The sequence below is a fragment of the Amblyomma americanum genome, chromosome 8 (genome assembly GCF_052857255.1).
Source record: "Amblyomma americanum isolate KBUSLIRL-KWMA chromosome 8, ASM5285725v1, whole genome shotgun sequence".
Lineage (NCBI taxonomy): Eukaryota > Metazoa > Arthropoda > Arachnida > Ixodida > Ixodidae > Amblyomma > Amblyomma americanum.
The window spans coordinates 75,339,799-75,405,406 of NC_135504.1; the positions used below are offsets into that span (position 1 = coordinate 75,339,799).

Below are 65,608 nucleotides of genomic sequence, written 5' to 3' on the forward strand. Positions count from 1 at the left end.
GTTGAGCGCATACAAACAACTACCACCTGGATTGATGTTGGTCGACCGGCACCAGACCTCAGCCTTCTTAACTTGTGGGCGGCACGCCGCCAAGCCGAGCTGGCTGCTGCACGAGACACTACTTCGTCACAGGCACGTGCGCGATTCCTCTTACAGCCAAGGCACGTAAATATGAACGCGACCTCTCTCAACGGCAGTGGCATGCGTGGTGCGAACAACTTTCTGCAAAATCCTCGAATGCCTCTCTCTAGCGAACATTCCGTACAATGGAACGCGGTCGCCGTTCTACTGACGCAGCAGGAACCGCATGCTTCGCGGTTAACTTGTCACCAGATGATTTCGCCAAAGAAGCAGCTCGAAAGTTTTTCCCAAAATACGATGCTGTGCCTTCTTCAGCCGATAGTTCAATTATGGGAGGCATCATAGCGCATGTATATCAAATGCCGTTTGATGTCGACGCAGATGGAATCGTGTGTCCGTTCTCTATGCCTGAGTTGCAGGCTGCAATAGCTGATCCGAAACGGAAAACAGCGCCCGGCTCGGACAATATTCATTGCGAGGTGTACAAGAACCTGAGTAGCGCTGCACTCCCTCAACTACTAGACACCATAAACAAAGTATGGCTGGATGGCGTCGTACCCGAGAGCTGGAAATCCGCTGTCGTGATTCGTATCCCGAAACCTAGAAAGCCTCCGACGGACCTTGCAAACTTACGTCATATCTCCTTAACTCCTACGCTGTGCAAGCTGGCGGAGAAAATGCTAGCACACGAATGTCGTGGTGGCTAGAGCAGCACGGTTTTTATCATCCTACACAAATCGGCTTCCGTCCATATATTGGTACAGAGGACGAGTTGGCTGTCTTGGCATCTGCAGTTTTGTCATCTACCCGCAGCAGCAATGTGCGTACCGTTTTAGCAATGAACTTTGAAAAGGCATATGACAACATCAGTCATGCAGCCATTCTGAACTCCATTGACATGCTTCATCTCCCTCTGAGAGTGCGTAGTTTTGTCGTAACATTTTTGGAAGGCAGAAATTTGCAATACGCCTCAGCGGCGAAGCGGTCGGATCATTTGTTCCTCTCTGCGGCGTGCCCCAGGGATCAGTATTGTCGCAGGCGTTATTTAATACTGCTTTCATCCCGCTGGCTTGGCGCTTACTGGACATCCGTGACATAAAATTTCTTAAGTACGCTGATGACATCATGGTGTGGAGTACTCAACAAGATGTCCGTACTCAGGAGGCTGCCCTTCAATCTGCCTTGGATGTTACCTCTAATTACGCATCATTCATCGGACTTCGGCTGTCTGCGCAGAAAACAACATACACGTCGGTCGCCAACCGCTGGGGACGCCGTAAACTTGCTGCAAGTCCAATCCGTCTTTGTCGATCAGGCATCCCTTTACAGGAAAGTCCGAGTGTAAAAATCCTTGGCTTAATGATTCGCCAATCAGGATCAGCAACTGCATGGCTTTCTCAGGTTTGATTAGAAGAATTGCTTCTAAAACGGGTGGCGCAGGCTCGTTCGTTGCACGGCGATTGGTGAGGGCAGTTTTGCAGCCGCGTATTGTTTACCAAGCCCAGTTTCAACATCTTACAAGAGCCCAATGGGTTCGCCTTGAAGCCGTGAACCGAGAGGCTATGAGGACCATTACGTGCCTTCCACGCATCCCACTGGTCATAGCTTTAGAAGAGAATGCTCAGCTCAATACCATTGATGAGCTGGTGCAGCAGCGCCGTGATGCGCGCAGCCTTAAGGCCAGTCTATCGCAATCCATGCATGCACTGAAAACTTAAGCAACGTCGCACTCCATTCTTCAGCCGCCAACGCCAGTTCTTCTCCCACGAAAGTTTGTCTCAGCGACAGCAAGGCAACAGATAATTGCCTACCAACATCTGCTAATTCGACATCGTTGTGTCGGCAGAAATTCGAGGAACAAGATGCTTTCCTGCCTGAAGGATCCATTGTTGTCTACGTAGACGCAAGCATACAAGCCTGCGAAACAACAACAGCAATCTACTGCCCGTGCAGACCTGCCCTGAATCAAACCTCTAGGTTTCAGCTTACGGAACCCCCTTCGTCCTTTAGTGCTGAGGTCGTTGGAGTTCAAGAAACACTCTGCTCCGTGGCCGCCATAACTATGCTCCCTGCAGCCTGCGCTGTCATCCGCACTGACGCCCTTCAAGTTGTCTGGTTGCTACGACGTGTTAGTCGCTGTTCAACGATATGTCAGGACATCCACCGGCTCGCGGCACGCATCCCGCAGTCAGTACGTATTGAGTAGGCCCCATGGGATCTGCTGACCTCTCAAAGCAAGGCAGATTTAGCGACCCGCCTTGCGAATCCAGACTCATCATTGCCTCGGCTCCTTCATTTGGACAACTTTACCCTCCTTTCATCAGGAAAGGAACTCCTCCGGCGCCGCGCACGTGCTTTCATCCCTCCGTGTGCGGTAACCCTCCCCCGCGGTCTTACCCGTGCAGAGGAGGTTGCGCTTAGGATGATCCGGGTCAGGGTTGCCCTCACACCTGCCGTCATTCGGAAGTGGTCTCAGTACTGAGATTTGTTTCCTCGGCCTGGGTGTCCGATATGTAAACACGAGGAGCTTGAAGCCGACATTCATCTCTTACTGTGGGACTGCCCAGCTCTCAAGCCTCCAAGGATCCGGCACCTGAAGGTAGCGGGTCTTTCACCAAGCAACCCTGCTTCATACATTGCCTGGACGCAGGGAGCGTACCATCGTTCTCTACTGGACTTCATCAAATCAGCTAGCCTTTTTCTTTTCATTTAATCACTACTAGTTCTTTCATCAAACCTTCGCCCATCATTGATGCCCTGGGGCAATAAATTTCGCTTAAAAACAAAGCAAAACTTACTGACGTTTCGACTGGGGACCATTCTTCAGAGTGCTATATGATTGTTCCAGACGAGAATTTATAGGGGTTGCAAAAAGGCTGGTACAATGGGGCCAAGTTAAGCTACTCCCCCCCCCCCCCCACCAGAAAAAAAAGTGATGAACCACAGTCCAGAAGGGTGTCCAGTGGCCGTACTTCGGGCACAGCACAAAACGCCGGAAAACACACGCAGAGCACAGCACTAAACGCTGGAACACACAGAAACACGCATTCCATTCCAGTGGAGTTGCCGATAAATTCATTGTCCTTAGCGCGTGGTGCCTGGGTCAAAACACGATCTCTTGATCTGATAAGTGCTTGCTTTGACTGAAAGAAGGACATGAGTCAGACGGACAGGCATTCCGGGCCAGGAATGTTGATGGCAGTGTAGTTTTTTGGGAAGAGCTATGACTAATCGGAAGGGGGATACCGGTCTTCGAGCCCGGAGTAAAGCAGGGCCCTGACGATTATGTCGAGGGAGTCACCCTAACTTCACCTAGTAATAGTGTGTTTGACATCCTTGTTACAGGCGTGTATGTCTGGCCAAAGGTGTCATGAGGGGAGAAGGAAAGAACCGAGGCAATGTGGCAGGCTGCGCCCTGCGGCTTGGTGCACTTGCTTCCTGGTGCGCACAATATATTTCATATCAAATGTTGCTTAATCAACTTTTACATTTTCTTTCATTTGCCATACAACTTATGATTGGTAGTCCGTGCGGACCACTTCCGTCCACAACTTCCGTCTACAACTTCCGTGCACGCCACTCATGAACTAAAAAAAAAAGGCTTACGCATTAAAATTGCTTACTGAGCCTGGGTCAACGAGAATGCGGTCGCATATATGCACAAAATTGTGCAGACCAAATTTTTCAAAATACTGCAGTTCAATCAAAAGCGTTTTCATAATCATCTCATAAGCCTGACTACGCCCACTGCAGGGCAAAGGCCTTTCCCATATCCCTGCAATTAACCCTGTCCCGCGCTAGCTGCGGCCACCATATCCCCGGAAAGAAATTCTTAATTTCATTCGCTCATCTAACTATTTGCCGCCCCCTGGAACGTTTCGCTTCTGTTGGAATCCACTCCATTACACTTAACGACCATCGGTTATCTTGCCTTCGCATCACATGCCCTTCCTAAGCCCATTTCTTCCTCTTGATTTCGACTAGGATGTCTTTAATCCGCGTTTGTTCACTCACCCACTCTGCCAGCTTCCGGTCTCTTTGATGCTACACCTATCATCATCCTTTCCATAGCTCGCTACGTTGTCCTTAATTTGAGTTTAACCCGTGTCGTTAAGCTCCACGTTTCTGCCCTATGGGTGAGTACCGGTAAGATACAGCTGTTATCTATTTTTCTCTTGAGGGATATTGGTAAACAGCCATTCATGATCTGTGAGAACCTGCCATATGCGCTCCACCGCACTCTCATCTTAGAACTTCTTGTTGGGCTAGTTGGTAATTGATCATTGTACTTTAAAGGCGCCAAAACCGCCCGCACACACGCACCAGATAAGAGAACGGGACAGAGCGCCTTTCCCGTTCTCTTCTTTCGTGTGTGTGTGTGTGTGTGTGTGTGTGTGTGTGTGTGTGTGTGTGTGTGTGTGTGTGTGTGTGTGTGTGTGTGTGTGTGTGTGTGTGTGTGTGTGTGTGTGTGTGTGTGTGTGTGTGTGTGTGTGTGTGTGTGTGTGCGTGTGCGTGTGTGTGCGTGTGTGTGTGTGTGTGTTGTTTTGACGCCTTTAAAATACAACGCCCACTTTTATCCTTTTACTAATTTCCTGCTCATGATCCGGATCAGCTGTCACTATCTGCCCTCTTTAGCATTCCCAGCACCTCGCTGCCAATTGTGAACTGCTGTTCCTTTGCTAGGCTGTTGAACATTATCTTGGTGTTCTGCATGTTAATTTTAAGACCCCGCGTTCTGCTCTGCCTGTCTAACTCATTGATCATAATTTGCAGTTCACCTCCTGAGTGACTCGGCAAGGCAATGCCATCAGCGAATTGCAGATTATTTAGACATTGTTCATTAACTCTTATTCCCAACTGTTCCAAATTAAGGCCTCGGAATACCTTCTGTAGACAGGCGGTGAATAGCATTGGCGAAATCGTGTCTCCTTGCCTGACGCCCTTCCTTATTGGAATTTTATTGCTGACTTTATGGAGGACTATGGTAGCTGTGCAGTTGCTATATATATCTTCCAGTATTTTCATGCTTGGCGTTTCTTAATCAGATCTTTCGTCTCCTGAGATAGCTTGCCGGTATCCTGTCGAACCGTCCTACCGCCTACTGCTACTGCGCACACCGTAATGATAGCTGTCAGATTATCGCTCATATGTGTGAACATTAAGATCGTGTTCCTCAGTTAAAGCTGAATATCTGGTCTGCAGCGTTATGCTGAATTGCTCTATCTTCCCTCTTATCGCTAACACGTTAATGGGCTACCACTTCACTAGTTTCTTCGTTCCCTCTTCAACTCTAGGCTAATTCGACACCGTACCATCCTGTGGTCGCTACAAGGCACCTTTCTGAGGACCTCCACTTCCTGCGCAACACCAGGGTGAGCGCATAGTATTTATTTATTTGAAATATCTTACAGACCAGTAGGGCATCGTGTAAGGGGGGCGGCAAAACATCAAGATCAAATTTAAAAGGGGACAAGCAAAAACAGGAAAACAAGGTACTATACATGATCAGTAAAAGTTTGAAACACCTCAATATTATACAGAACAGTTGACATAGGAACATAGAAATAGGAACGCATAATAAGTAAAGGTAAAGTCGACATAGGAACACCGAAAAAAATCCGAAAGAAAAGGACACAGGGTACATCACAGAAAAAATAAAATTAAAAAGCACATGGCGCGTTTACTAGTGTCAACAAAATTGTAAAACAAAAATACAAACAAAAAGAGAGAAAAAAGTAAACGAAATGCGTAACAGGAAACGTAAATGAGATTGCATCAACTTGTTAAGATGGCTTCAGTGAAATGTGCAATGAGTTGGTGATGGAAGGTATCAGGATTAAACAGTGAGGCGAAACATGTTGTCTGGCAGGTTATTCCATAATCAGATGGCTCGCGGAAGTGCTGATGCATTTAAAGCTAATGTGTCACCATAGATACGTGTAAAACTGAGATGATTGTGCAATCTTTTGGTTTATGGTTTATGGGGGTTTAACGTCCCAAAGCGACTCAGGCTATGAGAGACGCCGTAGTGAATGGCTGCGGAAATTTCGACCACCTGGGGTTCTTTAACGTGCACTGGCATCGCTCAGTACACGGGCCTCTAGAATTTCGCCTCCATCGAAATTCGACCGCCGCGGCCTGTGCAATCTTTTGGATGTGCGAGATGGGACATCTAGGTGAAATGAGCATGATCTATTGGAGTGCACGTACTTGTGAAATAAGGTTAGCAAAGCGATGTCACGGCATATGCCTAAATATTGCAAAGAAATATCGGTTTTAATCTGAGGGACACTTGAATGGTAGTTATAGTTTATTTAGATGAATCGGGCTGCCCTATTTTGAATGGTTTCTAATGTGGTGACCACGTTGTTGTAATAAGGAGACCAAATGGAGGAAGCGAACTCAAGCTGTGGTCGAACAAATGTTAGGTATGGAACACATGGGAGAGTACGTCATCTTGAATATGGTATGTGTAGTTGTAATTGTTATGTTTCCGGCTGAATGAGAGGATTTTACATTTTGATACGTTAAGGGTCAATAACCATTTATTGCACCACTATTTAATAAGATGAAGATCTGATTGGAGTACCAGATGGTCGTTAGCGCATTTAATAGTCGATTTCGTTTTTAGTCGCACCATTGGGGCTTCTTCATGTCCACTGCCTGTTTTCTTATTTGCGGAAGACGGTATTTATGATGTGTAAATTATTTATATCTGCGAACATGTAAATCCCCCTGCTATTCCTAGAGTCTGTGCCATAATCGCCTACTCCCTGGTCTCCAGCCTGCTCCTTCGCTACCTTGGCATTTAAGCTGCCCAGCAGTACAGTGCATTGTGACATTACTTCGTTCATTGCCGATGCCGCATCTGCATAGAAGCCTTCGATGATATGGTCATCATGACCGGATGCAGGCGTCGTGGCTTGTTCCACCTTCAATGTTATTAAGAATAACTGCGACAACTGCCACCCTCTCGTTAATACTATATAATTCCTTTATTATGTTGCCATTTATATCATGATTGATGAGGAGTCAGTTACAATTGGTTATTGGGCGTATCTTTTGGGATTTTTTTTGCAATTTTTACGCCTCGCGGGTACTTAAGCGAAAACTATTCCCGGCTCAGAATACGCGTGGTGCAAAACGAGACATACCGGTAGTCTGGAAGGAGTAAATATAATGTGTTGCTTGTTGGGCGAGTTGGAGATTCACAATAATAGAGCAGCGCGTAACAAAACAAGACAAAAGGAGGAACACGGAACGACACCAGCGCTAACTGTCACCTGTTTATTTCTTGCCATTGCTACATATGAAGGCTCGCACACTTTCCTTCTGTTTAAGTGCCAAGTTCCTGCCGCCGGTACTTCAGTTGATCTTCGGAGTCATTAGGTCTTTTGTCGGGCATGCGACAAGGTCCTCAAGATACGGAGGTCCGAATGGCGAAGGCAGACTCGGCCATTCAGGGGATACCTGTTTTTCCAAGTTACCAGGACCGCACCCCCTTCAGAGGCCCTACGAATCTGGCTGGAGTTCCGCCGAACACTTTACCAATCGACTGAGGGACTTGGGAAGCTACCTCGCCTGCGTGCCCTTCAACCCATCAAGGAGAAGGTGAGCGCCTACAACCCCGTTCGCATTGAAGGCTGCGCTCGTATTCCTGAGGACGTTCTTCGCGCCCTCCAGCTTGGGCCAAAGTGTGCGGTTGAACCTAGAAAAAATTCTCCGGAGTTGCTAGGAATGGTCCGACGAGACACAAGCCTGGCGCCGGAAAGTGAGAAGAGCAGCTGCGTATCTAAAGGCGTAGACGTTCTCGAACGTTCAATGCGACCAAAGCGAACCGTGCTGTTAAAACGAGTGTCGGATTTTCTTTGCGATAATCGCCTCTGTGCCTTGACAGCTGATAAGGAGGGAGGCTTTGACATCTTACATCATGACCTATTTCGGAAGAAAGCTTTAGAAGCCATTGATTGCAATTTTCTTGAAAAGGACCAAAAATGTTTAAAGAAAGCTAAAGCGACAACAAAGAAGCCATGCAAACGGTTAGGCTTGCGGAGCATTGCCAAGCAAATTCAGGACAGCCATAAACTTTCCTTAGACATGTTCTTTTCCGCTAAAACGCACAAAGAACAGTGCCCACTTCGTGTAATAATCTCGAAGAGAAAGGCATGGCTGAAATGTTTAGCTAGATTCCTGCAAAAGAACTTGGCGTTACTCAAAATTGATGACCCCTACCTTGTAAAAAAATCTGCACAGGTTGTCGACTATCTGTGCCAGAATAAGAATAATAATGTATTGGCTTTTTCAATAGATATCAAGGATCTGTTCTACTCCTTGCCACAGGATGAATTGCTGCTGCTCTGTGTTGAACAAGCTATTGACGCGCTTGGAGCTGTTTCCTTTCTGAACAGTTCTGGAGTGAGTGTGAGTCGGTTTTTAGAATTGCTGGATATATACCTGCGCTCAACAATGGCTACCTGGGACAAGGGTATTTACCTGCAGAAGTGTGCAATTTGTATTGGTTCATGTATTGCGCCTGTTCTCAGCGACCTCTTTCTTACAAAGCATGATAGGGTTCTAGAAAAAAGCTTAAGTGGCTCCAAAGTTGTGAAAATTTTTAGATTTGTGGACGATTTTTTGATCATCATTGACCACTCTAAGGCAGATTTTATACCGACGCTGCTAATGTGCTCGACACCTTTAAAAGACATTTAATGGCATTAATTCTGACGAATGAGCTTCCTGACAAGAACTATATCAAGTTCTTAGATCTTAGACTTAAATTTAATACTAACCGTGTCTGTTGGGGCTGTGAACCTCGCAAAAAAAAAAAAGCCTACTGCCAGCGGTATCGGCGCATTCGAAACTGGTAAAGCGAGGCATTATCAAGTACTGCGTGACAAATGCGCTCAAAAACTCATGCGAGCACATGATGTAAGAATTCTTGGCATTACAGATTAGACGACTGCCTGATTCTAGGTATCCTAGGCCGCTACTTGTTTCTGTGGCTGAAGGCCTACTCCAAAAAATGAAAAAAAAAAACACAACGGGGCGACAAGCAGGAAGGTACCAATGAACAGCAGGATCGAAAGAAAGTAGCTGTCATCCCTTACGTTCATCAGACCTCCCACAACCTTAAGAAAATAAGAAAACGAGCAGGCGTTGAAGTTGTATTCTCAGCGCCCATAAAACAGTCTATGCTTTGCAAGAAGACAAATACGTGCGGGGACCAAGGGAAAAAAGGATGTTTAATTTACCATCAGAAACGTTTTTGTACTTGTGAAGAGGGGGTTGTCTATCGTGTACCGTTGTTTGGGGCCATGAGTATATTGTGCAAACAAGTAGATGTGTAAATATCAGGTTAAAAGAACATGACTAATATGTTAATGATAGCCAATCGGGCCACCTAAGCCAGCACTTTCGCCACTGCAAGATCCAGTCTAAGAAACGGGTCCGTCCAAAGCCGTGCATGCCCCTTTTTAAAAGGAGACAAATTATCAACCGCCACAATGACAAGCTTGTTAGAGAGATTATTGAGGCTCTTAATGTTTCACGTGCAGGCAACAAGTGTGTGAGCGTCGCATTACTTATCTAAATCGATGGCAACCAGGAAAAGGCTTAGTTGTATAGCTTGTATCAGCTGACCTGATCGCTCCTTCCCATTTCATGCTGTGGTTGATCTAAATATGTGTAGCAACGGCTAACAGGTGACAGCGCTCGTGTCGTTCTGTGTTCCTCCTTTTGTCCTGTTTTGTTAAGTGCTGCTCTATTATTATTATTATTATTAAATATAATAGCTTTATTGTTTGGTCTGAAGCTTTAACCTTGTTCTGCCGCTTTGTAGAATTGTCCGAACGTACAAAAATAAAACACTGAATGCCGACTGGCGTGCGGAAGACGTGAAATAAACTCTGAAAGATCAATGGTTTTGGTGTTCTCAAAGACGTCCACGCCAGAACAGCAAAGAAAATGAGAGAATTTGAAAGAAAGGAAAAAAAAAGTCTCGCGAACCTCATCATTGCACTCCATCCGGCGGTTGAGAACAGCTGCTGATACAATACATTTGAAAAACGGAGTCAGCTCTCGCCTACAATCACACCCAGAACCTCGTGTTGACACGTTATGAAGCGAAGCAAATCACATGCCCATTTAACAGGGATTAACGAAGCCGAAACAGCTGAAATACTAAAAAAGGAAAAAAAAATACGATGAAGGGCGGAAATTAGGAAAAATTGGCGGTGGTTTAGCTCTGGTTAAACCTGGAGTGACGCGATAGCTACAGCTGGCGGAGTGGAACTTGTTCAGTTGAATTGCAAATTCAGTCTTTCGCCGCTCCGTTTCGCTGGGCGTTCCATCTTCATCATCGTTCCACTTGACACGGCGCATGCGCATAGCTGTGTCAGCTCAGTTTCGCACCTCGGTTTTTTTTTTTGCAGCAGCTGCTCAGCACAATGTGGCTAGTCACGTGACCAACCATGTGATCAGCCACGGCGCCGCGCCGCCGGTAGTTGCTCCGCACCATGTGACCAACCACGTGACTAAAGCGGCGCCACGCTGAAGGCTCGAAATTCTACCGTAATGTAGCTACCGCTACAAAGTTTCGCGTATCAAGGTTACAGGCAAAGTACAGCTTTTGAACTGCAGGCTGTATTGGCCCATGGACAAAACGATGTCGGGTTCAGCGTGTGTACAGAGCCTGGCATTCGATTATGGCCTCAAAGATTGTATTGATGTCCACGAAGCAAGAGTGAGTAATACCTTGGCTTTGGAAGGGCGTCTCATTCTGCCCCGTGCACTGTCTCACTTCTCTCCCCGCGGCGTGGGGCAAAGTGCGACATTTTGATGTTTGTGATTTCAGTACATTTTACGGTGTGCCTGTTCAGCTGGTCTCCTCAAACTTGGTGAGCGTGAGGCCTCGGTGGTGGGAAATATTTAGGTAGTATTTGGTTTTCGATACCTGTGAATTTTTATGCCTCATGTGATCTCGTATACTTGAGACGTCGCAACCATCACTAGGCTGCTCTAAACGAAGCTGAAACTGCAAGAGAGAAGAAATTGACCTGGAAATGATTTACTGGGCGCTGGCGAATTCCCCTTGCTGACCGATGTTTACAAATGTCATAGGCATTATATCAACGCAAAAACACACTATTCCTAGTATGCTTTTGCGTTGGAACATTGCGTATGAGATTAGTAAACATAGATAACCACGTTAGTGTCTTTACCCTTTGAGTGAGTGAGAGAAACACTTAATGCGCCCAATAAATCGAGGTTAGTTGGGTGGCCTCTCAGTCAAGGACTCTTGTTGCTGTCCTTGACCGCGGTTTACCAGCCAAAGCTGGTCTTCCAAGTGGGAGCTGAGAGCGCCGCCTCTCAGTTGTTGGGTTACTGATTTTCGAAATATCTGGATTGTTCTTGCGTGCCCGTATCGTGCGGTGTAAGATAGCCACTTGGCCGCAGAAGACGCAGTGCCGATAGTACGAATTTGGAAATCTGAATTTGATTGGGTTGATACAAGTATTTGATTCCAATTTCCTTAGGATGACCCACTGATACCTGTTCACATGCGCGATGGGTGAAGTACAAGTCTGCTTCCGACGCTTACGTCAACGCGATTAAACTTACAAAGAATAACTTTTTGTCTGCCACATTACCAACAATTTTGAAAACGAGTGTTAAATAATTTTGGCGCGTTATACATCCTGCGAACGACCCATTAATTAGACTACAAGACGCCTCCGGTAGACTTATCCTCAATGATCTTTGTGCTTCCGTGCTGAATGACAGATTCGTCGAAAGCTTTTCCTCCATTTCAAGCGTTAATCTTCCATTCATACCGCACCACAGGTTCCCGACAATGCCACCAATAACTGTCGATCCACCTGGTGTAGCCAAATTAATCGAATATTTAAAAATGATTCTTCACCTGGTTCTGATGCGATTAGCGCTAAATTCCTAAAGAAATACATGTGCTTATAGTTCAGTTATACTAAGCAAACCTTTTCAACAGTCACTCGACACAGCAAGCCTTCCTATCGACTGGAAAATTGGGAAGGTGGTTCACTTCACAAGTCTGGTGGTAAGCACTGCCCTCAAAACTTTCGTCCCAATTCGCTCACCAGCACATGCTGCAAATTACTAGAACATATTTTCAAGAATGTCGTTACCTTTCTCGATGAGAATTCATTTTTCACGCCTGCGCAACATGGTTTTCGTCAAACATTCTCCTGTGAAACTCAATTACTTGCCTTACCTATAAGCTATACCGCATACTTGACAATCATCTTGCGCTGACTGCATTTTTTTGGACTTTTCCAAAGCCTTTGATAAAGTATGCCATAAATTGCTACTACATAAACTGAGCCATCTTAATCTCGATCCTAACGTCTTTCAATGGATTAAATCTTTCCTTCTAAACCGTTGGCAATTTATGCATGCTAATAACACTAATTCACCGATTGCTAACGTGCTATCTGGTGTTCCACAGGGATCGGTCCTTGGGCCACTCCTATTTTTAATCTATATTAATGACCTTCCTTCTGCCATATCTTCTAACATTCACCTTTTTGGTGACGATTGTGTAATATTTCGGGAAATAAATAACGTCAACGATACTGATACTCTCCAGTCAGACCTTAATTTGGTGTCAAACTGGTGCACTACATGGAATATGAAGTTAAACACTAATAAATGTAAAGCTTTGCGTGTTTCCCGGACATCTAACGCTCTTCCTTCATAGTATCTTGATGGCACTCCTCTTGATTGGGTAAAAACATATAAGTATTTAGGAATTCATATCACTCAAAACTTAACATGGTCTATTCATATTGACTACGTGATTAATAACGCTAACCGCATGTTAGGATACTTACGTCGCAAATTCTCTACCGCTCCCTCATCCCTTAAACTTCTACTCTATAAAACACTCATACGTCCTAAACTAAAATACGCAGCATCAATATGGGACCCTATGCATGAAAACCTCACATATTCCTTGGTAGTCCAAAATAATTCCGTTCGCTTCATTCTTTCAATTTACAACCATACGGCAAGCATCACAGCCATGAAATCTAACGTCTCACTCCCACCGTTACAATCTCGCCGAAAAATTGGTCGCATAACGCTATTTCACAAGCTATATCATCACGTTGCGCTTCACAACTATTTCATGCCACCCCCCGAATACATTTCACATCGCATCGATCACCACCACAAGGTTGGCATCCCAACATGCCACACCAAATCATCTTTTCAGTCTTATCTTCCCCGCACATCTGTGGAATGGAACCGCCTTCCCCGGATATTGCAGCCATTCCTGATAATAAATCTTTCATGACGCTGTAGCTAATATTGTTTATTTTGAAGAAAGTTGATTGTGTGTTTTATCTGCTTTCACTGTATTGTATACATTGTTTCTATACTATTTACGTTTTCTGGATGTTGTTATTTGTTTTATTCTGGAGAAAATTTGTTTTGTAATACCTATTTTCACTGTATTCTATTTCATTGTTGTTTATCCTAAACCCACTCCCCTCTGCAATGCCTTTGGCCCTGAGGGTACAATAAATAAATAAATAAATAAATAAATAAATAAATAAATAAATAAATAAATAAGTAAATAAATAAATAAATAATTCAAGCCCAGATTGAAATGACTAGACTGGAGTGAACTAATTACAAGCAGCACGAAGCTAATTACATTGCTTGCACCATTCAGGTTAGCCTGAGCATATAAGTTTTAATCGCCTGATGGTGTTCTAAGCGGACATGTGTAATAGTTTGTGCGTTATAGGTGCTCCTCTTTAAACGAAATCCCTTTGAAGCATGTCATAATAAGTTTATTATTTCCCACGATGTTATGTGCGACCAGACAATCATGTTCTGCTCATTTGGTGGGCTTGCAGGCATGAATTACAAGAAAGTCTCTTTCGTCGATGGAATCCCCGGACTTGCGTTTCTTGAAGTCTCCAATGACGTCCTGCGTAAATTGCCTCAACTCGGCCTTTTCAGCATCATTTACCAGCTCGTACACCGGGTTGAGAAAGGTGAAGAAGTCTGGAAAGAAGAGAACATAAAACTAGGTTCGCAGCCGCCTATTTTCGTGGTTTGCTCACTTCCTGGCTAAGTCCGAGAAAGCAGGTGTTGTTAAAGATGGTGGTTTTATGTTACAGCTGACAGAATTAAAATGAAAGGAGCATAGGCACTCTACACGAACGAATTTCGAATGTTTTATACCTAAGACCCGCACAAATTACGGCTGTCAAATGTGGTGCTACACTCTCGCTCATTTATTAGGCAATCCAAATAGTGCATAGCTAAACAATGCCAACTCTGCCAAGTTCTCGTGATTTCTTGCAATGTTTTTCTCTGGGAGAGCTCTCGTACTGTTTTAGTGACATTCATGTGTAACTCTGCCAAGGCTCTGTGGGGTACGTCGACCTCTCGAAGCCTTCCCACTGGCTTTTTGCCGGCGCACCCAACATCTTCATGATGATGTTAAATAAGCATTATCCAATTCAATTCAAATCAAATATTCAGTTCAAATCAAATATGACTCAGAGCTACACCACGCAGCCTAAAGAAGCATACTAAGCCAAAATACAGGCGAAAGTAGACTTTCGTGTTTAAATTCTGCTGTTTGGTTTACTAGGTGTGTCGCGGTTCCTCAGGCTATGTTATTCGGCGTATATTACGCCCATGAAAAGTCTTCCTGGCGTGATCTCCCAAGAGCGCATGTTTACCTTTTAATGACCTTTACTTTCTCATTTCTCTATTTGTGCTTACACCACTTCGGCAGCCTACAATTTTCGATATGGCCGCACTCGCATGGCCAGATTTGATTAGCCCTTCAGCTTTGCTGGGTACTATGCAGAAGTATAGATCGCGCATTGCCTTCCATGAGAGCCAAACAGGCAGCCCCGATAAGTACTATACGAAAGTCGGAAAACGGAAGGTTAAAATGTAGGCTTTCAGTGTCTTTAGAAAAATAGCACCCTAATTGAGAAATTTCATTGCCCTTACTAGATAGACGTCCCTCACCACACAAGGCGAAGGCTACATTAGAGAAAGTATAATCGAATAGGAAGATTTTTATGAGAAGGTTACCAAATTTCCGTCTTCCGGCTGCTTCTGGTATTTTAAAGCCAATTTTAACCGCATTTAAGCAAAACAGAACTTTCCAGAATGAGCACCGGTCACGCATAGATCCAGTATGAAAGAGAACGCATCATCCACATTGAACCGATGACAGCGCGAGCGAAACGCGTACTTTTCCCTTCGTTGTAAGTAGCCGTCCTCTGGACAAATAGTTCCGGTGACCCATTACAAATTCAGTGAAGTAACAACACAATTCGCTCTTGTGTGCACACTGTATGTTGCCACTCATATTGGAGGCATACCTGTGCCGCAGCTCTCGTCATCATCATCAGTAAACTACAACAACTCTGGAAAAATCATTTTTGAACGAGAAAGAGGTTATGAATGTAATTTCTTCCATGTATTGCGAGACATTCAATATATCCGCAGATCTGCCGTCGGCAGTCCCGCTTGTTTTTGCTATTAAAGATTTTGCGGTCGTCAAAGCCGTTCCCCATTGGTCTCTATGGCAGTCTTGACTACTCCATGCGGGCGATGGAAAAACTAAAAAAAAATTTCCTACAGGTCGGAAGAATATATACCATCACCTTCAATAATTACTTAACACTATCTTACAATTCTCCAATATTAGAAAATTTTCCAAGAAAGTTGGACATGACGTCCGCGGCTGGACAAAGGCTTCTCTCGTCGAGCCCCGGTTAACCGTGCCCAGCGCCAGCTGCAGTCGGCGTTTTTACGAAAGCGTTCTATTCTCGTTTGCCCGCCTGACTCTGTGCCGCTTCCTGCTATGCTTGAATCCTTTTGTTTGGTGCAGATCTACCTGCAGGCAATAATCATATTGCCGACTGGCAACACCCGGCTCGCTTGTCGTGTGGTCATCAGCCGCGCTTTTAATGCGTGAAGCATCAGTGGTACCATGACGGCAACAATCGACCGTCGAGTGAGGCCTCGCAGAGAGTGGAGAGGAGGGAAGAACGCTCGCAAGAGAGGGAGTGGAGGCAGCCGGAGGGGCGGATGCTTAACATGGCGGTACAGGAGAGGTCATGTACCAGCGAAAAGACAGCGTGCGTGGCATCACCAAACGGGAAGTGACGTCATCCAACCGGAAGTGGTCTGACGTGTCATCGTCTGTGACGTGTTGTCAAGGTGACGCTGAGTAAACGTTAAGTCGTACTGTCGAGGAGGTGCTTGTGCTATCGCAAACAAGGTTGGACATTGCCTAGGCGTCCGCAAAGTTTAAAGGGTTCCTGGATAAATGAACCTCCCGTCTGCCATGAAATCTCGTCATGCTCACGCTTTCCCCTTGGACTGAAGCGCCGGGTGCCACAAAACTTTTTCATGTGACGACGGCACAGAGGATTCCTGCAGGTACGCCGCCTCCTGTCTATACAGATCGGTTCGCGAGTCTCTGCAGGCATGCGCGGAAGGTATCGGTTTCGACCGTTGTTTTTTGTTTTTTGAGGACAAATTTTGTGCAACAACGCGGCTCCGACCGCTGCCGCTTCTTTTCTCTTACTGTGCAGCACTGATCGTCCTGGCAAAGCAGAATGTTTAATGGATTTTCCCAACTCACCTAGAGCCCTTTCCTTGTCCAGTCCCATTTTGGCGACAGTGTGCACCACTTCGCAAGCAAGCGGTGTCAAGTTCGTAGCACGCACGAGATCTGCCAGGTGAGATCGCAAAGAGCCGGTGTCCTTTAGTACTCTGGTCTCAGGAATTACTCGCTTCAGTATCTGTTGGGCACAAAGTAAAAATCCACATACTAGGACATAAATACGCATCACAACTTTTGGCAGAGTAACTGTGTGACGTTTGTAGAAAGAACATTCCTTTTTGTTGTAAAGAATGTAGAATCTGATGGGAAAAACTACAAGCGAGTAGTTTGAGCCCACCTGAAGCGCTTGTACAGGCTGCTGAACAGGGCTCAAGTTGTTAGGGGGAGAAGTTTGTTAAACAGATTGAAAGAGAGAGAGTGCTATGCAAGGTAGACTGCTCAAAGCCTGAAGAAAGTCTATAGCGGCGAATAATTGACTGAACAACTTTTATTTCCATCAGAAAAGACGTTTGTCTCCGCCCCCAGCACGCAGGCCTGGGAGACGGGCAGTTGCGCGTCCGCAGTTAGAGGCTGGCTGGCAGTCCTTGACTGGTAGCGGCCTCTTCCGCCAGATGGATGGTAAGGCGCTGGAGGTCAGGGTCCGGATTTCTTAGCAGGGTCTCCCAGGCTTCTCTACTATCCATATTTTTGTCCGCCGCCGCGAAAATTTGGGCACCCTCAAATTCTGTACAAAATCATGGTGCGTAAAATCACGCAAACAGGAGTAACAGAAGGAAGCTTATGCAGGCACAGCAGTGCACAAAAGACGGGGACAGAGAAGGCAGACGAGCGCTGAACTTCCTTTATTGTGAACATTTCCACACTTACATGCATGCCAATCGAGCTTTGGTCATCGTATACGCGTGCGCAAATAGGCGAGTTCTTTCTCGGAGAGGGCAATTGAGGCGGAGCTTACGCAGGCCTCCCCCAGACTACATATCAGTTATGATTTTATGATTTCATGTGTGGTGCAATCTTCGCTTCTCTTGGTAACAGCACAATGACTTGCCAGAAGATCTTCAATATCTTTTCCCTAACGCGCATTTTTTACTTTGATGGCGTGCTCTGTAGTTCAAGCATCTCCGAGTCTGACCAACGCAGATTTTTTCGCAACTCATGGGAATTTGATAAACTACGCCTTCTGCTCATTCAATGAAAAGCCGCCTGTGCTTCTTGCCACCGTCATGTTGCTGGGTTTCCTCCGGATCAATCATTCTGCAGAGCTCTGACAGCTTGTTGGGTAGGTGACGCGACTTTCACGTAGTAGCGCTGGGCCACATTTTTCACGCTCTATGACAGTGTATGGATATAAGGTATAGCATCTACCTTCTGCCTACAGTGTGCGTGGGCGTCACACGTTGGCAACTCAGTGCACAACTTCTCGAGGAGGCCCTCAGTGACTGGAACAAGCAAATAATGAGGCAATCCGGAACTCTGCTAGCAGTCTTTCGGCTTGATGGTTGAACGCTTCTAAGACAAGATGTGGGCAAGTTTTACTGAGAGCGCTCTTGAAGCAAAAAGTGGTAATAACTCGTTTAACTACTAGCTTTGAGTAGGCGGAGTTGAAAGGCAGAAGTGGTTTGTTGGCGCGCGGTTCATATCAGCAGCAAACACCATCACATTTGAAACAAGATCGATTGCCTAAAAATCTAATTTGGCCATTGACTGGTAGTTCGTGAGGCACGTCATGGGGTTCATCAGCATTTAAAACGCAGCCAACAGCTTCCTATTTTCTCTTTCAATCGCATGCGCGTCACAATTTCAAACGACTAAAAAATCATCCAGAAAGCGGGAGCCTTTAAAAACATACTTCTTCACGAAGGAATCGGAAAGGAGACGGTTTAAATGAGCAATAATAAGTCACTAAGAACTGGGGCGATGCAGGACACTGCTTTTGCAAGTGCGCTGTCCCTTGAAACTGTTTATACGTTTACTGTCGATAAAAGGTTAAAAGGTCTGAAACCCCACTGAATGGAACACCAGCTGTTTTTGAAATACAATGGAATGCTCGACCCTCTCGAGAAGGAGGCTGTGAGGTAAGGAATGAAATAGGTCCTTAATATCAATGTGGTCCTTAATGTGGTCATCGTATACGCGTGCGCAAATAGGTGAGTTCTTTCTCGGGGAGGGCAACAGAGGCGGAGCTTACGCAGGCCTCTCCCAGACTACATATCAGTTCTGATTCTATGATTTCACGTGTGGTGCAATCTTTACTTCTCTTGACCGCAGCGTAACCGCAGCACCACTCCGCCAGGAATGGTGTGAGGACTGCCAGGGATATATGTATGTAAAGCAGAGAAATACCAATTCTGAAAATATGGGAATTAACCCATTTACGCTACCGCACCATACCCTTAAAGGTGCACTAAAGAGCAATCTGAAGTCGTATTTTTACCTCGGGAACTCTATCTACACGTTCCGGGCATTCTTAGAAACTTCGAATTATTTTCCTGTGCGTTCGATTGCCCTAATTAAATCGGATTAAACGTCCCCCCCCCCTCCCTTTTTTTTTTAAACTGAACGAGGTAGGTAGGAGGAGTCCACCAACGCGCCAGCCAGTCCCGTGGCGGTTTGCCGCTCTGCCATCGGCGGTGTGATACGTAAATCCGAGTCCCCGTGTATTCTTATTTCCGTGGGCCTAATTTGCGGCTATATTGTCTGTGACTGAAGTTGTTTATTCAGAGAAACCTAAAAAATAAAAAAATAAAAGCGAAAGCGAAGCCGCCGCTAGACTGGATGAATGGCACTCCAAGCATTGGTTGACTCCGCCTACCTACCGCGTTGGGTTCAAAAAAAGGCGGGAGCCGGGACGTTTAATCCCACTTAATTAGGGCAATCGGCCGCACAGGACAATAATTCGAAGTTTCTAAGAATGCCCGGAACGTGTAGATAGAGTTCCCGCGGCAAAAAGACGAGTTAAGATTCCTCTTTAGTGCACCTTTAAGGTGAAGCTTAAGTACCCCCTCCAATCTTTAAACTTGATGATCATGCCTGTGCAGTGTGTAGTATATCTGTAAAAAAATTGAGTACATTTTACAAGAATGTGTCCGTATTCATCCAAATTTTGACATAGGCGCAGCCACTAACCTCAAGGCGCTAAGGCTGAGAGTTAGAAAAAGTAACATGAACGACCACGGTAGACATTAGTCAAAAACTATTGGAGAAACGGCGGCTTAAAAGCAGCAGAATGACCTAAATATAAAAGTTCAATGTTCAAAATTGTTCTGCGTAGGAGTCAATAAAATGTGTAATTAAAAAGAAGAGAGCATTTCTCGGTAGTACCTTTAAGTTTGACAGATAAAAAAAACTCTCACGACGGTTACCACTGCGTGGCAGGTGATTCGGCGTCAGCTGTTGAAGCATTTTAATTTCGCGATATACCGAGAGAAATAATTTGAGAGCAGCACGCATATATGTACAGTCATAGACTATTCTTGTTTTTCAGGCATACTCGCTCTTCAAGTAGCCCTCCTCTCCATGATGGCCATGAAGGAAGCCTTGTGATCTTAGTAGTATCAGATCTGTTAAGGGTGTTGAACCAATGTCTGATTCGGAAAGATGAGGCGCATGTATTTTCAGGAGGCCACCACAGCAGTAGGAGGAGTTACGAGTGAGAGGAACAACGCTGTCATATGTGACATCACTGGGTTCGGATCACTCAGCCTGGTGCAGTGTCATGGCGAGTTCCAAGGACTTCATGAGTGGCGTCAGTTCAACTTCCTCCTTTCTCAGTCCCTGTGGTTACCATCCTACGGTGACACCGACTACTGCTACTTGTACGACGCTAAGCACAGGGAACGGACCATTAACAGCTGTAGCTGTCAAAAGCAGTGAACATGGTGACGCTCGCCGCCGCCCCATTTCAAAGGCGACGCTCCTAAAATTAATCCATCCTGATGGTAAGGGGCTGTAATTTTTGCTCTATATATTCTTCAGACTAGTCCAACCCTGAAATATCTTGAAGCTTAAACTTTTTATAAACAGATTTCACTTACCTTTAAGCTATGTCGACTTTGGATCCGACTATCTCTGGGTCACTACCCCGCTTTCAAGTCACCAATCTTCCAAACGTTGCATTTAAGTCAAGTAGCGCTGCCTAGCAGCAAATACCAGAAATTGTACGTAAACGAATGACGCCCCCTGGTTGTGCGCACGATGTAATGCGACAAGCCTTTAAATACGTTCCCTGGAGCGAAAAACAAAACCGTTTGTTAGTAGCGCTCATGTGTGTCATGTCGTCGTTCTCTCGCCTTGTGTTCGTCTTTTTTAGCGCTAACCTATTTCAAAGGAATGTCTAACGAACTAGCCTAGCACCAAGTTTTGATAAAGAATCAGAAGTCAAAAGCACTCATTCCCACCGCTCCTAGGGTGCAATGTATTAGCGCTGCAGTTTGTGAATATGTTCGATTGCAGTTAGAATCACTTGATCAAAATAAATTTTCTTAAGTTCCCCTCCCTTTTTTTACACCTACAGTTAAGAGCGCACCAAACATTCACCGTCTCCCTCGGATCTGTGTTCACTTTACGGGAGAACACCTTAGAGGTGCAACCTTGTGTTAACACACACGGCAGCAAAGAGCTGTGAGACGAACCGAGGAACGAAACCGGGAGTTTGAACACTGCAACCGTGAGAGATGAAAATGCGTCATTTCTTGTGAACTTACGTCTGCGTACTTGGCCCATCTGGGCGAATCTAGCATGGCTTCGAAAACGTCCTGCACGATGAGGTTCGTGGTGAACACGAGGAAGCACTCCCCGCCAGGTGCGAGCAGTGCCTCGATGTTCCGCATTGCATGCCGCTGATCTCCCACCCACTGCAGCGCCAGGAATGAGTGAACTCTCTGGAAGTTGCCCTGCTCCCTCACAAACCGGGCAACGTCCTCGTCCGCCAGGAGGTCCAGGTACAGGTAGTCGATGCGAGGATGAGAGCGGTGCTCGCGGGCGAAGGTGAGCATGCTCTTAGAGATGTCCACTGCTACGAGTCTCTTGCACCAGGACGGCAGCCGAGGCAGCAGATATCTCAGGGTGAAGCTGCAAAATCAAAGTGCTCTCACAATGGCATCTGCAACCGGTTCACTTCACCGGATTGCGAAAAGGCTTAAGCGGAAAAATCCGTAGTTTGATCTTCTTATCGCTTCTTTTTGACACCACTGGGAGAACGTGATGCAGTGGCAGCAGTTCACTCGGCTTCGTTAAATGTTTACAGCGAGAGCTGCATGGGCAACGCTTGAAGAAATCACGTCGTCGTCGTCCGTACTCTCCCTCTCGCCGCTCTCTCTCACAGCGCCTGTCACTCTGGACGTCCGCCTTGCAAGGACCGTGTATGACCACGCGTGACCACGCTTACCCTGTACACCTACCACCGCAGTCCCCATGACTAGTTACTGCATCCGTCTCTCTCCAATCGTCATAGAAAAAGGCATTCGCTACTGTTTATTCGTTCCTCAAATGCGAGTGTCGCAGCATAAACCCGACATTCCACACCTCTACTCAGAGTTTCAACAGTCAGACCGGCATCAGCGTTCCCCACCACCCCAGCTGTGGCTGAAATTCAATTTCTACAGGGGTTAATACCCTGTATGCTCTTTTGCCCATTACCATGGTCTTTATCTTAGAAAAGAAGAGAGAAGGTTTTGACTACCAGCCTTTTTGTTTCAAATCCACGTTTGGGCGCTGCCAGAATTAAGACGTACAGCCCCCTTTTTTATTTCGCACCGAACGCGGACCACAGTTTGATGCAACTAAACCCTTCAATGGCGCCATGGAAAACGCCGTCCACATCCGAATCAGTGGCTCCATCTGTAGTGTGAAACCCCTTTAAATGTTTTGCAGCTGTTTTTGACATCGCTACTAAGTCGCAAAATTGCCTTAGATGGGCTAGTTGGTTTACGAGGTCCAAGCGAGGCCACTTAAACGTATTCTTAACGAAGATGAAGGAAAGACAGACAGCAAGATGACCCGCGAAGACGGGCCATGGAGGGCTTAAGGCAATGAGGTGAGGCGCCAAACGATCTAGCTCGCGAGCTAACAAACCGAGTGCACCCTTATCCGTACCTCAGCTTTCTGCCACCAAACTGTGGTATACAGCTAATAATCCTAGGACTGAGCCGAAGCAAACGTCTCCCTGCATAAATTAAACTCAGCACACAAGAAGCCACATTCTGGAGGCGAACACAAAGGAACACTTTCCCTAACCTCTACTTGTACAGCCTCATCCACCCTTCCAGCCACCTCACCAGTACTTGGGGCGGCGGTAAGCTCACGGTATTTCACATTTCGTGAAGTTGCGTGAGAAAATCACCCACATAATTGTATCACACACATTATACGAGCAGTGGAAGGCAGCCCTGACCTGCAATTGTCTGCAGGACAAACACCAGACCATCCGATGGGTCCACAACTCAGCGCAATCCATCGGAGTCCATCAGAGCCCGCATGATTCGTCCAACATTTAAAAACCTATAAAATTTTAAATATATCTCTGCTGTCGGAGAAAATGTGGACAAATGACTCAAAGCGCCGTCCTTAGCTGTATCTGAGAAAGAGAAACTGCTGCTTGACATGTGTGGAGAGGCCTTAGAGGCAAGGAGGATATACTGGCTTTACCGAAATTATCCGCATCACTGTTCCGTATTTTTTTTCGTTCGGTCCATTATACACGTATCACAAGCCGGAAAACGGCTGCATGTATTGATCCAGCAGTGTGTTGTGTATCTACCTTTACCCAGAAATATGAACCCCGAGCTACACAGCGTCAGTCGCGAGTGCCGAGCTGACGATTACACCAAAAACTCCGCAAACAAACCCGACATACTCTACGTGGACGCGGCTCAACACACCCTGCTAGGTTATTATACCGATGTCGCTGCCTACGAGGATGGCACCATCGGGGCCGCAGCCATCCTCCACGCCAACAACCCTGCGGACGCTGAGGGCGCGGCCATCGCCTTGGCGCTCATAAACACTACTCAGGATCCCAACATCACTGAAACCTGCACCACTGAAACCCGACGCATTCTCGCATCAGGACACATGCTTACCCAGGAGATAACTCTCACGTGGGTTCCTTGGCATGCATCGATCCCCGGTAATCAGCGCGTTCATGCGCTGGCTCGAGAACTATCCCTCCGGGCCCCGGAAGATCGGACACCCAAACCCGTGTAGGAAACCTCGCAGGCTATACTCACATACCACTAAATCATCGCTCATTAAAAAGACAGCGGCTTCACCCTCTGACCACCTCACCATGTTCTAGATTCAAAACACTCTGCGGTATGTCGGCAGCTGCAGACAAACTGCTACATATCACCTTACCTCCTTCATCGCTACCACCCTACCTTGGCCCTCTCACTTTGCTCAACATGTGGGACGGCCAAGACCACCTTCATGCACTACCTGTGGCAATGCCTCCCACCCATGGCAGTTCCCACCCATACACAACCCGTCCCCTTTCTCGTGGGAGGCTGCTATGTGAACTGCTAAACCAGCTGGCCAAACATGGCTGGTGGATAGAGCTCTTCGTGAAACCCAGGCCCGTGGACCCTTGGACAAGAAGGGGCCCACCCTTGAGGACCCTTTGTTCTTTTCTTAAAATAAGTCTTTCCTCCTCCTCCTCCTCCTCCTCGTCATGTCTGTCTTCATCTAGAATACGGTATGGTATAAGAGATCTGACGGGCTCTGATCTATGAGAATGGGCTATGAGAATCTTTGTAGAGGAAGGCTCTCGAATAAGTTTAACCCCCCTGAATTATTTAACTTGCACTGACATCGCACAGAAAACGAGTATCTCTTGCCTTTCCCTCGATTGGAACGTGGCTGCCGCGTGCCCGTACTCAGCAGCCGAGCTCTCTTTTTCACTGAGACACCGCGGCGGTGCTCTTCAAGAATACGTTAAAGCAGGCTTCCCAGTGCAAGAGTATTGAATCACACGTGGTATTCATGAATCTTGGTACCTTTGTCATCATGTTCCTCCTCCTGATACTTCTATATTATTTTTAAAAGGAAAACGATAGCCCTCCAAGTTTATGTTCGCTATGTCTCCATCCCCCCTCGGGTTCCTTTCTACTGGCCTTTAGCTTTTCACAGTTTTGTAGGTAAACCTTAGCTGCCATCATGCCTGGACTAGGCCCAAACTCCCCATTCTTTTCACTTGACACCCTCCTCGCTTTCATCAGGCCTGTCTCCTCCCAGCGAAGGCACTACACAAACTCCGCCAATGATCGACACTTTGCCCAGAGGAAGATAAGTCCTCTTGTCGAAAAGCTGGCAAGCGCCCGGAAATTGTTCGCTCTCTTGTTCACTTTGTGAGCGCCAAGAAACCATCTGCCTGCCCTCTCTCGGCCAAGGTTTAAAATTAAGAGACATAATTAACGCGGAGTGGATCAGGGAACAAAATCGAGTCATTTACCTATATTCTAGCCAAAGGAAAAAAAGAAGAAATGGACGTGGGCAGGTTATGCAATACGAAGGCAAGGTAACCGATGATCTTTAAGGGCAACCAAGTGGAATCTGATAGGTTCAGGTTCTGCAGGGGGCAGAAAGTAACATGGGCGGATAGGATTAAGGAAGTTTTCTAGGATAAGGTGGCCGCGGCTGGCACAGGACGGGGTTAATTGTAGGGGTATGGGGGAGGGAGGCCTTCGCCCTGCAGTAGACCTAGCTTAGCAGGCAATGATAATGGCGACGACTTCTATCATCGCAGCGGCGCCAGCAGAGTGCACGCGACGCACAAGCAACCCTACCTTCCCGGCCCACAGCCGATGTCGAGGAACTGCCTTCTGTCTTTCTCGCCACCATGACCTTGTGCTTTGTCGGTTTCAAGGTCGGTGATATCCAGGAACGCCGGTAGAAAGGCGTCTAAGATGGCTGCGATGGAGGGTTCTGCGGGTTCGACAGCAGCATCATACAGCTCCACGCACTTTCCCAGGCTGTAGATATCTGTCAGGCAGCTGGCAGCAGCGGCATCCCCGCGGCTTTCTGGCGCTGAGCTGCTCATGCTGGGGATAAAGCGCGGTGAAAAACCTGGTTATATTCACCTTGCATTTAAATCGCAGATCTCGACATAGTGACATAAAAGAACCCGCGGACTCTTTCAAGCGGCTCTTACTATGCTTATTACGCTCTTATTATACTTATAAGCTACCTAGATTTCTTTGTGGCCCTGCTTTATTTTGAATTTCTTCTTGTTAGTCGATACCTGCACTAGTTATTTTTTTTCTCTTTCGAACAAGTGTCCTCATCACATATTTCCTGATTCTTTACATTTACTTGTTTTTGCAATGTTGTGCCGGTGCTACCGCATTAGTTTCTGTGTCGATAGCACTTTTTATGCATTATGTATATTTATGTACTGCACCCTCTCTTCTATAGAAAACCCTCCAACGAGGGCCTTTAGGAGTATATTGATTAAAAAATAAGTAAACAAACAAATAAATAATTAATTATAAATAACTGACATCATCCGGTTAAATATACTTCGTAGGTCCGCTTTTTGATATTAAAATGAGGCCTAGAAGTTCAAATCATCTCGCGGGTGTTCAGGCACGTTCACCATCATCAGCCTGACTACCTCCACTGCAGGGCGAGCGCCTTTCCCATGTCTCACCAATTAACCCTGTCCTGCATTTACCCTGTCACCAGTTGACCTGTTAACCCCGTCACCAATTAACCCTGTGACTCAGCGAGGCAATATCATCAGCGAATTGCAGATTATTAACTCTTATCCAGAACTGTTCCCAATTTAGGCCTCGGAATACCTCCTGTAAACAGGCAGTGAATAGCACTGGTGAGATCGTGTCTCCTTGCCTGACGCCCTTCCTTATTGAAATTTTATTGCCGACTTTATGGAGGACTACGGTAGCTGTGCAGTTGCTATAGGTATCTTCCAGTATTTTCACATAAGGCTCTTCTACACCTTGATTCCGCAATACCTCTATGACAGCTGAGGTTTCCACTGAGTCGAATGCTTTGTCGTAATCAATGAATGGGTTGGTTATGTTCTGCGCATTTCTCTATCACCTGGTTAATAGTGTGAATATGATCCATTGTTGTATATCCTTTACGAAAGCCTGCCTGATGACCTGGTTGAATAAAGTGTAAGGTTGCCATGACTCTATTAGTGATTACCTTAGTAAATACCTTGTAGGGAACGGACAGTAAGCTGATAGGTCTGTGATTTTTCTTGTTCTTGGCGTCTCCTTTTTCATGAATTAAGATAATGTTGGCATTATTCCAAGCTTCTGGCACGGCCGAGGTCATAAGGCATTGCGTATACAGGATGGCTAGTTTTTTAGCACAATTTACCTTCCGTCCTTCAACAGACCTGCTGTTACCTGACCTTCACCAGCTGCTTTTCCCTTTTACATTGATCCTAAGGCTTTCTTTACTTCCTATTTCGTTACCAGCGGCATGACTCCTTGCTCTGCGCTACTGTCTCTCTCATTAGCGCTCTGATTACATTCACTACTGTACAGATTTGTGTAGAACTCTTCGGCTACTTTAACCATGTTATCTATATTGGCAATAACATTGCCTTCCTTGTCTCTCAACGCATACATATAATTTTTACCAATTTTTTCTCTTCACCGCTTTCTGGCTACCTCCGTTCTTTAGAGCATGCTCGATCCTATCCATAATGAACTTCCTTATGTTGGCTACCCCCGCCCCCTTGCGCTTATTTATTAATTTGGATAGCTCTGCTAGGTTTATCATGTCTGCACGGTTAGACGCCCTCATGCTTTGGCGTTTCTGAATCACATCTTTCGTCTCCTGAGACTGAGATAGCTTGCCGGTATCCTGTCGAACCGTCCTACCGCCTACTTCCACTGCGCACTCCGCAATGTTAGCTGTCAGATTCGGATTATCGTTTGTTGTATGGACATTAAGATCGTCTTCCTCAGTTAAGGCTGAACATCTGTTCTGCAGCGATATCCTGAATTCCTCTATTTTCCCTCTCATCGCCAGGGACTTACGTGTCCGAAATCCCTTCGTCACTAAAGTTATTTCTCTCTCTCTCAAGAAACAAGCGGCCATCATTATAGTAGAGATGCAGTTGTAGGAGCACGATGATGCTCCTTTATATCAGCAAGACACCGATTGACACGCCTCTGCGCCTTTTTATCGTTCACTGGCATCTAGACATACCTATTCGTGCTGACTGAAGTCCTGAATAGGGAATAGATTATGGGGCATCAATCGGGTTGGCGCGGAGGAAATGGGATAGCATTTTTCTTTTTAACTTGCAAAATTCTCCAAGTCTTATTCTTTCCAGTCTTCTGTCCATTGTCCTTAACTCCCGAATATTCTTATTCTATTGTGATTAAATTTTAATTCTGATTCTATTCCAATCAAGACTACACAACTACGCGAAATATTTAACACTGATAGATAACGGCGAGCCCTTATACCGCTACCCACGCAGTGGCGCAGCGGTCATGCGATGCGCCGGTCGTGCAAAAGGGTTTCTGTAGTGATGGTTACACTACGCCAGCCACTCCGCAAGGTCAGCGTGCTGCGCGCTGAGCCGTGGTACCACCGCTCCGCCAGTTGTGCGCATGCGCGGAGTCACGTCATAGCCCGCAGATGGTGTGCGCGGCGCGCACCTCGCCGCTGTGCTGACGGCGAACTAGACGCCGCCCGCCTCGTCAGTTGTGCGCATGCGCGGAGTGATGTCAGAGCACGCCCCTGGTGTGCGCGCAGCTCGCCTACATTACGCTAGCATTTCGAGGCTTCAGCGTGGCGGCGCCCTGGCCACCGCGGCACCTACCGGCGGCGCGGCGCGCCGGCAAAATCGAGTGTGGGGGGGGGGGGGGGGGGGGGGGGGGGGGGGAGTGGAGGAGGAGAGAGTGAATCCACGTCCAGGGACGAAGATGAAGAAGGAACGCCCAGCGAAACGCAGGGGCGAAAGACTGACAGCAATTCGACTGAGTGAGTTCCACTTACCCAGCTGTAGCTATCGCGTTTAACCAGGTTTAACCAGAGCTAAATTTACCACAGCCATTTTTTTCACACACCGATGGGGCTTGCGAGACCCAGGTTGCTCTCCCTGAGCAAAGAAAAGCTCCCACTCATGCCTCATTTTTAGACTGATAGTTCTTGGGGAAGCCGCATATTTTTTGCACACAGGCCTGCTGTTCTCCGAGTGATTTTCTTTCTACGCCACGGATTATACAGCTCGTTCGGTTTAAAAGCCATCGCCGGACAGGAAGGCCTCCGCCAGGAAGGCCTCCGAAACGTGACGGAAATATTCCCAGAAGCTTAAAGTGAATCAAGAAATTCGCCGACCCTGGGGTCTAAACCCAGGCCCCTTGCGTGCCAGGCGGGCACGCAACGCATGTTCCACAAAGGGTCGTTGGTTCAAGCCTGTTAGAGGGGCATCAAGTGAACGCGTTGTGGTTTCTATCACGATAAAGTGTGTTGGGAATGTGTACTGATGCTATATTTGTATCGGAAATGACACACGTGCCATGCCTGGTGCTCGTCCAGATTAGATACGCTCCTTCTATGCCATACCCCTTTCGGCTATAAAAGCACTGTACGTCCAGCAATAAACAGCTTTTGTTCGCTGGCCACCTCAAATGATACAATATTAATTAGAAAAAAAAGAATAAAAAGGCAGTTAAGTGTCATTTCCATGTTTTTCTCGGTCATTCTTCACCGCGCGTCTAATTGCTCTCCCCTACAAATGGAAGGAAGCAGATGGTTGGCAGGTAGCTAGCGCAGAGAGGCAATCCCTCTGTGGATTCACACACACGCCGATTGTCTGTTTCCGCCTTCATGACCCTCCTGATACTTTCGCATTAAGAGAGCCCCATTATATCGCTTCATATCGTCAGTGACATGCGGAAGAACACGGAGTAGGGTAGGTTCTGTTTTCGGGCGAAACGGCTCTCTGCTCGGTATAGATGGCGTGACCATATGCTGGCCGCATAGTGCAGACACACGAGAAATAGTTATGCGCCCATCCCAATTTCATCTTAGGGCACACAAAGAATCAGCAAATCGGCAGCAGGTGGGAAAGAATGCTCTCCAGTAGACCGCAGTTGATGTTTTTGGCTCCTATTTGAGGTCTTTATTGAAACTGAAAATTGGCTTTTGGGGAATGGAAATGACGCAGTATTTGTCTCACATATCAGCAGACACCTGCACCGCGCCGTAATGGAAGGGATAAAGGAGGGAGTGAAGGAAGAAAGTAGTGCCGCAATGGATGGCTCTGGAATAATTTCGACCACCCGGGGATCTTGAATGTGAACTGACATCGCGTTTCGCCTCCATCGAAAACCGGGTCTTCATTTTCAAAACTAAAATCAGCCTCTATGGCGTTATCGTGGGGCTTACGGTTACTACTTCCATTAGAAAAGTTGTCCTGAGGCTCGGCCAAAAAATCGGCAGAGACGAGGTAGTTACGGAGACGGAGCGGATATTTAAGTTTACCCTGCTCACTAAAAAAAAATCTACGCACCAGGCTCATCAGCACCACACCAAAAATCCACTGCTCCGTAGCAAAGTTCAAAAATTACTTCAGAAGCTGTATGTTCACTCCTTAGACTACATAAATTAATTTGGAACCGGTAGGAAAGTGCGCTGGTAGCTTGGAAATAGCGCGTGATATCTATCGGTCATCGGTGACACAAGCCTATTGACCGAGGTGAAGTCTTTGGCTTTTTCTGATACCGTTCAAAGTTTCTATGAGCACGTAGAATCGACAATGAATAAAGTAAAATCACAGTACACTGTACTGATGGGCGACTTCAATGCGAAGGTGGGCAAGAAGCAGGCTGACGACCACGCGGTAGGTGACTATGGGATAGGCTCTAGAAATCGCACGGGAGAGTTATTAGTCGAATTCGCGGGTAGAAATAATTTACGGATCACGAATACCTTCTTCCGCAAACGAGAAAACAGGTAGTGGATCTGGAAGAGCCCTAATGGTGAGACTTAAAATGAAATCGACTTCATACTATGCGCTAAAGCTGGCATCATTCAGGATGTGGCCGTCCTCGGAAAGGTGCGGTGTAACGACCACAGAATGGTAAGGTCTCGAATTAGCTTAGACGTGAAGAGGGAACGGAAGAAGCTAGTGAAGAGGAAATTCATTAACGAGTTAGCCGTAAGAGGGAAAGCACAGGAGTTTAGGATAGCGCTGCAAAACAGATATTCGGCTTTAACTGAGGAAGACGATCTTGATGTTCATACAATGCACGAGAATCTGACATCAATAATTACGGAGGGCGCAGTAGAAGTAGGCGGTAGGACAGTTCGACAGGATACCGGAAAGCTATCTCAGGTGACGAAAGATCTGATTAAGAAACGCCAAAGCATGAGGGCGTCTAACCCTACCGACAGAATAGAACTAACAGAGCTATCAAAGTTAATAAATAAGCGCAAGGTAGCCGACATAAGGAAGTTTAATATGGAGAGAATCGAGCATGCTATAAAGAACGGAGGTAGCCTAAAAGCAGTGAAGAGGAAACTAGGCATAAGTAAAAACCAGATGTATGCATTAAGAGAGAAGCAGGGCAATGTCATGAGCAATATGGATAAGATAGTTAACGTAGCCGAAGAGTTCTACACAGACCTGTAGAGTAGCCAATGTAATCAGAGCATTAATGAGAAAGACAGCAGTGCACAGCAATGCGTCATCCCGCCAGTAACGAAAGGTGAAGTAAAGAAAGCCTTAGATGCAATGAAAAGGGGAAAAGCAGCTGGGGAGGATCAGGTAACAGCAGATTTGTTGAAGGATGGAGGGGACATCGTGCTAGAAAAACTAGCCACCCTGTATACGCAATGCCTTATGACCTCGACTGTACCAGAAGCTTGGAAGAATGCAAACATCATCTTAATTCATAAGAAGGGAGACGCGAAGGACTTGAAAAATTACAGGCCGATCAGCTTACTATCCGTTGCCTGCAAAGTATTTACTAAGGTAATCGTTAATAAAGTCAGGGCAACGTTAGACTTTAATCAACCAAATGATCAGGCAGGCTTTCGTAAAGGATATTCCACAATAGATCATATTCACACTATCAATCAGGTGATAGAGAAATGCACAGAATATAACCAACCTCTATATATAGCTTTCATTGATTACGAGAAAGCTTTCGACTCAGTGGAAACCTCAGCAGTCATACAGGCATTGCGTAATCAGGTGGTAGAAGAGTCTTATGTCAAAATACTGGAAGATATACGTAGCAACTGCACAACTACTATAGTCCTCCATAAAGTCAGCAATAAAATTCCAATCATGAAGGGCGTCAGGCAAGGAGACACGATCTTGCCAGTGCTGTTCAACGCATGTTTACAGGAGGTATTCCGAGGCCTGAATTGGGAACAGTTGGGAATAAGAATAAATGGAGAATACATAAATAATCTGCGATTCGCTGATGACATTGCCTTGCTGAGTCACTCAGGAGGTGAACTGCAAATCATGATCAATGAGTTATAATCTGCGATTCGCTGATGACATTGCCTTGCTGAGTCACTCAGGAGGTGAACTGCAAATCATGATCAATGATTTAGACAGGCAGAGCAAAACGATGGGTCTAAGATTTAACATGCAGAAAACCAAGGTAATGTTCAACAGCCTAGCAAGGGAACAACAGTTCTCAATTGGCAGCGAGAGCCTGGAAGTTGTGACGGGATACGTCTACTTAGGGCAGGTAGTGACAGCTGATCCGGATCATGAGAGGGAGATAACTAGAAGGATAATAATAGGGTGGAGCGCATATGGCAAGTTCTCGCAGATCATGAGTGGCAGTTTACCAATTTCCCTCAAGAGAAAAGTGTACAACAGCTTTATCTTACCGGTACTCACCTGCGGGGCAGAAACACGGAGGCTAATGAAAAGAGTTCAGCTTAAGTTAAGGCCAACGCAGCGAGCCATTGAAAGAAAAATGATAGGTGTAACGTTAAGAGACCGGAAGCGGGCAGAGTGGGTGAGAGAACAAACACGGGTTAATGACATCCTAGTCGAAATCAAGAGAAATAAATGGGCTTGGGCAGGACATGTAACGCGAAGGCAAGATAACCGCTGGTCCTTAAGGGTAACGGAGTGGATGCCAAGAGAAAGTAAGCGTAGCAGGGGGCGGCAGAAGGTTAGGTGGGCGGATGAGATTAAGAAGTTTGCAGGCAAAGGGTGTATGCAGCTGGCAAAGGACAGGGTTAATTAAAGAGACATGGGAGAGGCCTTTGCCCTGCAGTGGGTGTAGTAAGGCTGCTGCTGCTGCTGCTGCTGCTGCTGCTGCTGCTGCTGCTGCTGCTGCTGCTGCTGATGATGATATAAAGGCCCCGCCCACTCACTTTTCAGGCAATGCTTACATGAGGGCCGAAGCTTCAATTGTATTTAAAGTTTTCTGTTAAGAGGGTTCACCAGTGGCAGTGTCCATAGGAAATACATGGGAACTTTCAGAAGCTGTAGCCTGTCTAAAAATGGCTCGATTTTCATGAGGTCTGTTGGAGCGTTTTCTTCTTTAATGAATAAAGGAAATGTTGCAGACAGATATTATTTTTAAGTTTCATTTTTTTTTTTACAAATCAGAGGTAAATATCTAGAAAAATTTGCATTTTTAGATATGTCGGTCTTTCATGTCATCTCGTGAAAAAACTGAGCCAAATATCCAAATTTCGTCCGCAACATTTCCTCCCTTTTTCTTTCTTGATTGCCAAGCCGCAATTTTCATTGATATCGAGAGTAGTATTTGCGTTTTACAGGCTCTGAAATTTGTGTATGTATTTTCTGCGGGGATTTGAAATTCGCGTCAAATTTAACTAGCGCGACGTGGCTTCATCTGACGTCAGAATATTTTGTCGCTACTGCACTCTACCACCAGCCTCTTGGTTGTCTGTGTTCGTGCGCGCAGGTTTTCACTCAGAACTTGGACGGACCTAGACGGACCTGAGCTCTTTCATTCCTTTCTTCTTGCTTGGGCTGTATTCGGAAAGGATCTCTGCGTTTATTTTTTGCTCGAGCTCTTGACGCGGAAAGGAAGTGGAATGCAAGGCCACACCCAAAGGTGCCCCCCGCTCCTCCTTTTCCCTCCCGGCAGCCACACAATAAGGCATTGTTAGTGCCAAAACACAGGATGGGGGCTCCCTATTCAGGACAGTGTGGGAAAATAGCATTGTTCCTTGCCCAGCGCAAGGGCGCAGTGACCCAGGTGTCGATACAAGTCAAGAATGAAGCTGCAAATATTTCTCATAGGAGGGCCTCGAGCCAATAGCGGCCGGAGGATACATGAACCCACACACCAGGTTGTTTGAAAACCGGTACTGGTAAGAGTCGACGGGTCGGGTCCAGTCAATTCCGCCGCAGGGGTAGGTGACTCAACTCGACCCTGAACCGATGTGGTTGTAAACGCTGTTGGGTCGAAAAGTAGGGTTACTGAGAGGGAAGGGGATAAATGCGAACTTGCTTTCCACGTGCCCCGTCGCACCTCCGATACAGCGATGGCGTGCCTCAATCTTGGAGGCTGCTACTGCTTGCTCGACGCTTGGTGTCGCTACAGCTGAACCGGTCTCGAATAGCTAAAATCGAGTTCATGTAAACACACCATGGTTGAGTTGGATTGACCATGCTCAACCCGACCCCCGAATCGACCCGATGCTATCGGGTTCATGTAAACAGGACTAATGGCGTAGACTGATTGTCATGACGTAGCGATTAACCTCCTTTCACTGAGGCACGTCCCAATCACCTGCGATTTCACGCTATACTCGCGGACAACTATGTATGCCAGTGCAACGGGGGAGAAAGAACCGTCTCCTTCCTTTTTGTGCTCAGCCCTTGCTGCACTGCAACTGCGGCGTCATTAGAACCGGTCGAAGCCAACGTTCGGCTTTGGCTTCAAGCTAGGGGAACGAGAATGTGTCGGATCGGCATCGAAACATCGGTTCTCTAACGAATCTTTGGTCGAGTGTCGCTCTTTTTCCCCAATTATCCTCCCGACCAGGCATATCTCTGCTAGAATGTTCGCGTTATCAGTGCAGGTGCTGCCCACTGGACTTGAGGTAAGTGTGGGTGCACCTTATATGCAGAAAGGAGCTCGCGGATTTCCGAGCCCCCTACTCCAGAATAGACATCTGCGTGGTGTAAATAACGTGATGTCAAACGTTCATTGCCTGGCTGGCAAAATCATCCAGTTTTGCTTCTGAACCGGTTTCGCACGTGTCAAGCGTTCCCCAACCGTCTTTATTCTCCGAATCAGATACGCCTCGGTATGCGCCAAACTTAGTCGCACCTCTTGCACTAGCTTCCAAAAGTCGCATATTTCAACCAGAAAAAACGCTCGGAAGGGGCGCTATATAAATACATATATAAACTATATAATACATAGAAGTGTATAAAGTATAAAAAATAGAAAAAGTTAAAAAAGCAGGGCGCATAATGAGACTTTCCCGGAAACCATAGTAGGTGTGGAATCTTCGTTTTCAAACACGTGACGTCATCTTTTCTTGCATTAAACTGCAATTTTTATTATTTTAAAAAATAACGGACTAATAGCAACTTCGTCCAGAACAGTTGAAATTCGCGTGTGCAATGGCGAAATTTGCGCTCAGTCACCACGAATAGCAACAGGACGATCTCAGTGCTTTTTCAAAACATACATCTCACCCTTTTACCCAAGTCTGATTTGTTCAGTGGTGAAATTATAAGCAGTGAATACATGAAACGAAGTATTTCCGCAGTAATTTAGTTACTGAAGTGACTATCGCCCATAAATGAACTGAAGAATTCGGCGACGCCGATAGCAACAAACGTGCTTGGTGGTCATCGAAGAGGAACCTTCAAGATAAGGCGCTAAGAACAACAACCCAGAATAATGTCGAAATAGTTGCGCCTGGCTGCAATCCTTCCAGATAACGCTGATCGCATCTCGCATAACAAAGTGATATTCCCGCGCGCCAACGGTTTTGAACTCGAACAAACAAGTAGTACAACAGTTTCGCGGCATTACTCCTGTCAAAGAAGCTTCGGCCGGATGCTTAAACAAAAAGTAAGGTCAACAGCAGCAAAGACAATGGAAAATAAACACTGACAGCGTAAACAATGAGAGCGCAAAAAGCTTTTCACTGATGCCGTGCCGTCGAATCGGCGTCCACACTCGTACACGTTCACCAGGCTTGTATTGCGTGTGCGACGGAGGAATACGCGGGATACGGAATAGCCGGCCAAACTGCAGAAGGGGAGGTGTTCCCAAGGTGTGTCAAAAGATGACTCATACTCATGTGTTCTGGCTAGGCTAAACCAACACTGTTTCTAACTACAGGCTGTATACCCCACCCTATCATTGTAAATGTATTTTCGCAGAAAAGATGCGAGGGAGCTTACGGGGACCCAAACCGGAAAACGTACTTGTTGTGGCAGCTGAGTGGTGGGTTAGTGGAAAAAGGTTCATTCTGTGACCACCACCCCTTGAGACGGGTTATTCCTTTGTGCTTCCGTCTCCCTGCTTTGGCAGGATATACACAGAAATTTCTCGGCCCTACTGTTTGTTCGCCGAAGAACTAATACTTTCGTGCCGCGGTCGAGGAGATGTGGCGGTAGAATTTACACACCTGGAGGGGTAAAAGAAGTTCCCTCCTTTTTGTGGTACTTAAGAGCTGCCATCTATTGACAGAAAAAGTTCAAATCTGAGTTGCCTCGTAGCTTGTGAGCCCTCTTAATGTGTGAAGCTTCACACAATGATTGGGCATATTGTGCACATTTTTTACCCTGAATATGGGCACGTATGCCATTCCTTGTCGGTTGATTGAAGTCGAAACGTGCTGTGGTCTTGACAGCAATTATCGTAATCAGTTGCTTCTCGGCACAAAGAATCTCGGCAGGAGCACGCTTGCTCTAGTTTTGTTCTATAGCACTTCCTTTCTGATAAAAGCCCCTCGGCCGAATGGGGACAGAATTAAAGCGTCCATTTATGGCACTGAAAGAAAAACGCGACAATCATCCAATATGCCTTTCGCAGAGACATAAATGACTGTCCAGTTTCCGAATACACATAGTGCGAGTCCTGTGAACCTCCACACGCCTAATAAAAGCTGCTCACCTTGGAGAGAGACGCCTGTTCGAAGCCCACGAACCTCTGCTTAGTCGGCGTGGCGGTTCCTTCAGCTCTTGGCACAGCGCTTAAACCTGCTTTCACGATCGCGCGGCAAGAGTGCAGCTTACAGCAAATTTCGTTCCGTGCAAGTGATTTTCGTGGCAGCGGATGCGACAGCTGTGCCTGTTTTTAAGCGGCGCCGTCACGCGCCCAACAGGGTTTCGGGTCGCTGCTCGGAATCTCACCGAGTGGTGACGACGACCTCACGGCCGTTACTTCGATGCCACACTTCAGCGTGTGCCGGATGTGTTTCACATGCCTGCTGCCGCAACGCGACCAGCGAAATAATGGAACGCTCGTTCCCGCAGCCGCGTCCAGCCTATACTCGGTCATTTGAGGATGAAAGTGCGGAAAGGAACAAAACGCGAGAGCCTAAATAAAGAAACAAAAAAGGTTCAGTTGCTGTTAAGGACAACGCAGCAAATGTGGAAAGAAAAATGATAGGTGTAACGTTAAGAGACCGAAAGCGGGAAGAGAGGGTGAGGGAACAAACGCGTGTTAATGACGTCCTAGTCGAGATCAAGAGGAAGAAATTGGCTTTGGCAGGGCATGTAATACGAAGGCGAGATAACCGCTGCTCGTTAAGGGTGGATTGCAAGACAAGGCACGCTTGGCAGGGGGCGGCAGAAAGTTGTGGGCGGATGAGATTAGGAAGTTTGCAGGCAAAGGGTGGATGCAGCTGGCAAAGGACAGGGTTGATTGGAGTGACATGGCAGAGGCCTTTGCCCTGCAGTGGGTGTAATCAGGATGATGATGATGACTGGTAATAATAGCGGCAGTAGGTGAATGGGGAAAACAGTTGAAAGAGCAACAGTTCTGAGGGCGCACTTCAAATCGTGAGCTTCTTAGGCGAAGCGAGTTGCCTCTTCTGACACAAAGGGACCGAACATGTCGATTCAGTTGATTCAAATTTCTCTCTTAGCTACTTATAAATGCTCAAATTCTCTTGAAAAATGTTTTAGCTCAAACAGGTACAGCCCACGAGAAAGGCGACACACAAACACACACGCACACACGCACGCACTCACGCACGCACGCACGCACGCGCGCACACACACACACACACACACACACACACACACACACACACACACACACACACACACACACACACACACACACACACACACACACACACACACACACACACACACACACACACACACACACACACACACACACACACACACACACACACACACACACACACACACACACACACACACACACACACACACACACACACACACACACACACACACACACACACACACACTCTCTCTCTCTCTCTCTCTCTCTCTCTCTCTCTCTCCCTATCCCTCTCTTGTTGTTTGTGTCTGTTTGCACTAAAACCCTTTACTTGATCGATACGCACCAGCTCGCGGAAAAAACTTCTAAATCTTATAAGCGGAAGGTACAATATTGATACAGCGCGCATTTTAACTTCTTCTGCGGGTTGTGCAATATGACGACACTCGCTGACAGCATCACTAACTTAAGAAAAGGTTTGCTTGAGGTATTCGTTTTTCCATAGAAGTATTTGTGAATGGAATAATCTTACTAACGACATTCCAAAGCGAGGTTCATTGTCCTCATTCGAGTCGCGTATGTCTGGCTGTAGTCAGTGGTATCATTCTGTGTTCACATCCCTGCCTTTTGCATATTGAGGCGCATTTGACGCACGCTTGACTTGAACGTGTCGAGCGACCTCAGTTATGTACCCCGTTTGGCGTTGGAAACAAGGACGCAGTATCTATGAAAGTATAAAGAACTACAAAGTGCTTGTAAACAAAGAGGTGGCACGAAAGGAAGGAAACATCGAACGAAATACCGAGGTCGGATTACTGAGCCGTTGAGAGAAAAGCCAGCGAAGGCGGAACAAGAGAGCAAACGCGGGAAAATAAAAATTGAAGGACACTTTGTAAATTCCAAAGTGTGTTTGGCGAAAGCCTGTGCCCATTCCAGTGACTATGCCATGTCTTGCAGTAGCTTGGGAGCCTTCCGACTAACTCGACTGCTGCAACGAGACGTCTAACGCAGGAGCGTTGCCGCGGGCGCCGCTGTGCCATCACGTGATTTCTGAGACAGTGCGAAGGGGGAGAGGCCACATGTGGCACCGTTCCAGGGCACGGATGGACGGACGCCGCGAGTATGAGCCATTAAATGCTTTCGCCTTAAAAGGCGGGAATAGCCGGAATAGCGCACGTGCGGACGTGAGTAGCTTACAGAAGTGCGCCTTGCTTGTTGCTGGGTCATTTGGTGCATAACTTAAAACGTGGGAAACAGCGCAAAAGAACGAGGATGGGACACGCGCTGACGTGAGCGTGCTTTGTGCTGCATCTTGTCTTGTTTTTATTCTTTGACCGGTCGCTGTTGTTATTCATTCAAGAAGTGGTGACTGTGTTTCAGTGTCGCTCCCCATGCATCTTTCTCGCCATCTTTCTCTCCTCGTACATTTTTCAAAGCGCTGCAATAAAAGCGATCAGTTGTTGGCAAGCACATGTCCCCCGTGTCACCTCCTTCCCGTCCTCGTTTTTATTGCGCTGTTTCCCCTCTTTCCAGCTTGCAGATGGGATGGGGCAGAAAGTGAGGCGACATGAGCGGAGAGCAAATGACAGGAAATCTGTTTCCGCACAGATACAGGACGTTGGCTCCGCAGGTCGCTAATCCATCGAGGCCTCCGGCAGGATACGCTGCTTGGGGAGCCATTAATGCAGGCTTTCAGTGCAAAACAATTACTTCACGGGGTCGAACCGGCTCACCGGTGTGTGTGACACCTGACCTTGAGGGCGACGTTGGGCGAACCACAAATAAAGAAAATAAATACTGTCGCTACTCGGATTCGAACCCGCGGCGGCGCGAACAGATCAGCTTCGCTGGCCATGGCAAGAGAGCACTATAGGCTGTCGCCGCAGCCGACCTCGCCGCGTGTTAAGGTGCAACACACTATCGCGATTATGCACTGCAATTCATCTTCATTAACTAGTACTACTATAAAAATAATATTCGCTCTTTGAGCTATGGGGCGTTAGTGACAGAGAGATGTACGCTGTATGCGTTGGCGTGGACAACGTTGTGGCAGAAACTCGACACTAGAGAAATTCGCGTTGCGTTGTCAACACTGTTGCAGAAGCGCGCCCCTGGAGCATAGGCTGCCGGCATACTTTGGGTAAATTGGCTTTGACGACGGCGTGATTGTGCGGTGACTGTTGGTTTGAAACCAATTTGTTGTGCTTTATGTTCCTGTTGCAGTCATGTTGCTATTTACCATTGAATTATTGCATTGTTTTATACTTATTATTGTATTGCTAACAAATGTGTTTGTGATGACATGCTATTCTCGCAAAGACTAGTCCCTTACACTTGCAACATCGACTGCCTGTCCGAACATTATTATCTTTTTTGCTCACATTGTGTAAGGGGGCCGAGGCCTTTGTCAGGTGCGTGGACGCCTTTAGCCTCGACCCCCTCTTATACTGTGTCTAAGGAAACAATAAAGAAAGAAAGAAAAAGTTGAAGACGCGCTTAACTGGCTGCCTGGGCCAGTGAGCACATCAGTCGCGTTTTAGCGGTGCGTGGCGGGGGTGTCCACCTGCATAAAACTGTGCTTTCGCACAATATTTTATGCTTAGCAATGCTAAACCGCCAGGCAATTTTCTTAGAGCGCAGCTCTTAATCTGCAACATTTAAGGGCGTATGCGTCCTTTGAATTTGTGCACATGAACGTGTGGGCGGGAGAGGTGTTGTTGCATGCGGGCGAGCCGGATGGGTCCAGCCTTCTGATGGCACTGCTGCCCTCTAATGGCGTGCGACGGCAGAGGTGTTTGTCTTAGAAAAACGCGCATATATCTTGCGGTAAAAATAACCCCATTGACTGTCGCTCGCTCAAGACATCGAGACATGTTTAGTTCTGAGATTTTGTAGCAAAGGCTACAACATTGGCCACGAACTCGCAGTCCCACCGTGGTGGCACCGCACCACGTGACCAACTACGTGACCGACCACGGGACCAACCACGTGGTCGGTTGTGGGAGCTACTGAGACCCCCCCGCACACTCACTGAATAAAAGAACCCTGTGTCGAGGCTGCGAATCGAACCACGGCCTTTGGCGTTTGAGGCGGTGACGCTACCACTCCGCCACGACGGCTTTTTCTTCTTTATTGTATGGAAATAGTGCCGAAAAGAGAATTCTAACCACGCTTACGCCACAGAACATCAGGCCACCATACCCTTGCATATCCCCTCCTTCCAAAACATCAAAAGTCTGGGAGGCACACACATGAATTCAGATAAGGGAGACCTTGCTCCTCCGCCACGACGGCTCAAGGATTAATCATGAATAAGGGTGCATGTAGTGAATGCGCGCTTTTCATATATGATTAACTCTTCCGAACCAAATGTCGCCGCGCTTTCGCTACGTATATCCTGGCCTAACAGAGCTAGGCCATCAATTTTTTTTCGTCCAAGGTAAAACCGCGATCGGCTGTGATGTCCATGTATCTCGGCGCAGCTGACTCTGATGTGCTCGAACGAATTCACGACGACAAACTTCACAACGCCGCAGGATAGCTTTAACATCTGTAAAAGGGTCATAGGAAACGATAAATATTTGCACTACTTCTACTACAGACAGTGAAAAAAGCATCACACCGCGATGGCATACTTCTCGTTCGATCGTTAGTCTCAGCTAAGAACTGCTTCCATTGTAACTGTTCTCACAACATTCTAGAATTTTGGCTCCCTATAACTGAAGAGTGGCCCCATCAAAAGTTACGCTGTTCCTGAACGCGCGATAAAGATTTGAGAACCACAACGCAGTTCTTTTCTCGGGGCCAAGGACTCTGACTAGAACAAGCTTAGGCAGCAGTACAAATTCGTAGCAATCGCCAGTAATGACGAACGGGAAATTCACGCTGATTTCTCACATAGCTAAAATGAGGTCATCGTCATCAGCCTGGCTACGTCCAATGCAGGTCAAAGGCCTGTCCGATATCTCTCTCCAATTATTACAGGTTAAATAATTTATTCCAAATATGCCACTACAGTCTTTTTGCATGTGTTTGATTACCTTTATCTTTCAGGCTTCTTAATACATGCCCAACATTTGTAACGATAATGTAAACAGTTTTCGCCCATTGTCTCCCCACTTAACTGTTATTGCAAAAGATATGCTTATCTAGCCAATTATTAATGTGTATGTGTGTCAGAATTATACATGCATTAAAAATTAACCCTATTTTAGCACACTTCTCTAAAATACCGATCCAAACGCACATGAGAAATTTATGACGTTTCCAATAATTTGGAATTATGACATCATTTGCAACTGCAGTAGTTGAGTATTTCACAGAAGAATGACAGTGAAACAATTCTGATTCCTTCTGGCCATGTTTTTCAGTGCATTCGGAAATTAAAAACTAAAATAGCACACTGTGACTACAAAGCGGTCAAGCCATACTTCACTGGGCTAAAGTGCACAGTTTGTTCTGCACAGTGACAGGAGGCCAACAGTTTAATTTTAGCAGCCTGTACACAGCACGTATTGCCATGAGATATACACAGGCCGCGGAATGCAGCAATGCAATCAAGCCTGGGAAGTTGTGCTCAGGGCCAGTCAGTGTTGTCGCATGCAGAAACAAGATTACATGCTGTCTGCGAAAACGCAAAGCATTGTAAAATTGCCCAGGGCAGTGAAATTCCAAGTCGTTGATAAGTGTTGTGCAAAAGGGCATAGATGCTATCCTCACTAATGCAAACGTAATAATATGTGGGAGCAGGCAAAATCGCTTACAGGTACAGGAATGGTAAAAAACATTTAGTAGGGTATAGCGAGGGAAACAGGATGCATTGATCGTGTTTAGTGGTTACCCGAAGCAGAATTTTTTGAAGCATATTTACAGGATGAAAGCTATGATGTCTTAGAATACAATGCAATGCACGCAAGACAGAATACATTCATATTGTCCTCTCGTATAACCTTACAGTGATGTTCGACTTTTTCCTGACAGAAAAAAAAATGAGTGGATTGAAACAGTGATCCTGGTTCCTAAAAGCAGCAGGAAAAGTGAGCATTGTCCGCACCTCCTGTTATGTATAAAATTTGGAATGAGCTGTTACTCATTACGAACAGTTCAGCAAAACACAGCCCAAAGAAGAACAGCACAAGATGAAGAAGATGGCAAAGAATAATGACTTGGCAAGAGTTACGGAGGTCAAAGAAGAATGTTAGGAAGATCGCATCCTCCTTGGGGACGATCGGCTTAGTTTCCGGTGGCTGGTTGTGGCGTTTTCTTCCTGCCCCTTTGCGCTTCTCGTTTTGAGGCCTAAAGCACGGGGTAAGGCCGTTAGCCCGGGGTATCTCTACCCAGGCTCCCGGCCAGGGGAGCTCCTTTTGGTCGGCTTCCCTATCCCTGATCTCCTGCCTTTGGAAGCTTTTTTGCGCAGCGGCGTCGGCAGTATTCCTGTTCAGCTGGTGCCTACGAATGGTAGAACAATCAAGATGACCTGCCCTGGAGCTGTTCGGGCCAAAACCCCTGGATGGGCTTTGCTAAGTAGCGACAAGTTCCTCCTCACCCAGCCTCCTTTCTTGCGGGGCTCGCGTCGTCTGTTATGTCCTTCCTAACACGCTTGGGCGTTGCAGCTCCATGCATACGAGCGGTGCGCACGGAGACCCTGCAGTGTGACGGTCTTGCCATCGCGGATAGTGAAAGTTATGGCAAATGAGCTAGCCACAGACAAGAAGCGAAAACTTCTACGAGTGCAGTCCAAGTTTAATTTGCGTGGTGTTTTGCCCCAAATTGTCAGGGCGGCGAAAGTGCGCAAGAGCATTTGGGTGAGTTGTTGCACTGCAGTCACGTACAAGCGTAAAAAAAAACACCGCGAAGTGCGCAGCCTGACGGCCGATTTCCCGATCGCTGTCCGCCATGCTGCATCCCCTGCTCGCTGCTGTTGAAGCTATTTTCAACGCAGTAGATGCACGAAACGCTTCTGAATGGCATGTAGCCTCATGCGCCTACGGAACCGTAGGAGTAGTGGCCGTTTGTAGCAGCACAAGCTGCATGTCTTACATGAGTTAGTTCAGAAAACAGGACGAAAGAAGAGACAACACGACCTTTGCTAGCAACTGGAGGTTTATTGCAAGTGAAGCAATAAAAAGGAAGCGTTGAAAACATATCTGAAAATGAAGGTGAACATACGAGACATCGGAACCAAACACAGTTTGACTTGAGGTTGCAGTCATCTCGGCAGAAGGCCAACCTAAAGTCGCAACAAGGAATTTACCACTTTCGGATTTTGAGGGGTGTACGACCAGCGAATATAGAAAAAAATGCTATCGAGTTGTGCGATCATAAAGGTTTGACAGAACTGGCCTCAGCTGTGACCTGTACTTATGAGTGTTTTTTTTTTTGCAGCGAGGACACATAAGGATGGCTGTCCATTTAAGGTCGTCGTCTCGAAACAGGAACATGGCAACAAAATCGTGAACAAGCTTGCTAGATTATTCAAAGAGTTCTGTGGTACTCGTCACAAGAAGAGGGCTGCCTAAAGAAAGAGGAGACTGAAGTGCGATGACAGGACGTGCGCGACATTCCGATCTCGTGCGGTGCAGTTCATGCAAGCCACCTCTTTTATCTTCTAACAGAGTTAGCTGCAGCGCGAACACAAATGTGGGCGAAAGAACACAAAACGAGAAAGGCGTGCGAAAAAAACTCTTCTGCTTCTGTTTGAACAACAAGACAGCGACAAGACAGGTAAATCATAGAATTAACAACACCCTGCCGCGTTTCTTAAAAATTCAGAGGGTAAACTACGGCTCAAGAAAGGACGCTTACACTAAAGACTACGCAACTATCTAGGTGCATGACAAGACAAGTAGAAGTGCCTTTATATAGAAGGCAGGTGGACCCGTTTTCAGGATTAGCATAGTAAATATCAGCCCTGTTTCACCGGAAGCATTTATTTATTAACTACGAACAGTGTTTTAGTTATTGCCACTACGTGTTTTTTGCAGACATGCACATTGCGAGGGACGTTCAGAACGCAAGCACAAAAAAATTGGCTGTGGTTTAGCTCTGGTTAACCCTAGTTGAATTGCCAAAGCTTCGTTTCTTCGGCACGTCGTCTACGCAGCCCCTTATTCCGACGCCCTCGAGAACTCAAGCCGGTCTCTTCCGCAGTTGAAGAGTCACTCCGGGACGTAGCACGACTTCTTGCCGAATCTTCATTACTACGGCTCTCGAGTCGTGCGGCGCGTTCTTCTGGCCTCTCTTGAGCGCGTTGTCTCTTCCACGCTTCGTTCTTTCGTTGTTGCGTCTGTTTCGCGCTCTTCATAACGACTACAATACACTGAGACGAAGCGCGTATACATTGTTACGACGAAGTGGCAGTGGAAGACGAAATGGCCTCCCGCGTGAGAGGACGAACGAAGAAGAAGAAGAAGAGTTATGATCCATAGCGCAGCAAAAAAAAAACAGGGGACAAACACAAGCGCTAAACACAACACATACTCACTAGCCCAAACCATCACCTTGTTAAGAAGAGGCTCCTTGTTCGTGTTGGTGCTCCCTGCTAGGAGCTCTTTATTCTAACCCCCAACACTTGTAAATAAATGTAAATAGTATTTCCCCATAACATCTTTGGTGGTGGTGCGGTGTAAGACGGAACTACATAGCGGGCGATACCTACCACGGCCGACAATGGCGGAAGCATCCCCCCAAGATTCGGCAGCATCGGTGTCCTCCGTCGTCCCCACTCGCACTCGTGATCCTGGACCCTTCTCTGGGGACGATGACGCCGTCGTCGAGACTTGGCTTCGCAGGTATGAACGGTGCAGCGCTAACAACCGCTGGGACCAAACATTCATGCTTGCGAACATAGTTTTTTACCCTAAGGGAACGGCGTCCAAGTGGGATCATACCAACGAAGAGACACTGACCAGTTGGGCTGACTGCAAGCAGAAGCTTATCGACATTTTCGGCAAACCACTCGGCCGGCAGCCTTCCGCTAAAAGAGATTTTGCCAGTCGCGCCCAGTCATCCACGGAGTCCTACGTCTCTTATATTCAAGATGTGTTGTCTCTGTGCTACACACTGGATACAAAGATGAGCGAGGCTGACAAAGTCGGACATGTGTCAAGAACATTGCAGATGACGCCTTCAATCTGCTCATCTACAAAAACTGCGACAAGGTCGCCGACATCATAAAAGAATGCCGCCGCTTCGAGGACGCCAAAAGCCGACGGATCACCCAGCATATCGCACGCCTGCCCAACACGGTTGCGTCATCGTCCTGCTAAGATCTTTGTTCTCGGTACCAGCCGACCTCACCTGAGAACGTGACCCGTATTGTGCGCCGTGAGCTTGAAGCAATTGGTCCGGCTCCCTTAGCAACTCCTGTGGCCGACCAGCCGTTGACCCTTCCTCTTATTCAAGCCGTCGTGCGACAGGAAATTGCTAACTTGGGTTTCAACTCAGTCGCCGCTATTCATCCCCCCCCCCCCAAGTTCCCGAAGTCCCTCCTCGTTATCCTGTCCGGCCTGTTTACGCCACTCCTCGATCACGCAATCCCTCCGAGTGGCGTAGGCCTGACGACCGGCCCATATGTTCCCGTGTAGGCCACATCGCCCGTCATTGCCGTAGTCGATGGTACTCCTCCCAGTGGACCCGTTCCTTGACTCCCCCTTATCGCCCCGACGTTGCCCGCTCAAGCTCTTTCTCGCGATCCTCATATCTATCAAGCCCCACCACCGACGTCTCGCCGCCCCGCTTCAGCCGCTCACCATCCCCATAGCGCCGCCAGTCCCGTTCGCCGCAACGACCACGCCCTTCCTCTCCTAGCCCCTACGGACGATCACAGGCGGAAAACTAGCTTCTGCAGCGTCTAGAGGTGATGCTGCAGTGACGACCCGGCACCAAAATCCTCGTTTAGTTCTTCATGCCCCGCTGAATTTACTCACCGTACAAGTCGATGGAGTTGCCGTCTCTGCTCTGGTTGACACGGGCGCCCACATTTCTGTGATGAGTTGCGACCTACGTCGCCGCCTCCGCAAAGTACTGACGCCTGCTCCTACATCCGTTGTTCGAGTTGCCGATGGCACAACGTCCCCAGTGCTCGTCCTGTGTGCTGCTTGTGTGACGATTTCTGATCGCCAAACCACCGTGCTCTTTACCGTTCTCAACCACTGCCCTCATGAAATTATACTCGGCCTTGATTTCCTTAGTGAGCACGCAGCCCTTATTGACCATGCTACAAGTATTGTTGAGTTGGACCTACCGTTCCTCTTAGAACAACCTGACCCAGTTGTGCACCGTCTCTGTACTGCCGAGTTCACCCGCTTACCACTTGCAGCCGCTACTTACGTTTTGTTTAAATCTGTTCGACCTCTTCCCGACGGCCAGTATGTCTAATGGCCCTCATTGTATGTTTATATATATGTTTTACTAGATTTGCTCTTTTTTTCAGCCTCTTTGACTTTGTTCTTGTATTGTCCTCCTACGTACGTCGCCCCCCCCCCCTTACGTAATACCCCTGTGAAGGGTCCTTAAGGGATCAATAAATGATGATGATGATGATGATTCCACCGTGTAGGGCTTGACCTCCTTGGACCATTCCCAACCTCGGATCCGGAAATAGGTGTGTCGCAGTAGCCACCGACTACGCCACTCGGTACGCTATCACCCGTGCATTGCCTACGAGCTGGGCGACCGATGTCGCTGACTTCCTTTTGCACAATCTTATTCTGCAACATTGTGCCCCTCGCCAATTACTCACGGACCGAGGACGCTATTTCATGTCTCGAGTTGCTGACGACATCCTGCGCTCATGTCAAACCAAGCACAAGATTGCCACAGAATACCACCCGCAGACGAACGGGCTAACCGAGCGTTTGAACCAGACATTAACAGACATGTTGTCTATGTACGTCTCGCCCGACCACAAAGACTGGGATCTCACCTTGCCCTGTGTGACGTTCGCTTACAACACCTCTCGGCATGACACAACTGGTTACTCTCCGTTCTATCTCTTATATGGGAGACACGCCGTACTGCCTTTGGACACACTTGTCCCATCCGCTGACCGTCCCGTCACCGCCTACGCCCGTGACGCCATTGTTCAAGCTGCAGACGCTCGCCAAATCGCCCGTGGTCGACTTCAAGCGTCCCAGCAAGCACAGACGTCTCAGTACGACAATCGCCATCGCCACGTCACCTACGAACCGGGGTCGCTCGTTCTTCTGTGGTCTCCTTCCCGCCTCGTCGGTCTCTCTGAGAAACTTGACTCGCTACCATGGCCCTTATCGTGTGGTGCGTCAGGTCACCGACGTCACGTATGAAGTTGCTCATCATACGCCTGCATTCTCATCAAGTAGACCACCCACCGATAATGTTCTCGTCATGCGCCTCAAGCCCTACCACGTCGCTTCTCGACCACCGGCCTAGCTCCGAGACGGCGCTCGTGCCGCCGGGAGTCATGTTACGACGATGTGGCAGTGGAAGACGAAGTGGCATCTCGCATGAAAGGACGAACGAAGAGGAGGAGGTTAATGCAGCTCCCTGTTCATGTTGGTGCTCCCTGCCAGGAACTCTTTATTCTATCCCCCAACGCTTGTAAATAAATGTAAATAGTATTTCCCCGTAACAATATATAACCCCTTCCCGCGAGGCGACAACTCCTCTCTCTCTACCCCAGCGGAGCACATCTGGTGGAGCGAGCGGCGACGGCGCCATCTGTTGGAGCGCGGCTGTGGCGTTGCTAGACAACGGCGGCTCAAGGTCGTTCGACGGCCACGGCATACGGCATACGGCTGAAGTGCGTGACGAGCCGAAATGGCTCGCTGGCTGGCGTAGTGTTGCTTTCGCAGGAAAAAGATCAAAGAGCAGCACTTGTAAGCCGAATTTTAAACAAACCTTTCAATGCCTAATATTAGCATAAATCGGGTGAGAAACGAACAAAAATCCAAAAATATGCGTCATTCTCAATTACCGTAGCGCCGAATTACATTCGCATGTTTCTTACAGAGGACAGCGAAAATAAACTCACGAGTTTCGCATATTGAAGCGTAACACGCGGCAGGAATATCTAGCAGAGCGCACAGGTGAACATAGTGGGTGCTGTTGCATCTCGTTACGCAGTTTAAAAATATCTCAGGGCGACCACGAAGCCGCAAGCACTACACACAACCCATGTACGTACACTAACAGAGAATACAATTCACACCCCTGTAAGCCGTCGATAAACTTTGTTTCCAGCATAGCCGGTGGGCAGATGCCGGCGCGAGTGGGTTGTCTCAATCTCTTTACTGTCACGTTCTTCTAACGCACAGATATTTTTTGCCAGGAAGGTGAAGTGTTTGTGTCCTCGCCAGAGAGGCGAGTAACGTACAAGAGAAGTGTACAAGGGAGGTACGGAGAGTAATCCAAAAACGAAAAAGCGCTTATGTTGCTTTCAAGAAGAATCCTTCCGTAAAGGAAAAGCAACAATTGGAAGCCATAAGTGAAGAACTGAATACCGTTCTTAAACGTTCGAAGGATACATACTTTGATTCATTTCATTTGCGTGTCAGAGAACACCCCAAGGAACTGTGGCAGCTATACCGGTATAACATAAATGAATCAGTTTTTAAATGGATAAAAGAGTATGTTAATTTAAGAAGCCAACAAGTGATTATAAATGGAGAACAGTCGAATGTTGTAGGTGTGTCTTCTGGTGTACCGCAAGGGTTCGCGGACGATTGTGTGATGTGCAGGCAAATTATAATCCAAATGACTATCCAACTACAGGAAGACTTAAATAGGGTTGCCGTATGGTGCGACACATGGGCAATGCAAATTAACCTAAACAAAACAGTACATATGTGCTTCACTAGAAAAAAGACATGTCATGAATATGCTTATAATATTAATGGAACAAATTTAAAATCATTGACGGAACACAAATATCTGGGCGCCTGCATAACAGCCAATCTCACATGAAATCGACATATTGATTTTACTGCAGCTAAAGCCTGAAGAGTTTTAGGGTTCATCCGCACAAATACGAAACGGTTACCAGCTGAAACAAAAGCACTGTTATACAAGACCTCTGTCCGGTCTGTACTTGAGTATGGGTGCACAAAGTTGGATCCATGGAGAGTAATAATCGTAAATTCGAAAGAGTACAGAGCATGGCAGTTCGCTTTGTCTTCAACAACTACTCAAAGAACTTCAGTGTAACAACTGCAAAAGGCAGTCTTGGCTGGGACACGCTTGAAAAATGAAGAAAAATCCTTCGTCTGAAATTCTTTCACAATATTATTCATTTTAAAACAGGTATAGAACCAGGTCGGTACATGCTGAGTCCCAACTACATTTCGTCGCGTACACATCACAGGAACAAGGTGAAAGAAATATACTGCAGAACATACCTCTTCGAAATGTCATTTTTCCCCGAAGTATCAGCCCCGCCGCGATGGCTCAGTGGTTAGGGCGCTCGACTACTGATCCGGAGTTCCTGGGTTCGAACCCGACCGCGGCGGCTGCGTTTTTATGGAGGAAAAACGCTAAGGCTCCCGTGTGCTGTGCGATGTCAGTGCACGTTAAAGAACCCCAGGTGATCGAAATTATTCCGGAGCCCTCCACTACGGACCTATTTGTTCCTCTCTTCTTTCGCCCCGCCGCGGTGGCTCAGTGGTTAGGGCGCTCGACTACTGATCCGGAGTTCCCGGGCTCGAACCCGACCGCGGCGGCTGCGTTTTTATGGAGGAAAAACGCTAAGGCGCCCGTGTGCTGTGCGATGTCAGTGCACGTTAAAGATCCCCAGGTGGTCGAAATTATTCCGGAGCCCTCCACTACGGAACCTATTATCCTTTCTTCTTTCACTCCCTCCTTTATCCTTTCCCTTACGGCGCGGTTCAGGTGTCCAACGATATATGAGAGAGATACTGCGCCATTTCCTTTCCACCAAAAACCAATTATTATTATTATTATTATTCCCCGAAGTATTAGGGCAGGAAATCGACTTCATAGTGCCGTTGCAACTGTCGTATCAAATGACTCTTTTGTTTCTATTTATTTATTCACGCTGCCTCACAGGCTCCAAGCATGGAGTATTGTTTGAGGGGGGGATTACATAAATAGTGGTAATAACAGGAGCATGAATGACACGATTATATAATGCTGATTGACTGTTAGTACTCATTAAACAGTAAGAACATCATTATACAATAGTTATTGACGCGTCAGTAATTAGAAAAAAATGGCTGTTATTTCGGTCCTAAAAGAAGCTGGATCACGAATATTGACGATGTGTTCCGGAAGACCATTCCAGTGAACAATAGCCTGCGGCAAAGCGGATGAATTGAATGCAACGGTTTTACCTGAAAGGCGTTTGAAGCTGAGATGGTTGTTTAAACGGCGCGAGGTGCGGTGAGGTTGGGCAAGAGGGAGAGTCGAAAGATTAGTGCTATAGACTATCTTGTGAAATAAGAAGATTAGGGCAATTAATCTTCGTGATTGCAAGGTACAAAGAGAGAGCGATAATTTAATGTTTGTGACGCTTGAGTGACGGTCATAGTTTCTGGAGATGAAACGCGCAGCACGATTTTGGACTGATTCAAGGGAGTTAATTAAATAAGCCTGGTGAGGTGACCAAATGGATGATGCATACTCGAGTTGCGGACGAACAAATGTTTGATAGGCGAGCTTACGGGTAGTAGCAGGAGTTCCATGAAGATTCCGTTTTAGGTATCCTAAGGTCCGGGATGCTTTAGCTGTTATTTTCTGTATATGAGTGGACCAGGACAAGTTACATAAAAAATGGACACCGAGGTATTTGTAAGAAGACACCTGAGAGACTAAGCTGTTATCGAGCATGTAATTGAACGAAGAGTTAGATTTTTTGCGGCTGAATGTCATTAACTTGCATTGTTAAGTGACATTTGCCATGATGAACACCAAGCGGTTACATGATCGAGGTCCCTTTGAAGTGCAAGGAGGTCTGCAGGTGATCGGATTTTGCGGTAAATTATGCAGTCATCTGCGAACAAGCGAATGGTTGATGTAATGTTAGATGGCAGATCATTAATGTAAATCAGGAACAGCAACGGGCCCAGGACGCTTCCTTGAGGAACACCAGATAGAACATCGCTAAACGGAGATGAGTGGCCGTTAACAACCGTGAACTGTTTACGAAAAGACAAGAAATTCCTTAGCCATGAGGTTGTTAGTGAGTCTAGGTTGAGGGAAGTAATTTTACCTATTAAGCGTGAGTGCGCAACGCGGTCGAATGCTTTTGAGAAATCTAAGAATATGCAGTCTGTTTGGAAGTTCTCGTCCATGTTGTGTAGTAGCTCGTTAGTAAATTCCAGTAGTTGAGTCTCACAAGAGAAGCCTTTCCTGAACCCGTGCTGGTTAGAAAAAAGAAATTATTACTATCTAGATGCTGCGCCACTGCTGATACGATGATGTGTTCGAGGATCTTACATGGGACAGATGTCAATGATATGGGGCGATAATTTTGCGCGTTCGTTTTATCACCTGATTTGAAGATGGGGATAATTTTACCAATTTTCCAATCCCTTGGAATTTCACCAGTTGATAGCGACTGACGAAATATATGGAAGAGAATATTGCTTGAATGGATCACTGTGCTTTTGAGAATTTTTGTATTAATATCATCAATGCCAGCAGAAGTCGAAATCTTAAGATTGTTTATTAATGCTGCAATACCGGAGACACTTATTTCTATGGGACTCATGTACTGGTAATCGGCATCTACTAATGGTGGAGTAGTGGAATGGTCTTCCTGTGTGAACACTGAAGAAAAATAATTATTAAATATAAGTTGGCATTCTTCTTCTATAACTGGAGCACCAGTGTTATCCAACAACGAAACAAGAACCGGAGTGTCAATAGGTGATATCGTTTTCCAAAATTTTTTAGGGTTGTGTGTCATAAGGGATTGAAGGTCATGGGAATAATATTTAAGCTTTGCTTTGAGGATGGCACTACAATATGTTTTTTCGGCGGTTTTGTGTTTCTGCCATGAAGCCGGTGTGCCAAGGCGTTTGGCAGCTTTGAATAGTCGCTTTTTCTTGTTTTTTAATGCATGTAACATCCTGTTGAACCATGCTTTAGACGCGTTCGTGCGGAGGGTGAGCAGTGGTATATGACGGTGTACTAATTCCAGTAAACTATTTTTGAACAAAACCCAGTTATCGTTGGCCGAACGCTGAGAAAAAGTCGGAAGATATGTGTCACAAAAGGATTGTAACCCTATATTAATGGCATTGTAGTCAGCGCGGTTATAATCAAAAATACGTTTATGTGTTTGTGCACGTGCGCATGAAGGCATGGAAATCGTGAAATTAAGCAGTTCGTGATCACTGAAGCCATCAGAATAAGAGATAGGGCTTATATTGTCTGGGACTGACGAGAAGACGAGGTCAAGCTTATTGTTTCCTCGGGTAGGTTTTTCGACTAATTGGACCAAAGAGAAATCGAGAGTTAGTTGCACAAAATTAGTGCCATCACGTGTTCTCGAACTTAAGCTCGGCCAGTCAATTTCGGGAAAGTTGAAGTCACCAAGTAGACATATACTTGCTTTTGGAAATTTAGCTTTTGCTTCAGTTAGGTTATCATGTAGATCAGAGACGAATGATTGCGGACTATCTGGTGGTCTGTAACAAACTCCAAGAAGATGCTTGGAAGATGGCGATGTGATGCAAACTCACAAAATTTCTAATTTACTAGGAATATCAACGGGAAAAGAAGTTATATGCTTTTTAGCAGCAATCAACACCCCTCCTCCCCTTCTGTCGCTCCTATCGTTTCTGTATATAGTGAAACTGTCCATATCAGGCAAGACTTCATCGTTCCTAATATCTTTATGGAGCCACGTTTCGGTTAGTATTAAAATGTCGCATTCACAATTGTCAAGGTATGAACAAAGTTCGATGCGCTTAGGAAGAATGCTGCGTATGTTAGTGAAAAGTAAGGAGAGCTGCGATTGCGCGGTGTTATTGTGGTAAGATGTTTGTTCTTTCCTGATGACACGTGTAGCCGAGCAACACCTTACCTATGCGGAAGATAGTTTTACGGTGTCAGTAGCGGCGTCGTACACGTAAACACTATCGTTTATTCTCAGCTTATCGACATTTAGCTTGTACGGAACTTTTTGTGGTTTGGCAAATTCGATCAACTTCTTTCTAGCCAGTCGTGTCTGAAAGGAAAAATCTTCGCGCACAGCATAGTTAGTTCCTTTCAGCTTGATGCCGTTCCCAATGATCTGTTGTTTGTCCTTAAACAATGTGAATTTTACCATCACTGGCCTGCACTTTTCCGGGTCGTATTTACCAATGCGGTGTGCCCGTTCTATTTGCGATGAATCTACTGTAATGTCCAATTCCTTCTTGCACAGGTCAATCACTTTTGTTTCAGCACTTGGCCATGTCTAAGATATGTCATCGGAAAGGCCGAAAAAAAGCAAGTTGCAGCGTCTCAGCCTGTTTTCCGCGTCATTACAACGCGATTCAATAATTCTGAGCTGGTCAGAGATGACGCTGGAAACTGCACCAGGAGAATCAGCCGAAGACGCAGCGGGATTGTTTTTTAGATCTGAAACGTCCACTTCAACACTGCGAAGTCTAGAAGACAACTGCTTCAGTTCAATGTCTACTGACGCTTGCCACTGCTTCAACTCTCTCAAATCACTTCGAATTCCATCTTGGCCGGATTCGATCCTTTGTACAGTCTTCAGCACAGTAGCCAGGATGTCATTAGAATCAGGTCCGGGGTTTGTTTCCACATCCCCGGAAAGAATTAAGAATAAACTACTTAAGCAATGTTGCACAGTTTCCTCGCATGCTTCTAGGGCAAATAACCACTCTCTGGGCACGACACCAAAAACAAGCAGCGATTCTTGCTTCTTAGGCAAGTGCAATGATCAAGGTAACTCACCTGGAACAGTGTGAAAGGTAAGTGCTCCATTGCCAATACGGCGTCGTGCCCCAGAGGGGCGTTCACGGGCAGCAGCTTATATTCCGTGTGGCCGGCGCTGATAGTGGTATCGCTGGTGATGAACGACCGCGGTTGCCAGTCGAAGAACAGGTTTCCTTCCAGATGGATCTGTAGGCAAGGCTGTTGCGTCCAATCCGCGGGTTGATTCGCGTTCTCAACTGGGCAGGTGAAGACCACGTCCGATGCCAAACAAGGTAGCGATGAGCCAAGGAGTAGGGCAGCCTGGAACAGTGTGAAAGGTAAGTGCTCCATTGCCAATACGGCGTTGCATATTTCTCAGTGTTGGATGTAATTCCTACATTTACCTTGTATTTTCCTCCTCCCCCCGCTCTAATGCCGTACAGGCGCGGTGGGTACACTGATAAATAAAAAATAAGTAAAAGTAATGCACCAGAGCACGTATTCCACTTCATTCCTTCTGTTTCGGAGCCACTCACTCGCACACAACACCCTGCTCCTTCCCTCGGCGTGAAATAGGCCTAATGCCTGATCGTTTCGTCGCTTACCGTGAGGAAGTTAGCGTCGAAATTTCCAAAACAGGCGGCGCCTAAAGTTTCACTGGACATTTATAAGTCAATGATAATAAGCATAGTTTAGGCGGAAAACACTTTCCGACATAAAAAGCATAAAATATGAGACCTTGCGTACACGACACGACTAGGAGACTTCGAGCCGAACTGCTTCAGGAAGAACATAGCGGACGGAAGCAGATTCTGTACCGGAAGTGGGCCTTGTCCAATATTATGCGTCGGGGCGCCGCCGCAAACGTTTTCGGTGCTTAGAAAAGCTTATCCAGGGGCTTTGTTTGGGCTGTGCTCCAGTCAGCCACTTCTCATTACGAGCCAATCTCTGAGGTACGCCAGTTTGGACGCGGCAGGATTCTGTGCAGATCTACAGACCTCGCTTGTGTAGCAGATCTACTAAACTCCTCATCCTTTGCCTCGCTTCGGATAAGCTCTTTATCCCTTCACATCTGGGTTGCACGAAAGGTGTTCGAGGCGTAGATTCTTTCCTGACTCCAGCAGAGACCTTTGATCTTATGTCCACAGCAGGTGTCTTTGCTGTGCACCGCTGTAGCCGGGATGCTGGCAAAATGGGGGTGCCTACTGAATCTGTGCTGAATCTGTGATTCAGTACTCGACGACGCGTTTTACTCGATGACGCGTTTTAAGTCTGGGTCCGAGCATTGCCGCTGTACAAAAAGAGCTAAGGCTGATGGGTCCCAGTAAGGCTTCCTCATCGTCGTCCGGCAGCGGTGCATCTACAGGGGCTCGCGACAGGCAATCGGCATCGGAGTGCTTGCGTCCGGACTTGCAAACGACGGTGGCGTCAAACTCCTGTAGACGCAGGCTCCATCGAGCAAGGCGGTCGGAGGGGTCCTTCGAACTTGCAGTCCAGCACAGTGCGTGGTGGTCGCTGATCACGTTCAACGGTCGTCCGTAAAGGTAGGGCAGAATTTCAACGTAGCTGAGATGATGACAAGGTACTTCAAAGTTATCGGATAGTTAGCCTCGGCCTTGGACAAGGAACGGTTAGCGTATGCGATCACTTTTTCAGCGAGAGCTACACTGGGCTACCAGACGAGCATTTCGTGGTACATGGGAGAGGCCAGTTGTTTGCATGCGCCGTTACCATGGCAACCGAAGAGGAGCAAAGTGCGGCATGCGCTTCGCCGCAGCCATGCGCCTGCTTTACCGTCAAAGCCGAGCGTGACGTCACGCGGATGAGCAGTTGTGCGCATGCACCCACACCATGGTAACCAGAGAGACCCCTTGGCTGCGCCGTGTTTTTCGTCGCCGCCTCGCCGCACGCCGCTCTATCACCCGAACCCCGCGTCTCATGCGCAGGATTGTCCATAAAAGGCGAAGATGCAGTCGGCGTCTGTATCACGTTTGATATGCACGCAGAGAAGGAGATTGCAGCCGCTGCTAAACGGTGGTATAGACAAGAGAAGATTATCTCTTCCGATCCTGAGGTTCTCGCCTGGCAATTGGCTTGCACCGAATAATGCTGAAGTCTGTGTAAACGTTAAACAAAATATCACCGCTGTCTAACATCTCCCTTCGATCGCGGTGGATAATGGTGGAGCCTGCTGTGTTCGGCTCCTGGAAAACGGCATTATCGTCCAAGGAGTCTACGTGGCACCGGGAACATCTGTCAAGCCGACGATTAATGTGGTGGCCACGTGTATACCAGCCTACGGCACGGTTTCACAGTTGTGTGTGTGCCTTTGGGTGATATCAACAGGAAACAGGACTCTCTCTGAGTATGAAATAAAAGTTCGACTTTAATTTAGCTTGGGACCCTCACGTCCAGACTACACAATGGGGAACTACTATAGAGCTTGTATACTAAAGAAGCTCTGCCAAATCGAAATACTGTATCGAGGTTAGACGGGGCGAATTGATTGCTTATAGTACTGTTCGAAGCCTTTTCAGGTGCTCGTCAGAGCATGGGGCGAAGACAACGACGTCATCCAAATTTACCAGACAAATTTGCCACTTCAGGCCTGCCAGCTCTGTATCCAATACTCGCTGAAACATCGCTGGTTCGGAACAGAGACTAAATGGCATCACCTTGAACTCGAAGAGGCCATCCGGAGTGATGATTGCTGTTTTCTCGTGGTTTTTTTCATCGACCTGAATTCGCCAGTAGCCGCTCTTGAGGTCCATCGATGAGAAATGCTTGGCGTTGCAGAGCCGGTCTAGTGTGTTGTCGATGCGGGGGAGGGGGTAGACGTCCTTCTTCGTTATGCTGTTCAAGCGGCGGTAATCGACGCAGAATCGAAGCGCGCCGTCTTTCTTCTTCACTAGAACAACCGGTGGCGCCCACGAGCTGTTCGATAGCTGGATGACGTCATCGCGAAGCATTTCTTGCACTTGGTCCCGGATGGCTAGCCGTTATCGCGGCGACACACCGTAGAGGCTTTGGCGGTTTCGCGGAGAGGTAGGCTATGCTGGGTGTGTCAATGCGGGGCATGGCAATCGGGGTTTGTCGGACCTTCGGCGATGACGAGAAGCACTCACTGTATCTTCGAAGCAGATTGTCGATCTGGTCTTGTTTGTTCGAGGGCATGGCTGGGTTTATGTCGAATACGTGCTTGTGGTCTTCTTTAGGGGAATCTTCTGGGGCTCGATCCAAGAGGGCGAAGGCATTACGAACGTCGGATAGTTCTTTGAAGAAAGCAGTCGTCTTTCCTTTAGAAGCGGTTTTACACAGCGCAACAGACAACACAAGAACTGACACCACAAGCGCTGTTTCTTTGTTCCTTTGTTCGTTTGTTCGTTCCTTTGTTAACGTGTCGGTATTTTTCGCTGAAGTTCATCAGCAGTACTTCGGCTTGACCATTGTAACTCTATTGGAAGCAACACCGTGTTCCCCTCGATGGCAGCTTCCGTGTTCTTGGCATCCGTGGCACCTACGGTGACCATGACGCTTGATCGTGGTAGGACACTCACTTGATCATCAATGACACTCAGGGCAACATTCTGCTCCATGGTTACTATCGAAGGGAAGGCTTCTTCCGTCGAAAGCTTGATGAGCTTGGATCGAAGGCCAATGATAGCTTGATGTTCATTCAGAAAATCTATGCCCAATATTACATCGCGAAAACGTTGCTGTAACACTACGAAGGTCGAAGGATAGGTATGTCCCTTGACGGTCACTAGCGCTGTGCATCTTCCCAATGGCGTAATGAGGTGTCCTCCTGCGGTGCGAATTTGTGGCCCGTCACAAGGGGTCGTGTCTTTCCTCAACTGAGCAGTGAATGTCCCATGAATAATCGGCCCTTGTGTCGACTAGAGCGGCTACTTTGAGACCGCCGATAGCCATTTCTACGTCAGATGTGATGGCTGTTGCGTTGCAGGTGGCCCTCGGCGTCGGGTCACGGCTTCGTCGGGTATGCGAATCGTCGGTAGGGCGTGTCGTCGGGGATTTTCTTGTTGGGGCATCATTCTGAGTCTTTTCGTGGCCGAGCTCGTGTTTGTGTGCGGCTTGGGCGTAGTGGATGCGGCACCTTCATGTCATGTGGTCATTGGAGGATGTTCGTCGTTTCGCTGGTGAGCAAGCTGACCTCCAAAGGTTGCTTTCTTAAGTTCCCCTGCTGTGGCTGGGGTACATTCCGCGAAGAACCGCTGCGTATGTGCGGCCTGACGATAGAAAACGTGGCGTGGACGGTGATGGTGAGTGGGAGAGACGGCTAGATGACGCGTACTCCTCTCGGCGCAGGTACTCGTTTATATCCCACGGTCTTTGGCCGGGACGGGGTCTTAGGGCACCAATTGAGAAGCCACGCAAGCCCATTCTTTTGTAGGGGCAGTGCCGAAGAATGTGGTTGTGTTCGTCGCAATGGAAGAAGAGCGGGCGGCGCTGGTCGGGGGTGCTCCAGAGGTCGGCTTTTCTTGCGTGAGCTTAGAATGACTTGGGCGGAGGAGCGATTGGGATCTTTGGGGCGGTGTGTACGGCTCCCGGCACTGAGTGGGAGGACGCCTTTGGCTGCGCACTGCTGCGGCGTAGGTCATGGCCTGGAGTTGTGTGGCCGTCGGAGTCGTGGTGCCAAGTGCTTGTTGCACTTCTTCTCGCACCACACCTCTGAAGGTCGCGGCTTGAGGCTCTGAGAAAGTTGGTAGCAGTCGTCGTAGCTCCTCGCGGATGATTTCGCGGATAACTTCCCGCAAGCTGTCGCTGGTGGTGGCCGTCGTGTCCGGACGAATTGCACAGACATAAGCAGGGTGGTTTTACTGCCGAGCCCGGACGTCGAGGGTCTTCTCGATCGTGCTGGCTTCTTGCATGAATTCCTCGACTGTTTTTGGCGGCTGGCGGACGAGGCTGCCAAAGAGCTGTTCTTTTACGCCGCGCGTTAAAGACTGTACTTTCTTTCTCTCGGTCATCTCGAGGTCGGCGCGGCGAAAGAGGCGTTTCATCTCTTCGACGTAACCGCGGACGGGCTCGTTCGGAAGCTGGATCCTGGACTTGAGGAGTCGTTCGGCTCTTTCTCTCCTCACGACACTGGTGAATACCTTCAAGAGTTCTCTCTTGAATTGCTCCCATGTAGTTAAGGACGACTCGTAGTTTTCATACCACGTAAGTGCTGAGCCCTCCAGTGAGAAAAATACGTGTCCAATTTTTGCCGCTTTGTTGAATGATGCCACGCGCTCATATTGGTCCAACCATTTTTGGGGGTCTTCGCCTAGGGATCCATTGAAAGTTAACGGCACCCTCGTCTGCTGCAGTGTGATCAGGCTCGACATCTTTGGAGAGTGGGGTGCTCGTGGCAGCATCTTTTCGCTGTCAGGTGAGGTGCGGCAGGGTCCCGAACTCAGGTTGCGGCGTCGGCTGGCTCGGTGAACTGGTGACACGTCCTCCGGTGTGAAGCGCATTGGGCTGGCGTCACGCCTTGCAGGGGTGTCCGGTACATGGACGTTTACCCACCACCTCCACCAGATGTCACGTGCTGACAGCTGCTGCTGCTGACAGAAGAGTGATAAAGGAAAGTGTACAGCCCTTTCCTCTGGCTCAAGCCGAGCCACAATCGCTGCCACGTGCAGAAAGTAGGAGTGTTGAAAGAGAGGAAAGCAAAGAGTGAAAGAATAGACGCGCGCTATAATGGTCCAGGCCGATCCCAGAGGCAGTGCAATACCGGGCCAACCTGAGCGAAGGTGAAGCAAACTTCAAGCTCACCGCCACATTTCCAAAAATAAGTTTGACATCTTGGGTAAAGATGGGACCCGTAGCAGATATTAAATCAGGCAATCAGGTATATGTATGGGTATATGCCTATTGTGAACATTTCTTTAGCTACACTGTGATTCACTTCTGAAACCCAACAGAATGAAAGAAAGAACAACCTATGGGATGGCTCAGTTTAACCAGAGTAAGCACAGCATTCCTTCCGTGAACTGCAAAATAAAGGATATAGAAATGCCTATTGTGAATATTTCTTTACCTTTTATTTTTCAGTTCACGGAATGAATTCTGTGGTTCCTCTGGTTAAACTGAGTCATCCCATGGGTTCTTATTTCTTTCATACTGTTGTGTGTTTGCAGTGTATCACAGAATTATGCTTTTTCCACGGTATTGTTTCTTCAGAACAATGATATTTCAGAATAAAGAGGTAGCATGTAAAATAATGGAAGTTTCATATTGTTACGAGGCGAGCAGCGAGCGCTCTGTCCCGCGCCACTGCCAGCTTCGTCGTCTTCGTGACAATATGCTCGTACTTCATAAAACTAAACACTGAAAAAACGTTTATGTTGATTTCCTGATAAATATATTCGTATAAACAGTGCTGCCCCTACTAATGCAATCCGCGCTATTATGGGCGTCTTGAATGATGGACAGGTTTATCTGGGGACCACGATTTTCAAGGTATTTGCGCCTCTTTGAAATGGGAAGTCGCTGTTGGGTAAGTGAAGTGGGTGGAAATGCACTGAGCTCATTGAGGGCCATATGACTCCGACGGAAAAGCGTTAAAGGCCCGTTACCCAGGAAATCCGGAGTCGGCGCTACCGGCGTTGTGAGCGGCGTAGGGTAGCCCGGGCAGCCAACCCCAGAGAAGCAACCTATCCGGGAAGCCTAGATCACGTGACCTTGTGGCGTCATCACAACCTGCCCACTGGATGGTGAGCAAACTCCACCGTGGCAAGTGGCAGTTAAATTAATGATTTCTCGCTTGGGGAGCGCAACCTTGGCAATTGAAGGCCCACCGCTGGAGCGCCTGCCATCGTAGGGCGGTAGAGCATCACTTAACCGCTGCGCCACTACGCCGGGAGGGGCATGAGGACTGTCAGGGATCTATGAATGTTAAGTAGGGAATGACCGTCTGCACATGTGGCAATCAACCCATTTCGCTATCGCGTCATACTCTTATTGAGGCAGAGCTTAAGTGTCCCCTCCAATTTTTATCCAGTATTTGGTATGAAATCCACGCGAAAACATTAGAGTGATTCGCAAATGCGGAATGAAATGAAGAGCGTCAGCTAAGTTGTTTTCACCTCTGCTTTCGACTATGCTTGACATTATTATTAGCGATGATTATTAACGTGCACATTCGTTTTATCTGAGGCTCAAATTCCCTATATCCGAACTTCACTCCCAGGTCCCAAATTCGGTTGTCAACGGGTACATCACGAAACTACGATTCATTTGGTGTGACGTGCATTCTTCTGCGGCCACTGGTTCGCCCGCCACGGCATTTCGAAGGTCACCCCTCATTACGGTTATGAGGACCAACGGTCGTCAGTACGAATCGCTCACACACACAAGGCTTGCACTCAACTAACAGTTTTGTGCGCTGAATCATCTCGTTTCCCTCTAGTGCAGCATGTGCTGGGGTCCGGCTGCAGACACCTCAGCCCACGCGCTCAACCACCGGGCATCGCCTCGACACTCGCCGCTTGAGGTGTCAGAACCTAATCCGGCTATCACTTACAAAGAAATTATTCAAATGTATCAAACACAGCATAGTCGCTTTCACCCCACTCTGAAAGGGCTAACCAAAAGCGAGGAGCGTTGGCTCCTTTGTTTATACACAAACACGGTAGTGTGCCCGGCAGTGCTGCAATATTTTAATCCGGCTTTTAGCGGGGAGTGCCCGCATTATGGCTGCACGTTCTCGGACATGTACCGCATGGTGTGGACATGCCCCTCTAACCTTGCTTACCCCCTTTTTTTTCACCTACCCGACACAGCTGAAAGGCTGCCCTGCTCGGCTGCTCTACGTTAGAGAGCCACAGAGCCCTCGTCGCTAGGGCCCGAGCTGCCGCGGAAGCCACAGGGGTTCCGGACTAGAGACCTCTCGTAGAGACCTCACTCTCTCCTGTAAATAGCCGCAAATAATTGTTTTCCGCCCCCGCCACCGAAGCATCTCGATTCGTTTGAGAAAATGAGTTGGCCACAATTTCAACACCAATGGCGACCCCAAGTGGCACCAGTCTCTGCACCCGCTCAGAAGGTCCATATGTAGCGGAACGCCAGCATCGGGGGAATAAACCGGCCGCCGCGTCTCGGACGGACAAGAAACGTTTCAATGCGAGCAATGAGAGCTCACGCTCTTAAAAACATTGACAACCGAAAACGGGCTGGCCCGCCATCCCTGCGCCAGGCACGGATCTGTCCTGCATTTCGCACGCTTTTCACTGCCAGCGTCTAGAGTCTGATTCGCTGCCAGCGAGGCGCCTTCGAACGGCTCGGCAACTCTAATTGTAGGCGCGCGGTCGTATTGCGCTTAAGAGGGTTCACCAGTGACAGTGTCCATAGGAAACACATGGGAACTTTCAGAAGCTGCAGCGTGTTTAAAACTGGCTCGATTTTCATGAGGTCTGTGGCAGCGTTTTCTTCCTTAAAGAATGGAGGAAATGTTGCAGACAGATATTATTTTTAAGTTTCATTTTTCTTTTTACAAATCAGAGATAAATACCCAAAAAAATTGCAATTTAGGTATGTCGGTCTTTCATGTCATCTCGTGAAAAAACTAAGCCAAATATGAGAATTTCGTCCGCAACATTTCCTCCCCTTTTCTTTCTTGATTGTCAAGCCGCAATTTTCATTCATATCGAGAGTAGTATTTGCGTTTTACAGGCTCTGAAAGTTGTGTATGTATTTTCTGCGGGGATTTGAAATTTGCGCCAAATTTTACTAGCGCGACGTGGCTCCATCTGGCGTCAGAATATTTAGTCGCTACTACACACTACCACCAGCCTCTTGGTTGTCTGTGTTCGTGCGCGCAGGTTTTTACCCAGAACTTGTCGACCTGAGCTCTTTCTTTCCATTTTTCTTGCTTGGGCTGCATTCGGAAAGGATTTCTGCCTCTCTTTTGCTCGAGCTCTTGGTGCGGAAAGGAAGTGGAATGCAAGGCCACACCCAAAGGTGCCCCCCGCCCCTCCTTTTCCCTCCCGGCAGCCACACAATAAGGCATTGTTAGCGCAAACCACAGGATGGGGCCTCCCTATTCAAGACAGTGTGGGAGAACAGCATTGTTCCTTGCCCAGCGCAAGGACGCAGTGACCCAGGTGTCGATACAAGTCAAGAATGAAGCCGCAAATATTCCTCACAGGAGGGCCTCGAGCCTATAGCGGCCGGCGCTTACATGAACCCACACGCCTGGTTGTTTGAAAACCGGTACTTGTACGCACGCCGAGCCGGGAGTCATAGGGTCGGTCCAGTCAATTCCGCCGCAAGGGTTAGGTGACTCAACTCGACCCTGAACCGATGTGCTTGTAAACGCTGTTTGTCGAAAAGTAGGGTTATTGAGAGGGAAGGGGATAAATGCGAACTTGCTTTCCACGCGCGCCGTCGCACCTCCGATACAGCGATGGCGCGCCTCAATCTTGGAAGCTGCTACTGCTTGCTCGACGCTTGGTGTCGCTACAGCTGAACCGGTGTCGATTTGCTAAAACCGAGTTCATGTAAACACGCTGCGGATGAGTTAGATTTACCATGTTCAACCCGACCCCCGAATCCACCCGACGCAATCGGCTTCATGTAAACAGGGCTAATGGTGTAGACTGATTGTCATGGCGTAGCGATTAACCTCCTTTCACTGAGGCACTTGCCAATCACCTGCGATTTCTCGCTATACACGCGGACAACTATGTATTCTCGTGCAATAGCCCACATCAAAGGGAGAAAGGACCGTCTCCTTCCTTTTCCTGCTCAGCCCCTACTGCACTGCAACTGCGACGTCATGAGAACCGGTCGAATCGAAGCCAACGCTCGGCTTTGGCTCCAAGCTAGTGAAACGAGAATGTGTCGGATCGGCATCGAAACATCGGTTCTCTAACGAATCTTTGGTCGAGCGTCGCTCTTTTTCCCCAATTCTCCTCGCGACCAGTCATATCTCTGCCAGGATGTTCCCGTTATCAGTGCAGGTGCTGCCCACTGGACGCGGGAAAGCATGGTTGCATCTTATCTGAAGAAAGGAGCTCGCGGGTTTCGGAACCCCTACTCCAGAATAGACATCTCTGTGGTGATGCGAATAACGTGATGTCAGACGTTCATGGCCTGGCTGGCAAAATCATCCAGTTTTGCTTCTGAACCGGTTTCGCATGTGTCAAGTGTTCCCCAACCGTCTTTATTCTCTCAATTAGATACGCCTCGGTATGCGCTGCACCTAGTCGCGCCTCCTGCACTACTCTTCCAAAAGTCGCACATGCCAATCAGAAAAACGCTCGAAGGGGCGTTATATAAGTACATAAAATATATAAAAGAACATAATATAGCAGAGCTCATAATGATACCTTTTCGGAAACCATAGTAGGTGTGGAATTTTCGCTTTCAAACCCCTGACGTCATGATAATTCAGGTGCGCTGCCGTTTTTGTGTTCAGAAAAAGCACACGCGGTTGGCGTGGCTGCAGTGGCCATGTTCTATTAAATTGCAATTTTTGTTATTTTGGACAATATACTACTACTAGCAACTTTGTCCAGAACAGTTGGTAGTCGCTTTTGCAATGGCGAAATTCGCGTTAAAAGTCACCACAAATAGCAACAGGACGATCTCAGTGTTTTTGCAAACCACGCATCTCACCCTTCTACCCAAGTCTGATTTGTTCTGTGATGAAATTTTAAGCAGTGAAGGAGACATGAAACGAAGTATTTCAGCAGTAATTTAGTTACTGAAGTGACTATCGCCCATAAATAAATTTAAATGAAGAATTCGGCGACTCCGATAGCAACAAACGTGCTCGGTGGTCATCGAAGAGGAACCTTCAAGATAAGGCGCTTAAAACAACTACAACAACCCAGAATAATTTCGA

General features: G+C 47.3%; 1 protein-coding gene across 1 annotated transcript; it reads right to left on the minus strand.

Annotated features, from left to right (window-relative positions):
• Nucleotides 1–13,909: 13,909 nt before the first annotated feature.
• On the minus strand, nucleotides 13,910–37,030 carry LOC144100448 (trans-aconitate 2-methyltransferase-like). The gene is made up of 5 exons (XM_077633402.1): nucleotides 36,808–37,030; nucleotides 25,510–25,764; nucleotides 21,433–21,799; nucleotides 16,748–16,907; nucleotides 13,910–14,133 (listed from the first exon to the last, which is right to left on the minus strand). The coding sequence occupies exons 2-5, from the start codon at nucleotides 25,761–25,763 to the stop codon at nucleotides 13,964–13,966; spliced, it is 951 nt and encodes a 316-aa protein (XP_077489528.1). The 5' UTR covers nucleotide 25,764; nucleotides 36,808–37,030; the 3' UTR covers nucleotides 13,910–13,963.
• Between the last annotated feature and the right edge of the window lie 28,578 nt (nucleotides 37,031–65,608).

Bases quoted from the DNA above. Each gene is read 5' to 3' on its own strand.
- LOC144100448 (XM_077633402.1), bottom strand. From the start codon at position 25,763: ATGAGCAGCTCAGCGCCAGAAAGCCGCGGGGATGCCGCTGCTGCCAGC. The intron at 21,800-25,509 runs GTAGGGTTGCTT...TTGATTTTGCAG, and splicing joins ATCGGCTGTGGGCCGGGAAG to CTTCACCCTGAGATATCTGC. The intron at 16,908-21,432 runs GTAAGTTCACAA...TGTGCCCAACAG, and splicing joins GATGGGCCAAGTACGCAGAC to ATACTGAAGCGAGTAATTCC.